General features: G+C 38.0%; 2 protein-coding genes across 2 annotated transcripts; both read left to right on the forward strand.

Annotated features, from left to right (window-relative positions):
• Positions 1-21879: 21879 nt before the first annotated feature.
• Positions 21880-24275, forward strand: LOC141814985 (uncharacterized). The gene is made up of 2 exons (XM_074702946.1): positions 21880-22022; positions 22348-24275. The coding sequence occupies exon 2, from the start codon at positions 22438-22440 to the stop codon at positions 24016-24018; it is 1581 nt and encodes a 526-aa protein (XP_074559047.1). The 5' UTR covers positions 21880-22022; positions 22348-22437; the 3' UTR covers positions 24019-24275.
• A 27269-nt stretch (positions 24276-51544) lies between these two features.
• Positions 51545-54758, forward strand: LOC141815105 (uncharacterized). The gene is made up of 3 exons (XM_074703059.1): positions 51545-51608; positions 52859-54631; positions 54679-54758. Exons 1-3 carry the CDS (start codon positions 51545-51547, stop codon positions 54756-54758), a joined length of 1917 nt encoding a protein of 638 aa, XP_074559160.1.
• The last annotated feature ends 17331 nt before the right edge of the window (positions 54759-72089 follow it).

Below are 72089 nucleotides of genomic sequence, written 5' to 3' on the forward strand. Positions count from 1 at the left end.
TCACAATCTGAATCAAGAAAAAGACATCCAGATCAATATAATTCGCTAAACAGAATTCACAATGAAAGAGCAGTTAATGGAAAAAACACCTTGAGCAAGAAACATGCAACACCACGCACAGAAGACAATGATAGTTCTGACAAACTGCAACAAACAGTGCAGTCGTGCAGATATAAAACTACACGCAGAGAATCCAGTGATCAAACCAATTCAGATATCGAATTTCAGATCTACCTAACAAACTGCTTTGAAACTGAATCATGTTTAGTTCTAACAACGTAACTGGACAAAATGCATGCACAAATTAAAAGAGTTTCAGGTATAAATTAAACTGCACAAAGAGAATCCACTTGGACGAACAGAATAGTGTTTGACAGGCACTATGTTTGGGATATATAAAATACAGAAATGAAATAGATGATTTCGTACACAGTTTTCTTTCGTTTAACAATTTAGAATACAACAGTAGAACCATGCATGCATCTCTATCGGATTGACTGCATTAATGAGAGACATTACGATTGCGACTGGATCGAAACCAGGAAATTAATCAGGTGTCGGTGGCTAGCTACATGACTACTTCATGGCTTTGCTCTTACTCTTGCTCCTTCTCCTCGAGATTTGTTCCATCATCACCCGACCATACAAAGTTCGCGTGAGCGTAAACCCTTAATTAGTTTTTATTTTATTTTATTGTGTCCTTTCTTTTCTTGACTATATATTTATATTTATATTTATTTATTTTAACTTGTCCTTTAATATTTCTATATTTTACTTTATTTTTTGTTTTGTCTATATTGTTGTGACGATGACTGTGAATATATATATACCGTTTATCTTATTATAATTATTTATATGATGTGATGGTGCTATTATTTATTGGTATTGTGTAATATTTTTTATTTCTTTTAAAATATGTGATATATATTAAAAAATCAATATGATGTGATTATATATATATATATATATATATATATATATATATATATATATATATATATATATTCAATCAAAATGATCAAATCATTGGCCAACGAACCATTGATATACACGTTCCTTGAAGATAACCATTATATTGAAGAAGATAAAGACATTTGAAAAATACTTAAAAAGAGAATTAAAATGTCACCGGTGAGGGATTTCGGCTGATCCAATAAAGATATTTTGCAATTATGTGGATGTCGGGTACAATGGGAGGTAAGGGAAAAAGAGTAAAAATAAGCATTCGTTAATTCAGAAAACCTTGATATCTCTCTCTGGTCTCGGTATGCTTCGTTAAGCATGTGCCGACCTCTCTCTTTTGTCTCAGCATGCTTCCTTAAAGTATGTGTCGACCTCTTTTTCTAGTCTCGGTATGCTAAGCATATGCCGAGCTCCTGCTACAGTCTTTATATGCTCCCCGCATTACATGCCAACTCATAACTCGGTCCTGACACCTCCCCCGCATCACGTGTCGACCTCATGACTCGGTCCCGGCACGTCTCCTGCATCATGCGTCGACCTCATGACTCGGTCTCGACACGCCTCCAACATCATGCGTCGACCTCACGACTCGGTCTCTGTACACCTCCCGCATCGTGTGCCGACCTCATGACTCGGTCTTGGCATGATTCTTGCATTCAAGATCAACTTCCTGCACGTGATATTTATTAGAAGACGTGGTCGTTTCGCCTAAATAGGAGAGCACATTACCGATTCTTCCGTGAAAATAGGAACACACTCTCAAATATCGATCTGGCAACAGACGAAATCTTCCAAAGAGGAACAGGTACATTAGAATATTTTTTAAACGGTTACTAATACTTCGGATCGAAAAGCAGCTGCTATAAAAAAGGTAGTCCACGCCCATGGGTAGAGGTACGTGCACATATCTACTCTAATTTTCTCAAGTCATAAAACTCTTTCCTCACGTCAAATCCTAACTTGAGCGTCGGAGTGACTTACTGGGACCCAACCCTGGTGTTATTCTAATATTCTTTTTGAGTACTTTTTAGGACCTCTTTTCTCTCTGGACGATTATCTTCGAGGAGCGTGCACGTCAATTGAGCTTTGAATTAGCACTGAAACCATCCACAGTGTATTAGTTGGAACATCGACAAACTATTTTGACGCTCAAGTTAGGATTTTGAGTGAGAAATGAGTTTACGAATTTGAAGAAATTAGAATTAATGTATACATATATACTTATATGTATGGGTATGTATCATTTTTTATAGAGTTGTTAATATTTATTTAAGAAATATTTTAAAATATTTTTCTTATTTTCTTAATGAAATGGTCTATTTAAAAAATATTCTAAAATAGTTTTTCTTATTCTCCGAATGAAATGGTATTAGAATTTTATAATCTTAAAAATAAATCAATTTTATGACTTTATCCCATATAACATACGTAGATATAATAAATTTTCACCACATCAATACTCAACACCTAGACTATTATGAATAGATTATTATCAATATATACTCAATTCTTGCTTCATTCCCCAAACTTCATCGCAGTCAACTCTTCCAGCAGGCCACAGCTGCGCGAGGATAATTTTTGCCATTTGTCCCTCGCCTATTTAATCTACTTCTAAACAATGCAACAAATAAATAAATAAAAATATTACACTAATTAATTGATGGTCGAAGGAGTGCAATTATGTATATATATATATATATATATATATATATATTAATTCAAATATTTAATTTTTAAAGGGGTTGGTTCAATCTCACATTGATCATCAGATAAATTTGAAAAATACAGATGAATCTTAATATGGTAGTTCAACGTTATCAGTGGTTTGAATTTTATGAACGTTTAAAAATATCAACATGAGATTTAAACTTTTGCTATATAAGAATTAATATTATCTCTTATCGTTTCAGCATAAAAAGTAGAATTCGTCACTCCAGCGGTTTCACAAAGTCAATCTTATGATTATCTGTGAGGAGGTAAATTAAGAAATTATAATTCACCACTATAAAAAAAGAGTATTATTTCAATTTCATTAAAATTTAATTCTTATTTATTTTAATAAATTTAATCTAAAGTAATCAACTCAATACAATATTATCTCTTCTCGCAGTGTCGTGCGAGATGAAGGTGTGTAATTATATTAATGTATGGGTGGTGCAAATAATGAGGATATTTTAGCTTGAATGATTCACTAGTAGTTTGGTAGTCGTCTGCGTTGTGGAAGGATCAACGGATGAGAAGAGGCTTCACATCACGCTGTGGGGCCCCCAGTCATGGACAACAGTACGCCAATCATGCGCGAAACTCGTGCTCAATGCTCAGCAAAGGAGGTGGACAGGTGGTGACAAGTAAAGCACTGGCAGGGAATTTGATAAAAATAAAATTTATTGTCACAATAAATTTCTGTCATAAATTTATGATAAAAATCTATACCATTTGATTTTAAAATTAAGATTAAATTCAAACCGTAGATTGAATGGGTGATTGTAATGACTTAAATTTAATCTTCTATTTTAAAATCTAACGGTCCAGATTTCTGTCATAAATTTGTGACAGGAATTTATTGTGACAAGAATCCCAACTGATTTGATTGGAAAGTTCAACTCGGCCATTTAGCAATGATTTTACCATTCGCGTGGGATTAGCATATTGCAACGTTAGTGTATAATTAGGGTTTGATATTCAATTTGATAATTTTTTTTAATGTTCATTCAATAGTAAATATATATACGAAGGAGAGTCATTATATATAATCTATCTAGATTTAAAAAATTTATACTAAAAATAAAAAAGCCTCCAAGCTAATGATAGAAAATATATCAAGTTTTGATATCTTGCGACTCATCTACGAGCATCATAAATAGTAACAATATTATTTTTTATTTTATTTTATTTTTTTAAATTTACAATTTAAGATTTTTTTAGAATTTAATTTAGGGATTGTGTTATAGTATTAAATAAAAAATCAAAAGAAAAAAAATTTAGTTGTTCATGGGATGTCGACATTTGATGATAAATTTATACCTGTTTGGAGAGATCATCATAAATTATTAAAGTATATCATTCGCGATAGATAAAATATTCAGCCAAAGCTGCTCTTGTATAAGCAGTGCCGGCTTTAGGCATAGGCCTTAGAGGTCTATGCCTAGGGCCCCCAATAAATTGGGGCCTATTTTTTAAAAATATTAATCATTATATATATATTTGAGGTAATTAATAAGAAATTTTTAAAATTTTTTTATTAGGTTTTGGAAAAATTTGGCATGATCATTAGATTTTGTAGAGATTTGGCATGGTAATTGGATTTCATAAATATTTTGGTATGAATCCAATATATTTAATATTTCTCAATTCTTAAAACTTTAATTTTACTAGTTTCTTTATATTCCTCTCATTCCTTCTTTATTAACTTAATAATCTATTATGCTCAACTTCAAATATTTTACTTATTTGATAGTTTATTTTCTCTTCTCAAGACATTTTCGAAATCATCACAAGGGGTGTAAGGAGAGGAACGATCAGAATTAAGATCTTTTGTTACATATTTTTTTATGATCTTAAAACCTAAAAGTATTGTCTTCCTTCTTTCCCTATCAAATCTTTTTTTTATGCTTCTGTTAATTTCTTATTTTCTTATCAATAATTCCTGTTGTAAACTTGTAATCTTATTCGTAGTTAATACTGTTAGCAAATTTTTACAATATAAAGATATGAACATTACTATTGTATTAGATTAATTAAAAGGTTTTATTTCTTTTTTGAATGAGTATAGAGAAAAATAAATTCATATCTGCAGATATAATTTCTGCTAAAAAAATTGCAAATGAAATGAATATAGAAATTTAATTAATAATTTTACATTCAAAAAGCTAAAAAATTTAATTTTATATAAAAAATTATTTTTAAAATTAATATTTTTATTTATTTTGAAAAAATTTTAAACCCACCATTATCGGTCTCAAATCCGAATAAAAAAAATGAAAGAATTTTTTTTAAATAATATTAATTAATAAAAAAAATTTCGCCTAGGGCCTCTCGGAGGTTTGAGCCGCCCCTGTGTATAAGGAGCAAGGTGCTATAATGTAATAGGTGAATTCGTTGTTTCGACTACCACAATAGTGTATTCCATCACCCTTCTTTCTTGGAATGTAATCACTACTTGAGCACAGATGCTTTTTGACTAATAGCTACATAAACACATATTACATTTTAGCCTTTTTGATTGAGAATTGTATCTGTGGCTATTGCTGTTTTGTCAGTCAATCTATCCTCAATAATTGGTGTGCCAGATAAGAAGTGTACGTAGGATAATAACCCGACACACTTCATGAGCAATTAAATTTTTTATTTTAAAATTTTTTGTGCTTAATGCTATAACCCAACTCTTAAACCCTAAAAGAAAAAAAATCTTAAATAACTTAACTATAAATAAAAATAAAAAAATAAAAAATGATACTATTATTGTTTCGAGTGCTCAAAATCTTCTATGCGCACGAGTCATGCGGGATAAGGCGCAGTATATCAATTCCATAAGGTCTTCGGATTGAGTCCAGGTAGGCGCAGTATATAAAATTGTTCACGAGGACTTCATATACTCTCCCGGAGAGAAAAACGCACCGTGCATGCTGTCTCTTCCTTTCCTATTCCGGAAGAAGTACCTTTTCAAAAGCCTCCAAAGGAGCAAGTTCGTTTTTGCACGTACCACCAATCTACTAGTCATTACACTAATGAATGCAAGCAGCTAGCACGAGAGGTAGAGCAATTAATAAAGGAGAGGCAGCAAGGAAAAAGAGCCTCTTCCCCCATATCAAGACATGCGACCTACAAATATCTCAAGCAGGAAGTACAGAAAATTCACTCAGAAGGAAATCAAGCAAGTCCTACTCGAGGCCAAGATGTCAGATCCTCAAGAAGACGCTCTCCCGAATCACCTCAGGGTCATAGGACAAGTCGGAGAAAGGAACCAGTGCGTATAAACCAAGCTTGGTCCGAGAACCCTCCTCATTAGGGCATTATCAACATGATTTCGGGAGGATCTACAGATGAAGATTCTAATTGTGCCAGAAAAACTCATGGAAGAAGGTTGGAGAGTTATGGTATCAGTACCAGAAGGGGTAAAGCCAAAGGACCTACCATCAACTTCGGATCACAAGATCTCAAGGGGTTTCCACGCCCCACGATGATGCCTTAGTCATCTGCGCCATACTAGCCAACTATGAGGTAGCTCGAGTCTTCATTGATACAGGTAGTTCTATCAACTTCATTGATACAGGTAGTTCTATCAACATATTATCTAAGGAGGCCTTCAGTCAGATGCAAATAGAGAAATCCGAGATGAAATCTATGTCCACTGCTTTATTTGGATTTACCGGACATGAAGTGCAACCGTTGGGATAGGTTAGCCTACCTCTTTCTTTGGGACAAGAGCCTTTAATTCAAACTCGAAGCGTTATTTTTACAGTAGTAGATGCTCCATCCTCGTATAATGTTATTCTGGGAAGACCTGCACTTAGTGCTTTCCAAGTAGTAGTCTCCACTTTCCATTAGAAAATAAAATTTTCAGTAGATGATTAAATTGGCTCGGTCAGAGGGGATCAAGTCGTTTCTCGGAGATATTATATGGCCATGATTCGCACTGATGTCAAGAAGTTAAGGACTCCACGAGAAGAGGTACATTTCTTACAAGAAGGTCCTGTGACTCAATTATCACCAACCCAAGAAAAGGAGAAAGTACAAATCGTACCCGAGCTACCCGATAGAGTCTCTCAGATAGTTGCCGATCTAACACCTGAGCTGATAGCCTGTGTCATTCAGAATAATGATGTATTTGCCTGGATGCCTCAAGAAGTCATAGAAATAGCTCCCGATATTATGGAACATCGTCTTAATCTCCTCCTTGACATCCGACTTGTCATGCAAAAGAAAAGACATTTTGGACCTGAACAAAATAAAGTGATACAAGAGGAAGTCGCCAAGCTTCTAGAGGCCAGACATATCAGAGAAGTTCAATTTCCCATTTGGTTGGCTAATGTTGTATTGATTCTAAAAACAGGGGAAAATAGCGTGTTTGCATCGACTTCCGAGATCTCAACAATGCTTTGATGGGGAAGTCTTGAAAAACCGTTTCGGTAGATTCTTGCAGAACAAAATTTTTTTCCGAAACGATCTCAAGTTGCCCGACGCGTTTAGATCGTTGGGCTCTTGTGTTTGGTTTACAGGATCCAATATAAAAGCATAATTTAATTAAAGCGGAAACTTTAAATTATACCTCTTCGGATGAAGGATGTAGATGACCCCTCGATCTTCTGCTGTATTCCTCTCCTCTTTCTCGAACGTTGTGTGGGCAACGATCCTTCGAGAATATCTCCACCAGAATTCTCCTCTCCGATGGCTAGCAAACTTTCCCTCCTTCTTAGAGAAAAGAGAAAGGGAAGAAGAGGCTGTGGCTGCCGAGAGCTTCAGCCACCAAATAATTAATTCGTGTGTTCTCTCAAAGCCAACCTTGCCCCTTCTTTTATAGCCTAGCCATCCCTTATTTATGGTATAATTAGAGCCATAAACATGGTATAATTGATCCATAAACATGGTATAATTTGATTCAATCAAATCAGAGAATTTGACATGATTTCGGAAGTTTCCAATTCTGTATGCGGAAGAAATAAAATTATGATTCTAATCAAATCAAATCTAATCCAGATTTGATTCTAATCAAATCAAATCTCATCTAGATTTGATTCTAATCAAATCTCATCTAGATTTGATTCTAATCAAATCTCATCTAGATTTGATTCTAATCAAATCAAATCTTATCCAGATTTGATTAGAAAAATCATAATTAATTTTTTCTGCGGAAGAAAATTAATAATTTCGTAACGGAAATTTTAATTGGAATTTCTTAACAAAATTTTTCTCCAGAAAAATAATTTCAGAAATTCTTAAAATTTCTTATCCGAAATTTCATATAATTTTCTTAGGTGGATACGAGGTTTTATCCAGAGGCTATAGCAGGGACCTAGAGGAGAAATTGGTTTTGGCCTCCTGATGGACTTGGGCTTCCTATGTTCTCCCTGAACACCCAACTCAAGCCCATCAATAATAACTCATTCCACTAGAGAGTTATTATTGCACTACCGCACCAATCCCATATTATTGTATGAGCTCCTTCTTACTATAAGTACATTAATCTCCCTGTGTTTAAGATATCGTATGTCCGTCAATTAAATGAGTTACTGACAACTCGAATTTAATCAACTTCTATTCCAAGAGTAGTACCACTCAACCTCATTATCATGCGGACAAGGTCCACCTGCAGGGTTTACATGATAATCCTTATGAGCTCCTCAAGGGGACATCATCAGCCTAGATTATAGGACACAGTTTCCTTCTATAATCAACAACACACCATGTACATAATACTACTTTCCAACTCATCGGGCCTTTTGATCTATCGTTCTAAATCTCACCCTTTGATGAATTAAAGAAGTACATACTAAGTACATGTGTTTGTTATTATATCGGGATTAAGAGCATGTACATCTATAGTAACAGAGGTTTGGTTCAATTATATAGTCAGTATAAATCGAACAATCCTCAGATGGTCCTATTCAATACACACTTAGTGTACTAGTATAATTTTATAGTCAAGACAGACTAAGACAAAATTACACTACAACCACTCCGATGGTTTGTCCAATCCATCTTGGTTGTGAACACTGTTTATAATCTATAAGGGACTGATAACATGGTCTTCTGTGTGTGACTCCGCACACCATGTTAATCTACAGTATAGATTAAATGGACACTTCAAAATATTGACCAAATGTGATTCTCATTTCAGAATGTTTATTTACATAGCTAGGATTCTAGTATACATCCCAACATAAAGAATGCAGGAGCAACATATCAGAGACTCATGGATAAGGTTTTCAAGCATTAGATAGGTCGTAATGTGGAAGTCTACATCGATGATATTTTAATCAAGTCAGTCTGAGCTGAACGCCTGATCAGTGACATCAATGAAACGTGCGACACTTTTCGAAGGTATAACCTCAAACTGAATCCCAATAAATATTTATTTGGTGTCAAAAGTGGCAGGTTTCTGGGGTACATAGTAACTGAAAGAGGTATAGAAGCTAATCCTGAAAAAGTACAAGCCTTGCAAAATATGGTTTCACCTCGAAATACCAGAGAAGTACAGAAGTTAGTAGGACGGATCACTGCGTTATCACGATTCATATCACAGTCAACCATAAAAAGTCTGTCCTTCTTCAAGATATTACGCAAGGCTGCCAAATTCGCTTGAGATGATAAATGTGAACAAACCTTCAACGACCTAAAGCTCTATTTAGCCACCTTACCGATTTTGGCAAAGCCTACTCCTGAGGAATCTCTGTGGTTATATTTATCCTCCTCTGAAGGTGCTGTGAGTTCAATACTGGTTAAACAAGAAGGAAGTATTCAGAAACCTATCTACTTCTTCAATCATCTTCTAAAGGATGTTGAGACAAGATACACCACTTTAGAGAAGCTACCTATGGTTTTGGTTTTGACAGTACGCTGTCTTCGACCGTATTTCTTTTCCCATCCATTAACAGTATTAACTAATAACACTCTAGGTCAAATATTAACAAATCTCGAAGCCTTAGGGCCACTGATTAAATGGACTATCGAGCTGGGAGAATATGATATACAGTATCAGCCGAGGATAGCTATCAAGACACAAGCTTTAGTAGATTTCTTAACCGAGATCTCGAACATCAGTGAACCCGAGACATGGAAGGTATTCGTAAATGGATCATCTACTAAAAAGGGAAGCAGAGTTGGGATTTTATTATGTTCCCCTAAAGGAGATTTATTGCCGATAGCCATAAAACTTCATTTTAAAGCTTCTAATAATGAGGTCAAATATGAGGTGTTGATTGCCAGATTACAGGCAGCTCGGCATGTATGAGCAACTCGAGTAATAATCTATACAGACTCTCAACTCGTTACTCAGCAGATAGAAGAAACTTTCGAGATCTGCAATGATAAACTCCGGAGGTATACCGAGACCTTCAACAGATTGAAAACCTCCTTCCAGGAAGTCACTATTCAGAGGATAGCTCGAGCTGACAATCATAAGGCAGATGAGGATTACAGGCAACTCGGCATGTAGGAGCAACTCGAGTAATAATCTGTATAGACTCTCAACTCGCTACTCAGCAGATAGAAGAAACTTTCGAGATCCGTAATGATAAACTCCGGAGGTATACCGAGACCTTCAACAGATTGAAAACCTCCTTCCAGAAAGTCACTAGTCAGAGGATACCTCGAGCTGACAATCAGAAGGTAGACGAGCTAGCTCGCTTGGCCAGTAGTTTGACTAGTTGGGAACAAGAGGAGCCTGTAGTACATGACTAACTAATAGCTCACATTAATCAGGCCACTGAAACAAATGAAATTGTTGACTGGAGAATTTTCATCGTCGACTTTCTTAAAAATGGGAGCTTGCCGACTGAATTTGAACAAGCCAGGATTATCAAAAAGCGCGTAGCTCGGTTCACCTTAATTGGAGATATTTTGTATAAGAGGATATTTTCTCGACCCTTACTTAAATGCTTGGGATCTAATGAAGCTGAGTACGTTATGCAGGAAATTCATCAAGGTATTTGTGGAAATCATATAGGGGTAGAACTTTAGTACAAAAAGTGTTATTGGCTAGATATTTTTGGCCTACTTTGCAAAGGGATACAGCTCAGATGACCAACATCTGTCTTAATTATCAGAGACATTAGAACCTTCCTTGTCAGCCAACAGAACTGTTACAAACTATCACTATCTCTTGCCCCTTTGATCAATGAGGGATGAATATTATAGGTACTTTCCCAATAGGGCATAACCAAAAGAAATTTCTGTTAGTAGCTGTGGATTACTTTTCCAAATGGGTAAAAGTTGAACCACTGGCCAGGATCACTGAAGACATTGTTTTAAAGTTTCTGTGGAAAAACATTATTTGTCGGTACAAAATTTCTAGTAAGATAGTATCTGATAAAAGACGATAGTTTCAAGGACACAAGATACATGATTGGTGCAAAGAACTAGGGATTATCCAAGCCTTCACTTCCATAGCCTACCCACAAAGCAATGGATAAGCAGAAGTAGTTAACAGGGAGCTCGTCAAAGGCCTCAAAATAAAGCTGGATCAAGTACAAGGAAATTGGATGGATGAGCTACCCGATATTCTGTGGGCTTACAGAACTACTTCAAGAGACAGTACCCAGATGACCCCTTTCCACCTGGTCTATGGAGGAGAAACAGTGATACCTGTAGAGGTCGTAGAGGAATCAAGCCGAATGCTTAGTTATGGAAGCAACAATAGTAATAAATGACGTACAAAATTAGATCTCATTATCGAAACCAGAAAACTTACGGCAATTAGGTTGGCAGCATACCAACAGAAGATGTGCCAGACTTACAACAAGAAGGTTATACCTCGCTCTTTTCAGGTCGGAGACTTCGTCTGAAAAAAGATTAAACCGGTAGGCGATGTCGAAAAACTAGAATCTCAATGGGAAGGACCTTATAAAGTTACTCAGCGGCTTAGCAGTGGATCTTATTACCTGGAAGACGCCAAGGGAAAAGAGCTCAGCAGACTTTGGAATGCCACGCATCTTCGTCCTTATCGTATTTAAACTTGTATAAATTTTCTTATCATTTTTTGTATGAATATTTTATGGTTATTTAATATAAGTTTTTCTCTTCCAAGACAAGCCCCGAGCAAGACAATCTTGCCTTACGACAGGTGATGCGATGTTTTTGTATGGGAATATTTTATTATTTATATTCATTTTCCCATTATTAAATGTGTCACTCACACCCACCAAAATTAATTATTTATTTATTTACCAAACCTCTTATTATCGTCTTAAGAAGTAAAGGGAGGTCCGGGTCGTCTCTCTCGGACTCAATGATAGGATGTTATCCTAGATAACCTGGTGTGGGGTTTATTATGCCTTATTCATTCCTAATTATTTCTAATTCATTTATTCCTACAATTACAATAACAATCAATAATCGTTTTACAATAACATATGATACATACAATAATCAACAATCAAACCTATGATACTTACATTCAACAACTCATTTACATTTACATACACAAAATCCATAAATCTACAAATTACTCCCCCTACTATACATAAATAAACAACAACTATACATACATATACAATATATGCAGATATACATCATAATACATACAACAATTACGATTCACAATTCTTAATGCACAAATATGATTCAAATCCATAACTCCACACAACATCATCTTGAACATGTTCACAAAATTCACCACAACATCAAGAGCTCTAGATGACCTAAAGAATTCATTCCAATTTCATTAATAACGCAAATTCAAATTCAACATGAATTACACTCTTCAAACATTACATTAGCTAATGTGCACATGACAACCAATTCCAATCACTACATATGGTCCAATTACACTTGAATTAAAGCCACTCTACAATCATATATTCGTTCTGTTCACAGTTAAAGCTTCACCAAAAATTCAGTCTAAATATCCAATTCTCAACATATTCATGCTAATGAAAATTCAACCAAAACATTAATCAATAATCATCAAACAAGATATCCATTCAAATGAACCAGGGGGTTTTTCTGATACCATGACAAAACAAACAAGAACAATCAACATTTGAATTACCTCTGGTTGGAACAACAAACAAAGCAACAAACAGGAGGGGGGGGGGGATTTTTGAATGAACTGATTAACATAACAAAATAAAATCAACTAAACCTAGGGTTAGGGTTAGAAATTGTTCTTCCCTTTCGGTTGGAACAGAGGAGACATGGGAGAATGACGGAGGTGGACGGATGGTTTCCCGGCCAACACAGAACAGCAACTTGGACTTCGATGGAATGCACGCCAACAGAGCGAACCTCGCCGGAGCTGGACTACTCTGGCAAGAAATGAACGGAGAAAGCAAGATCCGGAAGCTCCACCTCCTCTGCCCGACGCCTGCCGTCCAAGAACAAAAATCAGGAAACAGAAGAAACTGGAGTCCTTACCTTGCCTTTTCCAGTGGATGAAGGATGGTCGGAGCCAAACAGGATCGACCCCCGCCTCCGAACCACATCGGCGGAGACCTTTTGCTGCTCGGACTTCGGTGGGTGCGGGCGCGACAGAGGGTTCACTGGAGAACCACTCACAGCTGCTTCCTCTGTGCGAACGGCCGTCGTGCACCGATGACTGGAGAACCACTCACAGCCCTCGTTCCGCGGCGACGGTGATTAGGGCTTCGCCTCCGAACCACTTCGGCGAAGACCCTTCGGTGGCGTCGACGCTCAACCAACCGGCTCAAGCCTCTGCTGCTGTGCTGACCGGAGGGGGGAAGGGATGGTGGCGGGCCGCGACGGGGCTCGGATCGCGGCAGCGGTGAGGAGACGAGGATGAACAGTGAACGATGCTCGCGAGAATCGCGAGAAGCCCCCCTTTCTCGTGAACCCTAACCTTTCCCTTTTAACTGCGCCAAATGGTTGAGCCAGCTTGAACATGACCTGAACCACAGCTTGGCTTGAGCCGGCTGATTGAACCGGATCAATTGGCAATTGAACCAAACCAAATCTGCAATTGAACCGGCTTTAATTGATTGGGCCGGGCTGAAATGCTTGAGCTGATCTTAATCTGGGCTTGAAATTGGATTGGGCCGGGCTGAAATAGCTGGGCCGGCTGAATTGGGTTGGGTTTATCCTAATTGAGTCCTGGTTGAGTCAATTGAAATCCAATTCGAACCCAACTCGAACCAGAATTGATTTTTCTTTAAATTGGACCTCCAAATATGATTATCTTCATCCTAATTTCCTGCCAAATCAATTACCATAAATTAATATCGTTAAATACCTCAAAATAATAAGAAAATAGAATGAAGACTACAATTAATCCAAGATAGAAAAAATAAGGTAAAAGCCCAATTCATGATATGAAATATAATAGAAATTAGCCCAATATGATCCTAATTTACCCGGTCAAATAGGCAGTTATCAACAGGCCGAAACTTCGAACCTCGAACTCGATAACTTTGCCTTACAACAGGCTGAAACACCGAGCCCTGAGCTCGAAGAACCTGTTTTATGACAGGTCGGAACTCTGAGCCACAAGCTCGACGACTTGCCTTACGACACGGTGAAACTTCGAGCCTTGAGCTCGACGAACTTGCCTTACGATAGAGTGGAACTCCGAGCCCCGAGCTTGACGACTTTGCCTTAAGACAGGTTGGAACACCGAGCCTCGAGCTCGAAGAACTTGCCCTACGATAGGTCGGAACACAAAACCATTGAGCTCGCGGATTTGCCTTACGAAAGGCTAGAACATCAAGCCACCAACTTGCTTCGCGACAGGACGAGACACTCAGATTTGCAAGATTATATCGCAAGGTCTCATTATGCGACTACCTCTCTTCTAGCTTGATCGTCAGTTCAGCACCTAACGGTTTATCTCGATGTAGCAGTCAGGTATATAATTTTTTGCATTTATAAGGGTATCCCTCTTTTATTCTTTCCTTAAAATCTTTCTTAAAACCATGTCATACATAGATTTTTCATTGAAGTTTTAGAAACAATACCAACACAGTCTGCCTACCTAAGGAAATAGGTCTTGGGGATAAAAAGAAATGCTAATGAAAGACAAGAATCACTGCAATGCCTAGCTTAATAAAAAAGACACTTAGAGAAGTATCACGTAGTAGGGAATTCAGGTCCACACATTGAATAAAGATTATTACCATTTTGGGGTCATCAGAAACCAAGTTCAGTAAAAAGTTACTCAAAACAATATGACATAATTTGAAGGTGAAAACTACACATAGGGTAATAGCAATTGTAGTTCTTAAGTTACAAAGAGTAGAGTTCAATAGTGCCAAATTCAAAACCATATTACAACACAGATTAGTCTTTTCTCTCAGATTCTGGAAGGCTATGCCAAACCTTCTGAGGATCTAGAAAGCTTAGGTCCGCCCCCTTTGGTATCAGCCCTCACTGGATGAATTGACGACCTGCTCCTTCAAACCCATACTTTAACATCTTACTAGTTCTAATCCCTAGTAGGTCATAGTATTCAGGAGAGGTCAAGAAAGCTGCTTTCTTCTCATGCCATCTTTGTTCTTCTCCCTCCTTTTTTTTGTTTTTTTTTGTTCTTCTCCCTCCTTCAGGTCGACCAGCCCTTTCTTAATTGTGTGTCCAGTTCAGCCACCATTCTATCTCGGTTGGAGGATATCTGTTATTTTTTGCTTCTTTTCCTCTGATAGTTGTAGTTCCAAGTCATGGCTGTGAGTTGTTGCCTCGCGTAGATCTCATCATAATTCCCCTTGCTGTGAGTGGCTGGCAACTAGATTCGCTTCCATTTTAGTTTGCTCCTCTTGGTATGACTTAACCTCTTCCCTGGCCTTGGACATCTCTTCTTGGGAAGATTTAAAAGCCGATTGAGACTTCTCTAATTCTTGTTCCAACTGTGAAGTCTCCCAGTCCTGAGCTCAGCATCCTTCTTTAACCTCTCCACTTCTGCCATAGCCTTCTCCGTATCAGCCTGGGCAGCTTCGCTAGCTTGACAGTGCTTCTCTATCTCGGCGTAAGCCTGAGTTGCATCGACCTCTCAGATAGGATGCTTTAGCTGGTTTCTTAGATCAGTTATTTGTGCCTCGAGCTATCTTTGGGTAGATAGCATTAGGGGGGCGCGTCTGCTTAGCTCTTGATGTTCCTTCCAAGTCTGGATAAACATTACCTTATTAAGATGATTATTGTATAAGAAAATAATATTAAGAACATTATGAGACATACTTACCTTTGCAAAGGAACTGTTTAGATGCTCACTCAAAACTTCCGTGTCCAGTCGGGGAAGGACTTCAGTTTCATAACGTCGAAAGCTTTCTATAGTTTGACGAGATTGCTCTTCTCTTTCTTCAGTGGAAGTTGGGTGTCTCTCTTCGGGAGTGCTGCGAGGAACTCGGGGGGGGGGGGGGGGGGGGATGAGAAGGAAGTGGTGCAGGTTCTTTAGTTGGCACGGTCAGAGGAGGAGTGGTGGATGTAATCCCTGAAGTGCTAGCTGGATATGTTCCCTTGTAATGCCTATTCTTGGTCCGACCTTCAGGAGGGAGAGACCTTAGGAGAGGGACTTCTAGAGGAACTCCTTTACAAGGGCTCCCCAAGGCCTTTGTAGCACCAGGGTCAGGATGAGCCTGATCTAACTCAGGTCTAGTCTCTTGAGAGGAAACCTCTCGTTGCTCTCTGCTCCTTTTTTCGATCCCGTTTCCCTACGGGCTTCGGGCATACTGGTCTGGGGCAGAGTCTCAGGAGTTGCGATCTCAGGATCTGTTATCTCTACTACTTGGTCGGAATCTCCCTCCTTAGATGGGCTGGCAGAGGTAGGGGTTTAAGCCTTAATCTTGGATGACGCATCTTTCTTTGTTGTCTCTGCTACTGCCGCCGAGGACTTTGCTGCATCCTCTGAGACCCACCAGCTGTTTGTAGTGGTGAGGTCCCATTTGAGATGCTTGTTAACTGAAGCGTTCAACATAGTGCGACCTAAAATAGAGAACGAAAAATTAGTTAGTACCAAAACAAAATTTAAGTAAAAGAAGGAGCTTACTTAGGGATTCCTCCAGTTGGATTGTGTTGGGGCTCAAGTCCACCCGGAATAGTAGGGCTTCATTAGCTATTAGAGAAGTTACACTAAACTTTAAGTCAGAAAGGATGTCTGTGGCAATGAGAAAAGACGATTCCAACCTATATTGACCTAAGTCTGGTTGAGGAGGGGGCTCGGGACGCCAGAAAGTAGGCCAAGTATAGGGCTGACATGGTTTTATAAAGAAAAATTGATCTTTCCACCCTTTATGAGAGGTCGGGTATTTACACAGAAAGCTACATCCTGGCCTAGCAGGGAAATAAGTCACCCCGAGCTCTCCTCGCTTGGGGACGAAAAAGTAATGAAAAGTCTGAGAGTCGAAAGGAATTTGGTAAATTTGGAAGATGATGGAAGCACTGCAAATGAGGCGATAGGAGTTAGGAGCAAGCTGAGATATGGAGCATTGAAAATAGGTAGCTAGGTCTTGGAGGAAAGGGGGGATCGGGAACCTTAGACCTCCTGCCAGTTGGCCTTCGAAGAAGGCTGTTATCCTGGAGGAGGCTCGTGGGGACGATGGTTGAAGGACGGAATCTTAATCTTATGGTCTAACGGAATGTCATACTGCTCTCGAAGCAGTATGTCATCCCCTGGCGTGAGCGAAGTTTGCTTAGTCTCATACCAACGTGTTAGGGTCGCCATAAGATGAAAAGAGCGAAGGAAAGCTCAGAAACTGAAAGAAATGAGATCTAGAACTTACTAGGGTTAAGGACATCGGCAAGAATTGGAGGAAGAAGACAAGGAAGGCATGGAAATGCGTAAGTCACAAAAAGCTAGGGTTCGCTTCTGTTGGAAATGACGAAGAAGCAGATAGGTGTCCCGCTTAAATCAAACGACCACCAAATCTCCACTGTTAGAAGTAAAATCAAAGGACGATATAAGTAGATAAATAATTCAAAAGGTAGGCGATGATAAGAGAAAAACCTTGATTTATTTAAGGCTAAGTCAAATTGAACCTCGTTGAATACAACAGGTTGGAAGTCGTGCATTAGATTTAACTCAAGTCCAGTCAGTCGAACTTCACCTCCTTCGACTAGACTATCTTGGGAGACTTTTGATCCGATGGGATTATTTAGTAATTACGTGGACGTCGAGTAAAAGGGAGTATGAGAAAAATAGGATAAATATAAGTATCGATTAAATGTTAAAGGTTATTTCATTAACTCAAATAAACTCTCGACCTCCTGCTCCGATTTCGATATGCTTCCTAAAGCATATATATGCCGATCTTTTGCTTTGGTTTTGATATGCTTCCTAAAGCATATGCTGACCTCATGGCTCGGTCTCGACATGCTCCCTACATTATCTGTCGACCTCATGGCTCGGTCTCGACATACTCCCTACATCGTGTGCCGACCTCATGACTCGGTCTCGACACGCTCCCTATATCGTGTGCCGACCTCATGACTCGGTCTCGACACACTCTCTACATCATGTGTTGACCTCATGACTCGGTCTCGACACACTCTCTACATCATGTGCTGACCTCATGACTCGATCTCAACATGCTTCTTGTATCACATGCCGACCTCATGGCTCAGTCTCAGCACACTTCCTATACCTAGGGTCAACCTTTGACACGTGATGCTTATTTGGAGATATGACTGTTCCGTCTAAATCAGAGGACACAGAGCCAATTCTCTTGAAGAAATAGGAATATGTTTTCTCAGATATATATATATATATATATATAGACAGAATCTTTATAGAACAAAACAAGTATGTTAGAATATTTCTCAAACTGTTGCTAATATTTCAGAGATCAACTACTATATAAAGGTAACCTATGCTCATGGGTACATGGACGCACACATAAATCCTAATTTTTCCAAGTCATTAAACTCCTTCCTCGCGACGAACCCTAACTTGAGCGTTAGAGTGGCTTGCTGAGATCCCCCTCCCGGTGCTATTCTAACCATCTTGAATTCAACATAGCTTTACTGGATTTAATCATCTTATTATTGCTCCCAATGATAAGTATCCATCTATATAAAGATATAAAAGGACATAGTCATTATCTATAGCTTTTATATGTTTATATTTGTCACATTCATTGATCTTAAATCTACTTTCCTTCCTTACATTATCAAACTTCCATTCCACTGTTTTGAATCTTGTTTCAAGTCATATAACGACTTCACTAATCTATAAACTTGATTTTCCTGCCCTGACACAACCTTGAGGTTGCTCCATATAAATTTTCTCTTCTAAATCCCTATTTAAAAAAAATGATCTTTACATCTATTTGATGTATTTTTAAATTCTATAGAGCGACGATAGCCAACAATACTCTGATGAAAGTTATTCTTAATATTGGAGAATATGTATCAAAGTAATTAAGATCTTCACATTGTCGGTAATCTTTAATTATCAATCTAGCCTTATACTTATCAATAGTGCCATCTGATTTTATTTTCTTGAAAATCCACTTGCAACCTAGTGGTTTACTTTTCGGAGGAAGATCCGCAAGTTTTCAAGTATAGTTTTTCAAGATATATAGAGTCAATTTTAGATATAATTGTCTCTTTCCATTAAGGTTCCTTAGAAGAGCTTATTATTTTTGAGTAACTTTGGGTTCAAAATCTATTCCAAAGGATTTTTCCACCCGAGTTCTTTTACTTCGTCTAAGTTCAACCGCAACTAGTTTATCTTCCTTTTCTTCTTGTATTTCATATGCCCATTTTGAGGAACTTACTTCCTCTTAGGTCTTACATGAAAACACATATTTAAAAAAAGAGACATTTATTGATTCAATAATTAAGTTCTTGTGTATTTCCGTTATTTGAGACTCATATATAAGGAACTGATGAGAACTGATATTACGTGCATATTTAGTAAATATGTAATTAATAGTCTTTGGTCCTATTTTAATTTTTTTTGGATCAAGCAACAAAACTTATAAAACACCACCACATTCACAAGTATTTGTAAGATTTCTATTGTCCTCTGTTCCACAACTTATAAGGGTTCTTATCTATTTTCTTTTGAGATGCCTTATTTAAAAGATAATTAGTTGTTAATACAACTTCTCCCCACATGTATTCTGGCAATCTAGAATTAATAGAAGAACATTCAATTCATTATCTCCTTCAGAGTAAGATTCTTTCACTCAATGACATTATTTTAATTTGATGAAGAGTATAGAGAGCTAGTATTTAGTGTTTGCTCCCATGTTCAACACACAATCTTGTTGGAGATATTTGTCAGAGTTAAAGGGAATCTACTTAAATTCAAATTCAGATTTATTTATATTAAGATGACTTGAGTTGACAATCTCAAATTGTCAAGCTAGGCTAGTTAGGCCGAGTTATTGGGTTGTCCAAGCTCTTGTGGGACATCACTGGCCGAATGTTGAGTGCTCCCCAAGTGGTCCTAGGTGCCGCTAGGTCTGAGCAACCTGAGTGCTTCATGAGCCCGAGTGAGAAGCCGAGTGTCTAGTCGGGATGTTGAGTGCTCCTAAGTGGGACCCCGAGTGCTCCTGTCGAGTCTGAGTGAGGAAGTCGAGTGTCGATTCGGAATGTTGAGTTTCGAATTAAGAAGTCGAGAGCCCTGTTGCCCGACCATCGATTTTGAATGGGTCATTGTTGCCTGAGCATCAAGTTGGAAGACCAAATTGGTCGACTGTTGAGTTCGAGTAGGGAAAGAGAGAAACCAAGGTCTGTGTTCGACATAGTTTTCTTAAAACTGATTCATCCTCTTTACGGTGCTTCAAAGTCATGTTGAGCATTTGTTTCCCAAAATACAACGACACAACCACATATGCAATTAAGCACTAGTTGTTCATGGAGAACTGAGCATGTACCCAAACACTTTCACGGGTTGAGTTGTCGAGTGGAGTGCACGATAAAAAGAAAGAACGAAGGGGACGAAAGTGGATGAATTCTATATATGTTTTTGCATCTGCTTCTCTTTTTTTCTGCTTAAGGTCGCAATATCTTTATAAAGAAGCTTCATCCCTCAACAACATTGAAGGATTGAGTAATAACTATTCAATGCCCAAGGCATAACAGCCGCCAAATTAGCACATTAATACATCTATTACTACTTGAGCATGTAGCAAAAGGAGGGTTTGAGTGGCAAAATATTAATTGATTCTCTTGGTAAATTTTATCCTGATCAGTTTGATAATCGGCTCGCGTAGGTTATGCTCTCATACGAGAGACTTGGGTTCAATGCAATTCGGGTCCTAGATTTGCACCCTGCCCATGCATGAAAGAGCTTCTCTTCATATATGTTCACAATTTCAATGATCATGATTTAATATAAATCAACTTTCCAATTACTCATCCCTATTAATACCAACTTTCAAATTACTCATCCTCCAATATGGAAATAAACTCCCTCGGCAATAAGAGTTTTTTAATTTTTCCATCCACTCTTATATTTCCGTTCACATTTCGAACAACTTTCTCTATCAACGTCCTTCTAGCACACAATTTCATTACAATATGATGAACTATTAAGTACCTTACATATTCTTTTGACTTGCATCGATTGTAAAACTCATCAAAACAAAACTCAAAGCCATCATTAGCAAGAAGATATCTAACCTACTCCTATCCATTTTTAATCGTAGTACACTTCTTAAACAAAGGCAACACGCTTGTTATCAAATGTAACGATTCAGTCTTAAATAAAAAAAATATCATTTAATTTTTTTAAAAAAAACTCTAAATAATTTTTATATTATTTTTATATTTTTTTACATCGTTAGAGTTTTAAAACTATTTAAATCTTTATTTAATTGCTGTTATGATATAATATTTTATGAACTCCCAAAATAATTAGTTAATTACTATTCTAACCATCATTAAAAGTGATTAAAATATATAAAATAAAAATATATATCTAAATATATCATAATAATTCTATAAGAAATTGAAATGAAAGAAAATTAAGAAATGAATTTATAGGAATAATTATATTTCTATAAGTCAATGTGTAACAATATATATGACTAAATTGAATAGAGATTGTATGATAACTTATCCTCCTCATTGTTACAAAAAAAAAACAATTAAAATTCCAACGACAATTTAAAAAAAATGAAAATAAGGCTCGAATATCCGTCACCACAATTAATAAAATAATTAAGGGTATAAATCCAAAAACAAGCAGGTCAGTCACACAGCTAATGAGGGACCGTGTCGTCACCGTTAGTTAACGGCAAACTCGGGTCTCATCCGGTGGAGGCCGGGTCCGAAGGCCCGCTGGTTTCTTAAACGGCACCGTCACCGTTGCCCTGCCTTCCTCCCCTCCCCTCTCCTCTCTTCTCCTCTTGCGATCCCTCGCGCTAATGGAGGCGGCGGCCGCAGCGGAGGCGTCCAGATTGCTTTGTTCTTCCACGATTCCAACCCTTTCCGCCTCCTTCTAGCTCCAAAAGGTGTGCTTCTGATGAATCTCTTCGTTTTAGGGTTAGAATAAGAGTTGATGTGGTTAGGTTTCATCTGTGTGGGGGGTCTCCCTGTTCGTCTGCGGTTTTGTTGGCAGAATTCTTTCTCTTCTCCGCCCCTTGATTTACCGGGGGGCTGATTGTTTTTAGGTTTAAAGATGGATGTTGAAGTTTACAATTTATTGCTTCTTTGATGGGAGAATTTGGATTTTGTTCACGGGGCGAGCACTGAAAAGGGATTTGATTTGGTTGTAATGGAATTGTGATTTCTTGTTTTTTTTTTATATATGTCGGATGCTTCTGTTGGATCTTGTAGGTCTCGAACCCACCAGGTAGGCTGGATTGGAAGGTGAAAGGGGGTAATCTTGAAGAGGAAGAGACAGATAGGGGGGAGAGAGAGCACGCCATGGGCGAGTCCATCCTTACCACCCTGTCCATGGAGAACCACCACCTGCATCACCACCCCTCCACCCTCCTCTCCATGGATCCTGCAGGCCTGACGGTGATGGCCATCTCCCCTCTTGAAGACAGTGACCGTGAGCTCTCTGTCATCCACCAGCATCACCAGGGCGCCCTTTCCAGCCCGCCGGACATCAATCTTCCTCTCTTGGTTGACCAATCCCCTCCGCCGCAGCCCTGGGATCCTGACCCTATGGATATGTTGGACGTCAGCCTGGGGCACCAGATCTGTGAGGCTGATGCTCTCCTCAACCTCCCCAAGGCAGGTAGCATTGCTAGTGCCGCTGGAGCCCGTAAGTGCGCCAAGAGAGGGGACAGCATATGGGGAGCATGGTTTTTCTTCAGTTTTTATTTTAAGCCTGCGCTTGTAGAGAAATCCAAGTGCAAGGTCGTTCGAGATGCAAATGGTGTTTCAGGGTTTGACAAGTCCGACCTCCGTCTTGATGTGTTTCTCGTCCAGCATGACATGGAAAACATGTACATGTGGGTCTTCAAGGAGAGGCCAGAGAACGCTCTGGGAAAGATGCAGCTGCGAAGTTACATGAACGGCCACTCACGCCAAGGAGAGCCTCAGTTCCCGTTTAGTGTTGATAAAGGGTTTATGCGATCTCACCGGATGCAAAGAAAGCAGTACAGAGGGTTATCTAACCCTCAGTGCGTCCATGGGATTGAAGTGGTGAGGTCTCCAAACCTTTCAGCAGTCGTAGAGGCTGATCATAAGAAGTGGATGGAGCTCACTGGAAGGGACCTCAATTTCTCCATCCCACCCGAAGCTATCGATTATGAGTCTTGGAGGACTCTTCCGAGCACAGATTTTGAGCTCGAGAGACCTCCACCACCTTTGAAGAATACATCACAACCCACTTCAAGGAAATTGCTTAATGGTTCAGGACTCAATCTGTCAACCCAGCCATCAAATCATTCAAGTGGAGATGGTATGGATCTTTCTCCTGTGTGTAGTAAGCGCAGAAAGGACTTCTTTTCCCATGGAGGAAATGAGGATTGCAGTATGTCTAGTAATCCATATTCAGATAGGCCTCAGGATATGGAAGTACATCCAGCTGAGCCTTCATGGGCAAATGAGTTCACTGGTGTGATGAGACATGCATGTGGCCCTGTGACCGCTGCAAAAACGATCTATGAGGATGGGGAAGGATACCTGATTATGGTTAGCCTGCCTTTCTCTGATCAGCAACGGGTGAAGGTATCCTGGAAAAACAATCTTACACATGGAATAGTAAAAATATCCTGTGTCAGTACTGCTCGGATGCCCTATATAAAGCGGCACGATAGGACATTCAAACTGACAGATCCTTCCCCTGAGCATTGCCCTCCAGGAGAATTTGTAAGAGAAATACCACTACCTACACGAATTCCTGAAGATGCAAAGCTCGAAGCCTACTATGATGAATCGGGCACCGTATTAGAGATTATGATTCCTAAGCATAGTGCTGGCCCTGAAGAGCATGAGGTTCAAGTATGTATGCGCCCTCCTCATCTCGGTGCCAACGACCTTATGTTGACCTGATGGGTAGTAATTTAGTGTGCTTTTGTTTGTTTTCCTTTGTTGATTTTTCATTGTTTACTAACTTTATCTCATCAAAAGGAATTGATGGAATGAAAAGCTCACCCTTATTATTGAGCTTCTCTTGCAACTTTGTTCCACCGGCTCTTTACTGTGTTATTTGTAGTCGGAATACAAACCAGGAACATTGAAAAATTAGTGACAATTTGATCAGTCTTAGGTACATTTTGCCCATAATTAATTATTTATTCATGAGAAAATCCATTGATGTCCTTTTTTCTGATGTGTTTTTCCTAATTACTGGTCACTTGTAGATTATTAAGTTCTGCTGTGTACTTACTAAGCAACTTTATTGAGATCACTATGTTGGATATTTCCTTTTGGTACTATGTGGATATGGTATTGTGCAGGCTCAAGTTGCTCCCGAGAAACATTCGATACGTTTCTTTGAAGTTGTATCACTTTTTTTTTACTATTTACTTTGGTGTTTGGTTTTATTAGGTACAAGTGTTTAATGATTGTAGTAGTGTTTGCTAGTAATCGTATTATGCAGCATCTCAGCCACTGTGATGAAGTACATATTGTTTAACACCTGGACTTTCTTATCTTAGCAGCAGCCATGACATATAACAATATGACCATGTTCTCAGACCATTCTTTTTCAGGTTGTTTAACACCTGGACTTTCTTATCTTAGCAGCAGCAGGCATGACATGTAACAATATGACCATGTTGTAACAATATGACCATGTTTTCAGACCATTCTTTTTCAGGCTCTTGCTTAGTGATCTTATGATAATATTTAGTTTCTTCCCTTCCCTTCTTGGTCTTGGACATTACCCTTCTCTGTGGTGTGGCCCTCCCATTTCTTTTGCATTGTGTTGCATGTAGCTCTTTTCCAAGTCAGGTGCCCTTCTCTATTGTAACCCTAAAACTATCCATCTATGCATTTATTTGGTATTGGGTTATTTGAACTTGCTAAGCTTGAGCCTACTAAAGCATTTGGCTTATGGTTATAGGTGATGGGAGACTTTTGTGGGCTTTGCACATGGATTGCAACTAGAGGTAAATAATTGAAGAAGTGACTGTCCCTGAATTCAAAACTTAAATAATCTTACTAATTGCTTAGCTGGGTAAGTTCATACAAATATGCAACGGAAAATGAAAAGAAAAAAAAAAAGATTTATGTAAAGTGGTTTGATAACCCCTCAGGCTCCTATTTCATGACCTATACTTCCGAACAGCCATTATAGTTTTCGTTTTTGAATAATTTCTGAAAGTTGAGAAACCTCTTAATCTCTTAGAGTGATTACAATCACGGAGCAAGAATGAAGGCAAAGAGTATTACATGGTGGCTTAGATATGCTTGCATTATTTGGGAATGTTAGCTTTAACTCTCTTGCATAATACCTTTTTATAGGGCTGAATCATTCAGCTTCTTATTATCTTGACCATTCTATTGTTCTGGCTAATGCACTAGTCATTAGCTGATCTGACTGTTATCTTGTAGTTTTATGTTGTAGTTGCAATCAATTGATTTCTTAGTCGATTGCTCGATCGACTCAGCTATGAATAACTTTTTGCTCATTGGTTGATTAGCTGAGTAGACTGCCTTGTCAATTCCACCCTCATCGATCAATTGTCTAGTTGATTGATGAATCGTCTAGTACAACTGCAATATCAAATAGATTTTTTTTTTTTTTTTGATGTCTGAAGTCCTTGAGTCGAATGCTCAATCGACCTAACCACCAGTCAACTAATACAATACAATGACTACAACCCTCCCCTAATGGTCAAGTCTTTTGGATGTGGTGATAGTGAGGTGAACACCACCATTAGAGGGGGAGAGGGTGAATAAGGTGTCTGCAAATAAAAATAAACTTTTTTCTTGGTGCAACCTCATCAAGGTCATAAAACAAAGTTAGTAGTAGAAAAACATAAGTAAAAATGCACATGCACACACAACACTAACATAGACAATTTAATGCTCAAACTGTTGGAGTTTAGGGGGATAACTATAGAGGCTCACAATAGAATCATAAGTTTAATGTAGATGAACAAAATAACAATAAAAATAATAAAGTAATCAATCTATTGTTATTGTCTTCATGACCTCTAAACTTGGAGGCTCCTCCATGCAACAAAAATTTGACATAGTTTTGATGTGGCATCTCATAAATCGATTGATGCAATTAATTTTTGCAACTCATGATTGGTTCATACAACCACGGCTTCATCCAAGGTTCATCAATTGATTGACAATCAACTATCCTTGATTGAATCCCATGGCTCATGATCAAATCCTTGGATAATATTTGCGTCACTCAATTGATCATAAATAATTAATTGATTGACCTAACAAAAATATGATACAAAATATTTCCGTAGTGACTACTAGTTTACTATTCATAGATAACAAGTTGATTGTGCAAACAAAGACAAATCAATTAGTTTTCGATTGCTCTAGTTGATTACACCAACTGTCTTAGTTGATTTATAATTTGAGTTTGACCCTTTTAATGACTAAATGCACCTAAATCGAGATCTATATGCTCCTCAAATGCACAATAATTGCTCCTATCAAGATCCCTCGAATGCTCTAATCCCTTTGGCTTTCTTTGCGTATCATTCTTCTTGTTTCACTTACGTAGTATGTCTTTTTTTCGCTCCTCAAATGCACTGGGCCCTTCGACTCCCTTTGTGTGTTATTTTTTTTTGCTCCACTTTTGTATTCTACTTCCCATACAAAATTACCTTCAATGCTTCTTGTTTTGCGATCCTTTAGGTGTCCTATATTACCCACCCTTCCTCAATCTTCCACATACCTTAAGTCATCAAATATTCTATGTGTGTATATCTAAGTCTTTAGGCACTTAGACACATAAATGAAACACAAAAGCAATGCCTAACTTACACCAACATTAAAACTTATGGTCGCAATGAACCATTCAGGGATTGAAAGTTCTAATAGAGTTTATCTATGTTGAGTTCTATCCTCTCCTAGATATATGTTCTCTCAGTACTAAATTCACTAAGAGTCATACCTTTTCCTTAAGGCCATCTCTCATCAAGTTGTTCATTTTTCGGATGTACCATAACTCTTGACTCACTCCATGTGTTATCCTTCACATTTGGCCAATGTAATCCACCTTCTCTAGCTCAACAATACTCCAATGTTTCTTATTTTATGATCTCCACAGACCTCGAGATCTTAGAATTTAATTTTTTAGTGGTTAGAGTTTTTTATTATGTTATCGTGTTTGATATATGCTCTTATGGGTTGGTTGGTCCTTACTTTAATCATGTGGGTTAGTTGTTTATATTTTGTTTAGTTGCCTTGGTGGATGCATATATGTTGTCTATATAACTTTATTTTGTTCAAAAAATGATTTCTCACTTATGGTTGAATTAGACCACATTATTTTGATGGTTTAACAATATAACTTAAGTTAGATGTGTATTTGATGTCAAGTATCAAGTGTGTAATCTTGTCTGTGCTAGATGGATTAGACTCCATGGTAGGGATTCAAATCAAGTAGATATGGAGTTCAAGTGCAAGTATCATAGATCTATGAGATGCCAAGCCTAGATTCAAGACATGCTTATGTTGGGTTGCAATGGTGCAAACATAGTTTCATATTTAAAACACATGGAAAAGATCATGGGTTTAAAAGGATGGAAGATATCTCCATTGGTATGAGGTCTTTTGGGGAAAGCCCAAGAACAAAGCCACGAGGGCTTATGCCAAAAGTGGATAATATCATGCCATTGTGGAGATATTTTAATTTCATCGGTTCTAACAAGTGATATTAGAGCAAGGTCTTCACTAGATTAACCGTCGAAAGAGTCATGATCCAGATTTAACCACGTGAGTTGAACCTTAAACAAAGGAAGTGGGTGGTCTCGTGTCTGAATCAAGAGGACCAGACACTAGGCAGAAAGTCCTAGTAGGTTGGGTGGACCGAGAGGCAGAAAGTTCTGGTGGATCGAGGATTCGGACATCAAACGGAGGCTTTCCGTTTGAGGGGGGGGGGGGTTTGTGGTCCTTTGTTTGAGGGAGGGATTGTTGGATTGCAAGGGTGCCTTTTGGGGAGAGTCTAAGAACAAAGCCATGAGGTCTTAGACCTAAAGTAGACAATATCATGCCATTGTGAAAATATTTTGATTCCATCGGTTTTAACAGCTTACAACTCGAGGATAGGTGGTCTTATATTCAAGAGGGCTCAAGGGAAGGTATAACACAATACAAGAGGACTCAAAGGCAAGTTAAAAATGGTCATAAGCTTAACGAAGCTCTAAAGACATCTGATCCATATAGTATCATGTATGTTATTCTTTTAGACTATTTTCAAGTAATTTAATTGTTTGGATAGGATTTAGATTATGGTATAGATTTTAGGTTTTCTTGAATTTGGGATTAACCTTCACATATTGAAGGTGTCAAATAAACTAAGACAGAGCCTTAATTCACCCTCGAACTAAGTTGACCCTAGATCGGGTTAAGAAAATAGGTTATTTTTCTTTTAGAGGGTTTTTAGAAGTAATTGATTTGTTTGTATCATTGGCTAGAAGATCTCTAGCAATGCCAAAACCTTCCATGGGATGATCACAGAAAGTTACGAAGAGTAAGTGAAGTAATTTTGTTGCTTTACTTGGGTAGGGGATCATATCTATCCCAAGGGATATTTTGATATAGAACAAACTCCAAATCAAGGTTTGACTCAACTAGATGGGATCTATCTAGTCAAGGTCATTCTCACCAAGTGCTCTATATCATTTTGTTAGCATTGTGCATTTAGATACTTATTTTCATTGCACATTTAACACTTTGATTGAGCATACATGGGTATTTATTATCTACGATTATATTTAAATTATGTTAGTTCTAAAATTTCAAACAAAAAAAAAATCCACACCATCTATTCTCCCTCCCTCTCTAATCTTTTGATTTTGATCCCATATAATGTTGGTTGGAGAACTTGTATGGAATGTGATGGTGGCGTAGAATCATTTTAAAACCAATAGATAGTTGTTCTCACGGGTGTGATACATTGGTAAAGTATTTAGGGGAATAAACAAGATGATTAGAGTTTGAATTTCAATAGGGGACGAATATTTTAGAAGTTGATATCTAAATAAGCATAAGTTGTGTGTTGGTGCAATTGATGTGGGTAAAGGTTTGACCAAGTTGATTGGGATTTCAATGTTTGATCAATATGTTAGTTGAGGTGTCAAGTAGGTCAAAGCTGATTGGGTACTTGAGAAAGAAATGGAAAGTTCAGGTGGGTCACGGTTGATCAAACACTTGATAATTGGAAGTCCAATAAGGAGTTAGCGAAAGTCGAAGTGGTCACGGGTGATTAGACATTTAGCGATCGGAAGTCCAACATAGAGTTAACACAAGAAGAAAGTCTAAGTGAGTTATGATCGACTAGACACTTGACAGTCGAAAGTACAACAGAGAGTTAACATGAGACGTGAAGTCCTGGCAGATCAAGATTGATCAGATGTTAGACAACGATGAAGTCTCGACAGGTCAAGGTTGACCGAATACTAAGCAATGAGGAAATCCCAACAGGTCAAGGTTGATCGAATGCTAGGCAACGAGAAAGTTTCGACAGGTCAAAGTTGACTGGATGTTAGGCGCGTGAAGTGAGACGTCAAGTAGGTCACAATTGACCAAATACTTAACAACTAACGTGGAGTTGGCATAAGGTGTGAAGTCCCGATAGGTCAAGGTTGACCGGATGCTAGGTGACGAGAAAGTCTCGACAGATTAAGATTGACCGGATGTTAGGTAACGAGAAAGTCCAGATAGGTCAAGGTTGATTGAATGTTAGGCGAGTGAAATCCCGATAGGTTAAGGATTAACTTGATGTTGGGCAAATGAAGTCCTAGTAGGTTGAGGCCAATCAGATACTAGACAAGACGAGAATTCAACCTTGGTAAGGCTGAAACAGGAGGATTAGTCGATTGATAGAGTATATCGATCGACTAATGGCCGCAAAATCCCAAAAATATGATTGCTACAGTATTACTACAGTAGTCATACTACAGTGATTTGCTATAGTGGCAGTGAATCTTGATTTACTACAGTATCAATTAACTGATACACTGTGGTATCAAACAAAAGGAAGTTGAATTTAATTGTTCGATTCGACTGATGATATCAATTAATTGATGATTCCATCAATCGACTGATGTAGATTAGAAATTGAACAGAGACTTATCGATTCAGTTGTTCGACTCAACTGATGATATCAATTGATTGATGGTTGATATCAATCTACTGATGTTCAAATAATCGACAAAATCAGACAGGTTTAGAGGTTGTTTAATGACAAGAGTAGTGTAGGAGACCATATTAATCGACTGATGGGTAAGATCAGTCGATTGATAAGCAGAAATCAACTCTGACCTAAAGGCTTTAAAAGAGGCATTTCGAGGAGATTTTTAGATGGTTTTCACTGTGCATTGTTGGATATGATTTTGCAAGGCAAAATTAATGGCGAAGTTTGATATGACTATTGCCGTGTATTGTTCATTGGAGACGGCAAAATCTCTGTGGGAGTCACTTACAAGACCGAAAACGCCGGACTCATCGTCGGCCGGTTTCTGGATTTCAAGATGGTGGATTCCAAGAGCGTGGCATCTCAAGTCCAGGATATGCAATTAATACTGCATGATCTGGACGCCGAAGGCATGAAGCTGAACGAGTCCTTCGCAGTAGCCGCGGTAATCGAGAAACTTCCGTCATGGAAGGATTTCAAAAATTACCTGAAGCACAAGCAAAAGGAGATGGGGTTGGAAGACCTGATCCTGAGGCTACGAATAGAGGAGGATAATCGAAAGTTATCTGACTCCAGAGGAACCAAGCGGACTGTCGACAAGATGTCCAACCTGGTCGAGCCGAATGCAAAGAAGCCGAAGCAGTTCAAGAAGAAGGCTCAACCCAAGAAGTTCAAGGGCTTGTGCTATAACTGTGGAACGCCAGGACACATGTCCAAGGACTGCAGACGCCCTAAGAAGCCAACCAAGGGGCCGAAGGATGCTGCGAACCACGTCGCAACCTCTCTTGAGGACCTGGATCTCACTGCGGTCGTGTTTGAATCCAACACAGTGGAGGATAACCCGAAGCAGTGGTGGATCGATACTGGAGCAACTCGTCACATCTGTTCAGATAAGGCGATGTTCTCCAAGTATACTCCAATAAATGGAAGGAAGCTCTATATGGGCAATTCCACAACTTCTCCGATTGTTGGACTCGGAAAAGTTATTCTGAAGATGACGTATAGGAAAGGAGCTAACTCTCATTGATGTGCTCTATGTTCCCGACATTAGAAAGAACCTAGTTCTGGATCGACACTTGTCAAGGCCGGGTTTAGACTAGTATTCCAATCCAACAACTTTGTTAACTCACAAAGAATGGTGTCTTTATAGGAAAGGGGTACTTAGTACAGAGTTTGTTCAAAATGGTTGTAATGACTGTACTCCAAATTTTGATGGTAATAAAATCAAAACTTCCAGCTATGTTGTTAAGTGTTTCAATTTGTGGCATGATCGACTCGGACATGTGCATAATAATACGCTGAAACGTCTCGTCAAACTAAATTTATTATCGAACGTCAATGTTGACGAAACACATAAATGTGAAGTGTGTGTGGAAGCTAAAATGACGAAACTACCCTTTCATTCGGTAGAAAGGTCAACGACTCCTCTAGAGTTAATACATAGTGATCTATGTGATTTGAAATTTGTGCAAACTAGAGGAGGTAAAAGTATTTCATTACTTTTATCGATCACGTCACCAGAGGTTCTGTTATGTCTTTCTTTTAAGAAGTAAAGACGAAGCCTTAGAGGCGTTCAGAACCTATAAAACAGAAGTTGAAAATCAACTTGACAAACGAATTAAAATAATTCGTAGCGATAGAGGTGGAGAATATGGTGCACCGTTTGATGAATTTTATTCAGAATCTGGAGATTTTTAGGGTCGGATCTTGAGGGGTTAGAGGCGAAGTGCTATTGCATTTCCATCCATCAAGAGACTATTCAAAGCAATAAGAAAACTTCCAAAGTAAAGACTTTATATGTAAAATTTGTTTTACTTTCATTTGTTTTCGTATTTATCTTTCTTGTTCTGTTCTTGTAAGAACAAGGTTTTAAAAGGCTTCTTCACCTCCGGAAGGTATCCGATGTCAAGTTTAAGTCATGGTTTTCACTGTGCATTTAAACGACGAGCTCTCATTCAAGATGAGAAGCGATCAGAGCTATTCACCGCACCCCTTCTAGCTTGCAAAGTTGTAACATTGTGTTCTGAATTTATTATGTAAGCAAACTAGGAGGAAGATTATCTACTGTTAGGACTTTGTGATCTAGAAGGGGGGGGGGTGGTTGAATAGCTCAAATCACTTAGTCTTGAACTAAGACAGCAGAAACTTTTCAGTGAACCAACCACGCCACACACACAACACTAACTCGGATGATTTTATTTGGAATTTATCTCCTTAAAACAATTAATCCAAGGATCCACTCTTAGCTCACCACTTCCACTAAACATTCTCCTTCTCGGAAAAACTCCTGAAGTTGGAGAAACATTTTTACAGTAGGATTACATATTCAATACTTAGTTTTACAATGATCAAGAAGATCTTGAATATCAAATGAGCAAGAAATTGCATGAACAATGCCCAACAATGGCTAACTTCTACCATTTAAACCTGCTCAACTTTTCTTGAGATCAGTCGACTGATTTGATCAGCGATCAAATAACGACTTCTGAACCTTCTAAAATGGTGTTTGATTTTATCGATTTTCAAATATCAATTGAATCGATTCATATATCAGTCGAGTGATAAGGATAATCGAGTCATTAGTCGAATTGATTCTCATCTATTTGCTTCTGAAATAAAATTAGTCGACTAATATGATGAATCAGTCAAATTATCGATTCTCTTCTATTTGCTTTGAAACAGAATCAATTGACTGATATAATAAATTAGTCGAATCGATTCTCTTCTATTTGCTTTTGAAACAGAATCAGTCGAATGATATAGTGAATCAGTCGAATCGATTCTCTTCTGTTTGCTTCCGAAACAGAATCAATCGACTTATATTCCTTATCAGTCGAGTTGATCCTCAAATCAATCCAATTGACATGGGAATCAGTCGACTGATACGTAGAATCAAAGCTAAACAACAATATCAGTTGACTAATTATTCACGTCTAGTTGACTGATACCAATATCAGGCGACTGGATATCATGATCAATTGACTAATGGAAGTTTTTTTTTATCGAATTCGTCTAAATTACCTCTTGCGCATCTAATTCGTGATGCACTCAATTTTTTCTTCTCTTGTCAAGAATTTGGTCATTGACCTTCTTGGACTTCACTTGTCTCACATCTGGCCTTTTGACCTGTAAGAACGTTCTCTCGCCAAGAGTTTGTTTTTCTACTTTGGACTTCCTTTTGCCTCACATCCGACCTTTTTATCTGTAAGGATTTTCTTATATACTTGATACATAAGTGAGGTTTCTCATACTTTGTTTTAAATTTTACTGATGTCAACCATCAAAATTATAACTCATACGAGCATACTCTGTTCATTTGCACCCCTAACTATGACGATTCTAAAATAATATTAATTAAAGCAAAATAATTTTGATTAAATTTATATAATTTTAATTAAATTAATATAGAATATTTTGATAAAATAATATTATATATATAGTAATTTTAATTAAGTTAGAGTAATTTTATTTTATGTTATAGCAATTATGTCTATAACTATTTTGATTAAAATTTAAATAATTTTTGTTGGTGTAATTAACATCGGGTCAAGGCTAACCAAGTTGATCAAGCTCGGTTTGACTCAAGTTAAGTTTTGATGTTTGATAAATATATTGGTTAGGTGTCAAGTAGGTCAGATTGACCGAATATTTGATGGTGAAAAGTGCAAGTGGGTCATGCAGGATCAGACACTTGGCACGAGATGGGAAGTCCAAGTGGGCATGGAGGACCAGACACTTGGCATGAGATGGAAAGTCCAAGTGGGTTAAGGTTGACCGAACACTTGGTGATCGGAAGTCCAATAAGAAAGTTGGCAAGAGAAAAGTCCAAGTTAGTCAGGGTTGACCGGACACTTGGCACGAGATGGAAAGTCCAAGTGGATCAAGGTTGACCAGACACTTAGTAATTTGAAGTCCTTGCAAGTCAAAGTTGACCATATACTAGGCAATGGGACGTCTTAACAGGTCAAAAATTACTGGATGTTATACAAAGGAAGTTGGAAATAACATAGCAAACTTCCAAAGGTTATAACTTTTGACTCAGATATCGGAACAGGATGATCTTTGGTGTGAAACGAAGCTCGTTTAGAGATATATCTTTTTACTCAAATCAATTCGACTGATTTGGATCAGAACCAAAAGAAATAAATCGATTCAACTGATCAGGATAATCAGTCGACTGATCAGGTAATCAGTTGACTGATCAGGTAATCAGCCGACTGATCAGGGTAATCAGTCGATTGATGTTATTTTAAAAGTGTACAGAAACGAATCAATTTGACTGATTGGCAAATCAATCGACTAATATTTGAAAATTGACAAAATAAAAAAAAAATCAGAAGGTTTAGAAGTCGTTATTTAGTCGCTGACCATATCAGTTGGTTGGTAAATGATATCAATTGACTGATAGGTGGAAATTAACCCTAACATCAACTGTATAAGTAAGATTTTGTTTGTAGGAGAAGGTGTCAATTCTTAGGGGTTTGAGGACGAAGTGTTGTTGCATTTCCATACCAACAAGAGGTTATTCCAAGCAACAAGAAATCATCCAAAGCAAGATCTCATTTGTAAAGGTGTTTTTACTTTAATTTGTATTTGTATTCCTATTTCTTGTTGTATTATTGTGTTCTTGTAAGAACAAACTTGTGAGAGACTGTTTATACACTGTCGTCTTAATAAATATTTATAATTGACTGTTGATGCAAAATGTATTTTTTTTCTTATCTGTTATTACAGGTCTTCCTATTTGCATATGGCGGTCACTTTTTTCTTAGTAGTTGCTTCGGTCCTCGTACTAGCACATATGGTGTAATGAATAATTTTTTTAATTATCTTATAAAAATTTTGTTTCACAGTTTCGCAGAGGTGGCCATAGACGCACTACGCCTGTTGCTCAGTCTGCTTCGGCACCTGGCCAGTCTGGGTCACCCTCTAGTGCTGCAGGACCATCACATGCACATTCGCCACCTACTGCTGCAGGACCGTCACATGCACCTTCGCCACCTACTGCTGCAGGACCGTCGCATGCACCTTCGCCACCACAGCAGTCGCAGTTACAGTCGCCAAACCCTTCCATACAGTCCACTACCGACCAGCCTCGGGAGGTTGTAGTACCTCATGGCGATTCGTAAGTATTCAGATAGTTTTTTTATATTTATATATATATTTTTTATTACTAATAATGTTTGTTTAATTATTTTTTATAGGTTCGAAAATTCGGTAACAATTATTCGCCAAATTAATAGAATTGTAAATAATCATTGGGGAGGGACTTCGATGACTTATACTAGCACTCCAGGACCCACAAAAGATTTATGGTGGAGGGAATTTAAGGTAAATGTTTTCTTAATTTAATTAATATATCATATAAAATTGAATATATCTAATATTATTTTTATTTCAGCGAGCATTTACTTGGGATCCTGCACATGAAATGGAAATAAAGCGAATTTTTTAAAAAAAATGTGGGGATCATATTCGCCATACTTTGAATCATGCCAAGACCAGAAATAAGAAACCACCGTGCATCACAGATGAAAATTGGACAAAGATCCTCGGTGCTTGGGAAACAGAGGAAAGTAAACAAAAAAGTCACCAGAACAAGACAAACCAATCATATAATTCTGGTGACTCATCTGCTACATATGCGGGAGGCTCCATCAACATTGAGGAACACACGCGTAGATTAGTAAATTCTTCTATACACTATGTTGTTAATTAAATTTAACTTATTTCTATTTCTAACCATTCTTTTTTAGACTCAGGAGATGGGGAAGGAGCCATTATTTATTGAGACATTTACCCGCACTTTTCAAAAAAAAGATAAGACTTGGAGCGGAGACAGAGCTAGAGCAATGAAGGTTTAAATTTTATTATTTCACTTAATTTAATTTTAATAGTTATGTATTTTTTTTATACAGATATAAATGTATTTATATTTCAATACAGGAAAAATTTGAAGAGGCCGAGCTAGCACAGAGAAATTTAAGTGCCAGTGATGGATCTGAGCCCTCCGTAGGAAATGACTTGAATATCTGGTTGGAGGTGACTGGAGGATCGAAGGGGGGGAGGATATTGGGATTGGGTTCTCTGAGCAGAACTCATCGAGTTCCTGGCACCTCTTCTTCTTCTTCCACTCAACCGGCAATGAGGGCTCAAATAGACAACCTAACTGAAGAAGTCTCTCATTTAAAAGGAATAATTAATCAAAGAGATGAAGAAATGAGAGAAATGCGCAGACAACAGACTGAAGAAATGAGAGAAATGCGCAGACAGCAGGAATTGATTATGAAGCATTTTCAGTTAGGCTCCGCTCTGAGTCAGCTTCCTCATATTCCCGATGATGCCAGTGAAGACGGTGAAGACGGTGAAGACGATGATTCTTGATAGCCTAGTTGTGTATCATTTTAATTTTTCTCACATTTAATTTTGTTTTTGCTTATTGTTAGTTGTAACTCTTTTTTATTTACTAATTCATATTATTATTTTAATTTGAACAGGGTTGATGAAACCAAGGATGGCGAAGAGGTCAATTTTTACATATTCTACTTTATTTGTAAAATTTAATGTGCTAATATTTCTATTTTTTGATGTAGGAACAGAAAAAGAATTGATGATGATGATCAAATCAGTGATGCAGAAAGTATTACCTGAGGTTGAATCTGTGGACGGTGATACTTATCTTTCTGGTCATTCAGCTTTTCCTCCACCTTATTTATGTATTTGCATGTTATGTTTAGATACATTTGGAGTTGGTGTTTTGTTTATTATGGATGTTATGTTTGATACATTTGAAGTTTGGATGAGTTGATACATTGTAGTTGCTATATTTGGAGTTTCTTACATTTGGATGTTATGTATATTATGATCATTTGGATGTTATGTTTATATTTGGAAATGTTTTGTATTGTTTGATCTTTAGGATGTGTTTATATGGATGTTTAAGTAGGATGTGATTATATTTATGGATGTGTTTGTGATTATGTGTGTGGATGTATTTGTGATTATGAGTTTGGAATGATTTGTGGATCTATTATTGTAAACAGGATTCATATATCGTAAAAACAGATTGATCCTGGGAATTTTTTTTTGTTTTGCGACGAATTTTGCGACGAAACAGGGTTTCGTCGCCAAAATATCGAAAATATATACTGTTGATATCGTAAAATTGGCGACGAAAAAAGTTAATTCGTCGCCAAATTTGCGACGAATTCTCTGAATTCGTCGCCAAATTTGCGACGAATTCAGAGGATTCGTCGCCATTTGGCGACGAATTCAGAGAATTCGTCGCCAAATTGGCAACGAATTCATCTGTTTTCGTCGCCAATTTGGCGACGAATTATCTAAATTCGTCGCCAATTGGCGACGAATTCTTAATTCGTCGCCAAATTTGGCGACGAATTAACTTTTTCGTCGCCAATTTGCGACGAATTCTCTGAATTCGTCGCGAATATGATCTTTTTTTATTGCAGTTTTTTGGTTCGGGGACGCGAATTTTAGCGACAAATAAGTTTTACGTCGCAAATTTGGCGACGAAATATTATTTTCGTTGCAATTTTTTGGAACGAAAATATAGTTTCGTCGCAAATATTTGCGACGAATTTTGCAACGAATTATAAATTCGTCGCAAAATTAGCAACGAATTTGAATTTTTTCGTCGCCAGGTCTTGCGACACGCTGTTCGGAACGAAAAAATTTTTGTCGCCATTTTCGTCGCAAATATAGTTTGCGACGAAAATTTTTTATTTTTTCGTCGCAAAATTCGTCGCAAATACCCTGTTTTTTTGTAGTGGTTACATGATCCACACACACTACAACTCACGGATTAGTGGTACATCAGGAGTGTGTGCAGTTGCTCTGTCAGGGCTCCGCTCAGCCGCTCAAGGATAGTGGTGTCATAGCGTGGTAGCATATAGGGATCCCTCCTCCTTACTATGAGACGAGGAGATGAGAGCGATGTTCCCCCTTGTGATTTGGGGTAGGAAGATAGGTGTACTCCGCTAACATCCTGTCCACTCCATCACGCAGGAGCAGTGATGACAAAGTGCACAGTTGTCATAGCCTTACCCCAATCAACCTCACCATTGCCGGTGATGATGACTGACTAGCGTCAGGGGTGACCATGTCATTACATCAAGTGCATGCTGCATCGATTGCATTTATTTATGCTTGCTCCATTTTTGGTTGCTGCATATGTTTGACATGCTCATACAGGAGGCCTTATGCATTTGGTTTGGCGACCTTGCATCCGTTGTATGGTTCGTGTTGTTGTGTCGGGATAGGTGATTCTGTTATGTACAACTCTTCTATAGTTTCAGTTTGCATTTCTTACTACCTCTCAGGAGACTGTACTAGAATGATTATTACTGCTAGGGATAGTTTATTATGCATATCTGCTAGATACCCGCTGAGTTCATTGAACTCATCCCATTGATTTTATTTTTTTTCAGGATGACGTCTGTCTGGAGAGCCGCGCTGCTAGTCCCCTATCGAGATAACTTCGTCTCTTTTGGTTTATGTTTCACTTATGTTATCCGTATTTATATTTCAGACTTGTACTATTTTACACTTGTAGTTTGTTTTAGAGAATATTTTATGTATATCCTCGAGGGACCCTAATTGTTATGTTTTGGCTGTGTGCCTCCCGGACGGCAGAAGAGGTAAGTCATGGTTCTATTTTACGATAATTGGTTTCTTACTATTTGTTTTATATTATTAGAGCCATGGAGGCCAATATAGGTATATTTTCGAGGTTTCTGGAATTGTTTGTCGGACTTGGAAGGTACTGACCGATTTATATCAGTCAGGCGACTGTTTCTGGGACGTGACAGCGCATTCAAACGACGAGCATAAGATCAAGATTAGAAGCGATCGGAGCTATTCACTCCCTCTTTAGTTCGCACGGGTCCTAACAATTTTAATTAAATTAATATAAAATATTTTGATAAAATAATATTTTATATATAATAATTTTAATTAAGTTAGACTAATTTTATTTTATATTATAGTAGTTATGTCTATAGCTAGTATAAAGTGTTAAAATAAAATATTTTCAGATAGAGGAAAAAAATACATTAGGTAATATTTTAATAAAAATAATAATAATAGATATCTTTGTTAAATTTCACCGCTGATTCAATAGATTGGACCAAAGTGTGAAAACTATACTTGGTCAAGTTGATATTTAAAATAAAATGAGTTCATGCTTTCTCCGAGATGACGAGGCCTAGCTACTTTGGTTCTTCTTGGGCTGTGCCTTGCGGACAAGTTTGCAAGTTGATTGTCAAGTGTAACGAAATAGACAATTCAACAAATGCACTCGAAGTTACTTCTATGTTAAGTAACATGGACAAATATCAATGATATATGACTAGCGTTTTCATTTGCATATTTTCAAAATTTTAATATTAAATTTCATTAACTTGAAAAATCAAATATATATATATATAGAGAGAATTTTGATATCCTCCGCGTTAATTCATCTGCGATTGAAGATTCGAGGAGTCCGAAAGTATTTTGGACATTCGAAACATTAACAATGTCATTTTTATTTTTTTATTATTTATTATTGATTTATTTTTTATGTCATTTTTATTTTATTTTTTATTTATATTAAATCATTTAAAATTTTATCTTTAAAATTTAAAATTTAAAGATTGGATTATAGTATTAAATATTAAAAAAATTAAAATAAAAAAATTTTAATTATTCACAAGGTGTACTGAATTGTTATTCTACACATTTTATCCGGCACACTCCATAAGCAAGTTTTTTTTTTTAATTTTTTTTTTGTTTAATACTATAACTCAACCTCTAAATCCTATAAGAAAAATCTTAAATAGTTTAATTGTAAATTAAAAATAAATAAATAATAAAAAATTATACTATATTATTTTGGACACTCGGAATACTTTTATATATATATATATATATATATATATATATATATAAAAGATGGAAATGGATTATTGGAATTTAATACTAAATATTGGAAGGTTAAATTAACAAAGTGAAGAGAGATAGCAAATGCGTGTCCTTCTTTTCAAAGGGATAAGATGAAGCATAGTCAACATCATTTGATGTTACTTGCAATTACAAGTCTCCATCTTGATGGACCCCATATTAATTAACAAGCTCGGCATTATCCTTGATTTTCAGGACACATCATATATCTCCACCTCCTTCCATTATGTCAACATTATTTTATTATTTTTATTTTTTAATTTTATTTTGATGGCATATATTAATTTGGATATGGTATTGTGTCTTATCTCTCATCATCTAAATATATATAAAAAAGTGTGGTCATACTTAACTCATTGAATATACTTTCTATATTTCTGTAAGATTTTTTATATTTTTAAAAAATTATTAAATTTAGTGATGATATTTCGTGATGAATTAATTTTATATATTGGGATTGGTTTAATTAGTTGGTTGCATCATCATGGGTAAGTGTATATATATATATATATACTGCCATTGGTTTAGTTCATTAGTTGGTTGCATCATCATGGGGAAGTGTCAATTCTATGTTAGAACTCATGCGAATGAGAAAGGATGAATATTTTCAATTGCTTTGTTTCTTTTTCGTGCTCCTCTACAAAAGGTTAACATACATGAGATAAAATACATAATGAAAGAAAATGCAAGCACAAAATAAATTAATTTACTTGGTTCACAATCTCATATGGTTGTTACATTCAAGACCCAGTCCTACAAATTAATAACCACTAGTTCCTTCTCATTCTCGAACACCTCTAAAAATGGAGAAGTCTCTTACAACATATTTCTTATTAAACAACACAAATACAAAGTCCATATATAAATACAAATGAAAACAACAACTTCACACAAATCTTTACTTTGAAAGCTTCTTCGTTGCTTTGGATTGTCTCTTGATGATAGAAAATACAACAACACTTCATCTCCAAACCCTCAAGAACCAACTATTTTGATTTCCCTCAAAATCCTCTTTTATAAGGTTGTTGTCGAGTTGATTTCTATCTACCAGTCAACTGCTAGCTTCCATCAATCGATTATTACGTCAAATCTGACTGTTGAACCTACAGAACAACTTTTACTTGCTCTATTTGACCATGATCAGTCGACTACTAGGGTTTACTAATCAACTTTACATTCATTAGTAAACCTTAGTAGTCAACTAATCGTAAATAGTCAAATCGAACAATCGATTTCCAAATATTCTATTTGTTATAGTAACCTAGTAGTCGATTGCCTTAATTTATCAATCAAATGCACTATTCATTATTGTAGCAAAATCTAAAGTTACTATAGCAAGTCTTAAAAACATCTCAAACTCTATTTTTACGGTTTAAAGTCCATCGGTCGATATATACGTCGTATTAATCAATTGATGCTCCTGTTTTAATCTTACCAAATCTTGTCTTGCATGTTAATTATTCGATTGAACTTAACCTAGTAGGACTTCCTTTACCCAATATTTGATGAACCCTGACTTGTTGAGACTTCACGTGCCTAGTATCCAATCAACCTTGACCTGCCAGGACTTCTCCTATGCCAAACATTCGATCTTTTTTGACCTCTTTAGACTTTCACACTCACCTAACATTCGATCATTCATAGCCTGTTAGGACTTTTCATACTTGTCTAACATCTAGTCCTCCTCGACCTATTAGGGCTTTCATCCACATGTCAAGTGTCTGATCAATATTGGCTGACCTAGCCTTCGTTTCTCATGCTAAATGTTTGATCCTCCATGATCTAGTTGGACTTCAACCATATCATGCTAAGTGTTGAGTCAACCTTAACCGACTTGGATTTCGCTTCTGATCATCAAGTGTTCGGTCAACCATAATTCACTTTGACTTTTTTCTTGCTAACTCCCTATTAGACTTTCGACCGTCAAGTGTTCGGTCAACCTTGATCGACTTGAATTCTTCACTTGTTAATTCTCTATTGAACTTTCAATTATCAAGTATTTGACTTGGACTTTCCTTTTGTCAACTCCCTGTTGGACCTCCGACCGCCAAGTGTCAGGTCAACCATAATTCACTTAGACTTTTTATTTTTTATCAAATATCCGATCAACCTTGACCTACTTGACAAACTAACATATTGATTAAACATCTAAATTTACTCAACTCAAGTCAAATTAAGTTTGGTCAACCTTGATCAGAGGTCAATTGCACCAATAATCTCTCTCTTTTTTATGTTTGACAATATATTTAAGTTAAGCTAATTCATTAACACAACACCTTACTTCTAATGTCAAGGCATAAATGAAGGTTTCCTAACTTGAACCATTTATTCTCTCCCTTTGGCACATATCAAAAACTTCTTCCAAAAATTCATTCTCTTCTTTCATTCCAAACTTCTAATGCTCAACCTTCCATTTTCTCCAATGCTCAACCTTGAGCATACAATACATATCTCTTTCTTGAATCCTCACATTCTCCTCCTTTCATATCGAAATCATGCCTTTAAGGAGGACCTCCCTCTTAAAGCAAACTCAAACTTCAATCTTAGCCCAACAATGATATCTTTGCACCTTTAGGAAATTCCAAAATTTAAGTTATGAGGTTATAAAATTTCAACCTTGAAACTAAACCTCCCTCTCAATTTCTCAACCTTCTCCTTTTATCAATTCCTTCTCATTGTCCCTAAGAAAACACCCTTTGAATACTTATCAAAGCACATCAAAAAATTAGGGATAGTTAAGATAACTAGGAGTGAGTTTAAATAACATAAACAATCCTATTTTAGTCAAAAATATAGCTAGCAGTCGACTACTACTTTGCAACAGTTGATTGCTTACCTGCAACTCAATTTCAAACTATTTTTCAGACATAAGTAATTCTATGATTTTTAAAAAATTATGAAATTTCATACATACATTATATATGTCAAATGCTATCAAGAAAAAAATAATTTTTCATGAAAATATATCTTATTGTCAAAGAATAACACAAAGTTAGAAAGTATTAAAAACTTTAATATTTCACACTAATTTTATATCAACATAATGAATAGTGATTCCTATCAACAAATAGACGTCACTAAGATTTTTTAAAATAATTTTAAAATAGTTTTCAAAGTCAATTTTTAACCATGCTCTATGGGCTAAATGCACATAACTTACACATTAACTGTTCTCGTGATTGACCATATAAAATCCATGTGTTTTAATGATAGTTGCTTATTTTGATGATTGTAACACCTGTATTTTCCACACTTAAGGTTTTGAATATGATAAATTTTATATTGACTTAGTTCGTGATAAAAGGGGGGTTTTAAAGGGAATGAGAAGATTCGTCTCGTAAAGACAAATTAAATAAAATTGGTTTAGGTCAAATCAGAAACCGTTTGGTTAGTGAACCAAACGAACCAAGATTGAACCAAACTGAACCAAGTTGGTTTGGTTCATACTGGAAGAGGTTTTGATAAAATAAAAATAGGTAAAAAGATTCGTCTTGCAAAGACGAATCCGACAAGACCAATTTTGATCAATTCGGAGGTCGTTTGATGGCTGAACCAAGCGAACCAAAATTGAATCCGGTTCACTACAGTAAGGGATTAGGTTTTTAATTAGGTTTATTCCAAATAAAAAGGAACTGAATTTTAATTATAGGCAAGATTAGGTCTTGGAATTACTTAAGTCCGAGGCGGGATTTTCCGAAAATTAGTTTAGAATATCTCGAAAATTAGTTTAGAAATATTCTATGATTTTTTTTAGAATTTTAGAATATTTTTCTGGAATTTTTGGAGTAGCGGAAGTAGCAAACCTTATCCGTTAGATTTTATTAGATTTGTTCTAATAAAATCTTATAAAAAAAAAAGAAATTTTGTTAGACTTTTTCTTAAATTTCCTAGATGACATAACTATATAAAGAGAGGTTTAGGGGAGACAACTCTTGGATCTCTCCTCTCCTAGAGCCGGCGGCACCACGGAATCTCTCCGTCTTTTGTTGCCGCCAACCCCACCTCCTCCTCTTCATGCCTAAGGCCGGCGGCGGTGAACGAACATTGGAAGCCAACCATGCAAAGCCTTGCACGTTGCAAGCCTTGCACGTTGGAGGCTTTGCATGTTGGTTCCGTTGCATGAAATGATCGGAAGCCACATTTTTGGGAATTGCTTGGGCGTTGCATGCAAGCATTGTGGCCATCAAATTCCAACATTGCGGGAGCTTTTGCATGGCTAATTAATTGCATGGAAGCTTTTGCATGGCTAATTAACGCCATGGAGCTAATTGGAAGCTTTGCATGGGATCAACATTAATTGGAAGCTAACGTTGGAAGCTTTGCATGGGATTATTGGTGGAGGCAAACTTGCATGCCATGGAGCCAATCGGTGGAAGCCAAGATGGTGGAAGCATCAAGGTGGCACCGTGCATGTGCATGCCTTCAAGCCTATTGGTGCATGGATTTCCAATTGGATGGTTCCTTTGCATTGCATGGATTTCTAATTGGATGGTCCCGTTGACATGGATTCCTTCTATTGCATGTGGTTTCCATTGCATGGTGGCGCTTTTCCTTGGAGGATGAAAGAAGGGAGCTTCTTCTCGCAAGCCATCGGAAGAGAAGAGTTTTAGTGGAATCATCTCGAAGGATCGTTGCCCACACAACGTTCGAGAAGAGGAGAGGTTATACAGTTGAAGATCAAGGGGTCATCCACTCCTTCAAAGACAATCCCACGAGAAAGGTCGCACAGAGAGGGCGCTAGAGCACTTCGGAGAAGTTCTTCGATTTCATTAACCCTAGCGTCGAAAAACCTAGTGAGTAGAGAAGATAAGGTAAGTACATCTCTCACCTGCAGTATGAGTTGTTCCGTTACTTTCTTTATTGTTTCCATGATGTGATTTGATAGAGCATGCATAAAGTATTCCTGCCATGACATCATTTTAAGTTAAAGCATGTGTAAATTGTTTCTTTCCAAATTGCATGATATAAGAAGTATAAGAAAAGTATTTTACTTTTAAGAGGCGGGTATTTTGATGTTGAAATGCAAGTACCATAAAGGACCGTGAGGTCGCCAAGGGATGGGCTCCATAAGGTTCGCCCATAGGCCGCGAGGTGCCCATAAGTACGCTCTAATCGGCTTCGGTGGCTAGCTACCCCGGACCGGTTAGAGATGCGCGCATTGGTACTTTGTCAGGGCCCAAAAGATGGATGTTTAGTATGTTTCAATTATATGAAATAGTATGTTTTTCCCCTCACATCATTTAGATATGAACATTCATGTTGCATAAATGTTATTACGAAGTTTTCTATGGTTTTTGTGAGTTAGATGATGTACTTACTAAGCGTTGCTTATAGTTTGCATTCCTCATATTGCAGATAAATAAAAGGAAAAGTTTTAGGAAAGAGGAGGCAGCTGGAAAAGTGTTTGATGTGTGGTGTCGGCGGAACCGCGGAATAAGATCAAGAATTATATAAATGTTTATTTTATGTCCAAGAATTTATATTTATTTCTTTTGCTTCCGCATGTTAAACAGAAAAAGAAAAGTTTATTTGAGTTATTTTATTTAATGAGTAAAAGTTAAGGAAAGTTTAAAGTACGTAACGTCTCCCTATTAGTATAAGAAAGAGGGGGGGCGTTACAAATGATATACATCAAAGGCATAACTTTTAAAAAGAAATCTATCATAACTTAAATGATGCTATAATATAACAATTCATATATCAAGATACATGATTATGACAAGATGAATGTATGATATCATGGCATGTGAATATGTGATAAGACACACAAAGTATGAAAAGTATAACAATAATATAAAAATACCTATATTTCCAATCTAAGCGATATCAATTAATCAGTATGTCAAATACACAATTTGACATAAGTTACCTAACTCCCTTGAATGTGGCAAAAACTTCAAACTTAGCACATTTTATATTTATATCCTATTGTGTCAATTTTTATCAACTTAACAACTCAATTTTTATTGACACACTATAGAATCCTCAAGGATAAAATTTGAAATTTCATATTCAAGATGTCATTTTATCTCAAAAATACCCTAAAATACCAATTTTACTATCGTTGAGTTAACTACCCCTCTAATTAAGATTGGCATACCCTATACCTATTTCATATGAAGGGATCATACTCTTAGGAATTCAATACCTATTGAAACTCCTTCGGTATATTAGGTAGTCACTAGGGATAACCTCCTTAAATACTTTCCTAATGACTTTTTTAGATTTTTTTAAAGTCTTAGTCATTGTAGTCTCGTCAAGGTCAACTCTAGGGATGACGTCCCTTGTAATCTTAACTCCACTTTTAGACCTAGGGTTAGTTTCATAATTATATAATATGGTAAGATGACATATTCTCCTTAGCCTTAGACTTGTGACCCATGTCTTTCTTGTCCTTGGATTTGTTATGCCTTCTTAATCTTAGGTTTTGTTGCTTAGACCCACTAACCTCATTTGATTAAGTCTTGATCTCAAAACTTGATTTTCAACCTCTAATTTCTCAATTCTTGATTTTTCATGTATATTATCTTGGACATTTCTCTTCTAGTATGATATAATCTAAAGGTATATGTCTATTATCAGATAATAAGCTTCATAAGGGTTATTTTTTGCTCCTAAATTCTTCTCAACTTGAGCTTCCTCTTTGATCTTTAAGTTCATGTCTTCCCCTTGGGCATTGATTCTGATAGTGCCCCCGTTAATTGCATGAGAAGCACATAATGTGCTTCTTGCCTTTGCATATCAAATTTCGACCTCCTTTGGCTTTTCCTTTGCCTCTTGGTGCCATATTATATTATCTTTATTTTTTATAATCGAATTTGATATATCTTTATAATTTGTTGATTTGGAACACTTGCTTTTATAATGTCCTCTTTTCTTACACTCAAAGTATATTATATTATCTTTATTTTTTATAATCGAATTTGATATATCTTTATAATTTGGGCTCTAAACTTGACTTATGGAGGTGACAACAATCCCCTCCTCAAACAAAGGATCACATGCCCCCCTCAAACGGAAAACCTCTATTTGATGTCTGAATCTTCATCCGACCTACTTTCTTGCCTAGTCGCAACTAGGACTTTATTCCAGCTCTGTCTGGTCCTCTTGATTCAGACACGGGAGCATCCACTTCTTTTGTTTAAGGTTCAACTCACAAGATCTGGATCATGGCTCTTCCTGACACCACTTGTTGGGTCCCTAAGGATGTCCGCATCTCCACAATGGTATGATAAAGGCCTAAGCCCTTATGACTTTGTTTTTGGGCTCTCCCCCCCTCAATCCTTGAGGTAGAGAAGTTTCTTCAACATCATTCTATGATGTTGAGCATCTTTCAACGTTCGAATCCTTAAGTTTTTGATCCATTAAGTCTCCCTCCTTTGACTCATCTTTGCTTTGCGTTGAGGATGGATTTTTGTGGAGCTTGACCCAATTTGATCCATAGTTTATTTGCATCCTTGTAATCCCCTAGTTTACAAAGAATATCATTAGGAACCAAATTAACCAAAATCTTGGTTACCTCATCATGAGTCTCAGATCTCTTGACTTACCCCTCGATCCATTTGCTCTTCCGAAGAAGTTTTGCCTTTTTATCTTTAGGAGCTTCAAATTAAATCTTTTCGTTATAGCAAATCAATTTTTGATGTCTATTTGAAAGGATATCTCCATTCTTGCCTTCCATTGATTGAAACTTTCATTGATCGATACCTCCTAATCTGAAAGGCGGAGATACCCGAATGTTATATCCGAATCTATCCCAAAGATCAATTGTGAAGTCGAGGTCCTTCGATGATTAGTCATTTAACTTGTTTATATTGAAGAGCTCACAAATATAGCTCCTTCTTCTTCCTCTAGTTTGGTGTTTCTTTCGACGATTAGTCCGATGAAGAGCGGCATCGCTCTAATACCACTTGTTAGGACTTGTGTGAGCTAAAGGGGGTGAATAGTTTTGATTGCTTCATCTCGATTTCATGCTCGTTTATAAAAAGTTAACATGTAACGAAAATAAAATACACAACGAAAGAGAACACAAACACAAGATGAATCGATTTACTTAGTTCACAACCTCTTAAGGTTGTTACATCCAAGGTCTTGTCCTAGCGAAACTATCACCACTAGTTTCTTCTCCTTATCAGACATCTTTCAAAGGCGGAGAAACCTCGTACAATCTATTTCTTACACAACAATACAAATACAACTAAATATACAAATACAAATGAAAGTAATAACTTCAAACAAATCTTTACTTTGAAGGCTTTCTTGTTACTTTGGATTGCCTCTTGATGGAAATGTAGTAGCACTTCGCCTCCAAACTAACAAGAATTGATGCTTTGATTACTCTCATTTATATGATTGTTGTCAGATTGATTTCCAACCAATCAACTACTAGCTTCCATCAATCGACTGCCATGTAGAACGACTCTTACTTGATATGTTTGACCACCATTAGTTGACTGGTAAACTCTAGAAGTAAACTAATCGCAAACAATCAAATCGAATAATCAATTTCCAAATATTCTATTTTCTATAATAACCAAGTAGTCGACTGTCCGAATGTTGATGCAAACATGTCGTAGATGAGAAGTTTCAATGTTTGACGACTATTTAAGTTAACAAGTTGAATCTTATTTGTGTAATGAGTGTGTAGGAGAAGTCCGTGCAAGTTGGAAAATCAGATGCAAGGCAAGAAAAATCCAAGAAGATGGAGGATTAGATTCTAGACAAGAAGAAGTTCGTGCAGGTTAGAATACTCGATGCAAAGTAAGGAAAATTCAAGAAGGTCGAGGATCAAATTCTTGGCAAAAGATGGATGAAGACCTGGAGATGAGAAAGCTCCAAGCACAAAAGTCTAAGGAACAGGAGGTTCATCTGGTTGAGGTACTTAAGAAACAAGGGTAGAGAAGTCTAGGCGATTTCATCCATTAGGATGGTTGAAAAATAGAGAATCAGTCGACTGATATAGGTATATATCAATCGACTAATACTCAGATAAACAGATGGAAGACTACTGTTCTAGTTTCAGATTTGATAAATCCAAGTATCAGCCAGCTGATGCTCGATATCAGTCAACTGATATCGATTGGGAACTGAATAGAAGCAAATCCATCTGAATGTTTGATTCGACTGATGTTTTATATCAGTTAATTGACGTTGATCGAGAATTGAACAAAAGCATATCCATCCGATTGATCGATTCGACTGATGGTATCAGTTGACTGATGATTGATATCGTTAGATTGATCTCGATTAGAATCGAACAGAGGCAGATCAGTTCGACTATTTGATTAGACTGATGGTATCAATTGATTGATGCTCGATATCAGTCGATTGATATTGATCAAGAATCATACAAAAGTAGATTAATTCGACTACGAGATTTGACTAATTGCTTTCAGTCAACTGATAGGATGGATTAGTTGACTGATGTTTAAATTATCAATAAAATTAAATAAATCTCAAAAGGTTCAAAGGTCATTCAAAAGATCCAACAGTTATTGAAAATCATACCAATCAACTAATTGTAATAATCAGTCGACTAATGTCTAAAAAGAAGTTTGCAATCAAACATCTGATGATTGATATCATTCGATCAATCTAGATTAGAATCAAACAGAAGCACATCAGTCTGACCATTTGATTAGACTAATGGTAACAATCGACTGATGCTCGATATCAATCAACTGATATCGATCGGGAATCGAACAGAAGTAGTCAATCCGACTATGAGATTCGACTGATTGCTTTCAGTTAACTGATAAGATAGATTAGTCGACTGATGTTCAAATTATCGACAAAATCAAATAGATTTCAGAAGGTTCAGAGGTCATTCAATAGATCCAACAGTTGTTGAAAATCATACCAATTGACTGATTGTAATAATTAGTCGATTGATATCTAAAAAGAAGTCTACAATCAAATATTCATATAAAAGGAAAAGGGTTCCATTTGAAGGCACCTCTCCTACATCATGCTAAAGGTTTTCATGCTAAGTTCTTGTTGAGAAGTCTTTGAGCTCAACATCCATCTTTGGTGCAAGATCTTGAAGAAGAAGAAGTCAAATCTCTCACGTAAACTCATTGTAACTTCTTTTTGCTTTATTTCTCTATTTTGCATTGTAATTCTATTGTAAAAAGTTTCTCCACCTTTGAATTTGGTTCGAGAAAGAAGAAATTAATAGAAGTGATAGAACGCTAAGTTAGCCTTGGACATAGTCACCTTGGGGAGGCAATGAACTAAGTAAAACACCTTTTTAGCAATTGTGTGCTATGTTTTGTCTTCGCATCAACATTTTTATTGCATTCTCAACAACGACGTGATCGGAGTTATTCACCCCTCCTCTAGCTCACAAGGTCCTAACACTAAATTCTGTTGGTTGGTTTCGGCTGTAAGGAAGGAGAACAGAAGAGGGTTAAGTCAAGAGGATCTAGGGCTTCAATCAAGGTGAGGTTCTACTATTGAATCTGATCGGTTGTTGATGGTGCATTTTAGTGAGTGTGAGTTAATGAATGTGCCCTGTTCAGTAGGTTTTGTGGGATTTGACTGGTGAAGAGAAGGTGGACTCAAATTGGGAATCAGAGCCTTCTAGAAATAAATCTGAGGTAAGAATCTTATTGATTCTAATTGATTATTAGGAATGAGAAATGAAATGGTAGAGTTGTTCAGTTTATGTTGAGAGTGATGATCAGTAGCTAAGTACTGTTCTGTTGGATTTGTGGTTTTAGTGGTTGATTTGGAACAGATCCTAGAGGGAAGGGTTTAGATCTAAGTTGATTTAATTATTTATTAGTCTTTGATTAATGTTGTAATTAGGGATATTATTTACCCTATTGCAGGACCTTGACTTATTGGTCCTATTACGCGGAGCGTATTTTTCTGGGGGTTCTAGTTGTTTCGATCGTCTGATCAGGTGGGTACCCTGTACTTGGTCACTACAGGTTAATCTTATAAGTGCATAATCTGTTGATATTCCTGCTATCCTGTTGATACTTGCTATGTTGATGCTTGTTATCCTGTTGACACTTATTTTATTCGTTGCTTGATACTTGTCGTTGACCTTTGTGTGATCTAGCCTGATTCATTTGGATACCATGTTGATACTTTCTATTCTGTTGATACCATGTGGATACCATGATGATACCCTGTTGATACTGTCTATTCTGTTGATACCATGTTGATACCATGTTGATACCTGACTCATCTGATTCTGGTGGATTATGTTGTTATCCTGTAGCTATTATATGTTGAGATGATCACCATGACATCATCTAGTTGTAGTAGTTGATGACGGCAACAGTTGGCTGTCTTAGTTGGCTCTCACCGGACACCGAGTTGTGGTGCATTAGAGGTGAGGTTGCACCATAGTTGGGTGCAACCAGGACTGGCTCACTAGCCCTCCTGTGCGACTGCCCGCTCCACCACTTGATTAGTAGTGGATAGTTGTTGGAGCCTTGTGCAGTATGTCCTGTTTGGCGCCTCAGCACTGAGCTCTGGGAGGGTGTTTGAGGATGACGAGTGCACTCAGGACCATGCATATTGTTTTTGATGCGTGTTGCATGATTTCATGCATTTTTTTATTATTATTATTATGCTGCATTGTTGTTTACAGCATGTTTGCGTGTGATTATTGCACTTGGTTGATATATGCTTGCTACACCACGGTTTTACATACCATACATTCTGATTTGCATGTTCCTATATCCGTTATGGTATAGATTCTTTCCTTATTTGTTGATACTGCTATTTATATCCTGTTGACCTTTTATTATGCACTTCTTACCTGTATTCCACTGAGTATCTCATACTCACTACCCAGACCCTGGGGTTGATTTGATTTCTCCCCAGATATCAGATAGGTGCGAGGAGCTTGGGAGATTCTGCCAGCCTGTTCCCTCTCACAGCATGGTACTGTGTTGTTACGTAGTTATAGTTGTTGGGTTTTGATGCATTGTACTTGGACTTGGACTTTGTTGTGGTTATGTAGCTTGTGGACTTTTGGACTTGATGTTTGGTCGTACTATTGTTGGTTTTGGAGTTTTACGTACATCGTACTTGTGGATTTTCTTTTCCGCTGTGAAGTTACATATGCATGTGTGATTGTGTGTGGTGATGGCCGTGTTGGCCTTATTATCTTTTGTTATATTGTTGGGCCATGTTGGCTCTATATATTGTGTATTTGTCCAGGGAAATTGTCATAGTTACTGGGGAGATGCTGCCGAAATTTTTCGGATAGCCGTCTCTCGGGACGTGACAATTTAGTGGTATCAGAGCAGGTTAGGTTCATCCGGATTTCCGTTGCATGTGAGTCAATTTTTTTTGCTGTCCGTCGGATTTGTATCGGTGTTTCTTTTCGGGTTTTCCGTCGGAGTTATCGTTCCGTTCGTATCCGTTTTCGTTGTCGGACGGATTTGTCGTCGGAGTTTCGTTGCGTTGACAGTTGCATTTGCGTTCCGATTCCGGTGTCCGGTTTTCATCGGATTTTCTTTCCGAAGTTGTCATGGTATCGGTCTTATTGAGTTTTTGCGTGTATTTGATCCAGTTGTGAGATGGGACAGACAGCGGCAAGGATTCTCCAAGCAAGTTGTAAGTAAACTGGAGATCGTGGGCGTGGTCGGATACGGAGACGACCCGCTAGATTTATAGATTCGGAGACTTCCGAGGGGGCTACGGTTCGTCAGGAGCCTACCCATATTCCTACAGTTGGACAGGGTGGTCGATCTTCAGAGATACCAGTTACACGAGCTCCGGAGATACCGATTACTGATCCGATACCGACTGCACCCAGCAGATCCGTAGACTTGAGTCGGATACCGCTGTTGGCGAAGTCCGTCAAGGACAGAGTGGCTCTGTTCCACGGGGGACCAGACCCGTGGTTAGCACGTTCTTGGTTGGAAAACATGACAGACACATTTGCGTACATCTCCTGTACTGAGACAGAGAGAGTGGAGTTGGCAGTATACCACTTACGTGATCAGGCTGTCACGTGGTGGAAGACCCAGAGGATGGTATTCGGACAGCGAGATTTGTCGTGGATTTCTTTCCGTGAGGCATTCGAGAGGCAGTATTTTCCTGCGACATTCTGTCAGGAACGGCGTCAGGAATTTCTGAGTCTTAAGCAGGGCGACCGTTCGGTTACAGAGTATAACACTGAGTTTTCCCGATTGGCTGAGTTTTGCTCTCACTTGGTTGTTCAGGACAGTGATCGGATGTTTCAGTTTACTCAGGGACTAGCACCATATATTCGGTTGAAGATGGCTGGTCTTTCTGTTAGCACTTATAGAGAGGCACTGGAGAAGGCATTGAGTATTGAGTCGATTCAGCGTCAGGTGAATCGGGAGAGAGATGCAGAAAAGCCGAAGAACCCGAGTACACAGACTTCTGGTCAGAAAAGGCCAGCTCAGGGAGCTGGGACACGGGGTTCTTCTAGACAGCAGAAGGGAAAGCGACCTGCAGGATCGGAGAGTGGTCTTCAGCAGAGAGAGTTTATGGAGAAGAGGTGTTATAGATGTGGTTCGAGTGGTCACCAGATTTCAGATTGTCCATCCGATCAGTCTGTTTGCTACTATTGCAAACAGCCTGGTCATATGATTGGTGACTGTCCTCGGAGAGCTCAGTTGGAGATTTCAGACACTTCTTCATCCAGAGGACGATCCACTCAGTCGCGATCGCAGAGGGTGCCAGCGAAACACAGAGCACCGAAGCAGCAGAGGTCTTCATCTTCTTCAGGACAGATGTATCAGATTCAGGGGAAGGATTATATAGTTGTACCAGCACCTCCCCAGCCAGAGATATGTTATGCGGCGATTCCGGTGCAGCAGCAGCCACCAGCAGCACTGACTACATATAGTGCTCCTCATTATGTTCAGCAGACGACCTCTATACCCCAGAGTCAGTTCCAGCCGGAGCAGAGACAGACTGGATTTCATTCGACTACTCAGCCTGCTAGCACGGAGGTGGGACGTGTTTATGCTATTACGCGCGAGGAGGCACAGCGGGCCGATGGATCGGTCATACGGGGTATGGTTTCTGTTTATAATATATTTGCTGATACGTTGATCGATACTGGTAGTTCGCATTCCTTTATGTCTAGAATATTTCTGAGGAAAATTGGTAGAATTTCGATGGTTAGACCGAGTAGTTTAGCAGTATCATTACCTTCGGGTGAAGTGCTGACTACTAATCAGCAGATCAGAGGATGTCCGTTGGATTTTGACGGTCACCTCCTTACGGTAGATCTTCAGGTATTGGATATGATGGAGTTCGATATTATTCTGGGTATGGATTGGCTGGCTACCTATCATGCTACCGTGGACTGCAGAGCTAGAGTGGTTACTTTCCGACCTGCGGATCAACCCTCCTGGGAATTCGTTGGTACTCGGAATGATGTGATATCTATTATTTCTGCTATTCATGCTCAGATGATGTTAGACGATGGGTGCCGAGGGTATCTAGTGTCTATGAAGACAGCAGAGGAAGGCAGAGTTTCTGGCCCTTCTGACATTCGTATCAACAAATTCAGAATTCACAACCTCAATTTCATCAGTTTCAATCACAATTTCAGCAGCCATTTCAAGATTTTGAGCAGCCAATTCAAGGTTTTGAAAATCAGATTTTTCAAGATAATTATTCCCAACAACCTACATCAAGCTTTCATAAAAATTTTCAGCATCAAAATCAATCAAATAAACATTCAAATCAATTCCAACATCAACAATTCCAAGATTCACAATTTCCACTAAATTTTCAGCAACCCATCTCATTTCAAGGTCAACAAAACTCTTATTCAAACCAAGACGACTATGAGAGTTCTTGTGAATTTATTCAACAACAACAAGAGCTTGAGGAGATAATGCTACAAGTTTTACAACAACAGCAAATCTTGCTACAACAAAGTCAATAAAGAAATGATTCCACTCTACAAAACATTGAAAGATAAATTGAACAACTTGCAAGTAGCATGAATCAAATGCAAGTTCAAAGATCATGTCAATTACCTTCTCAAGAAATTCCAAATCTTGAAAAAAAAATTTAGTGCAATACCTTTGGAGAGTGGGGAGTCGATTTCAAGTCCAAGCACTCAAAATGCAGATTCTCATGAAGAAATTCCAACAACTCATTTTTCCACCCAAATCAGCCTTGAAATGGACTTTACAACAGTTAATGGTGAACAAAATTCAAGAGACACAGTGTCACATGTTGATTTCAGTATGGATGATGTAGAGGATGCATTGGCTACTGAGGAAGCTGTTATGGAGCTTAGTTCTGATTTACTTGCAGCTGGAGATGACCACATGAGTGTAGGGGATACATTGAGCCCCAGGGACCACCATTATTGATTAATATATCAGAGGATTCAAAGGATAGGTATGTGAGTGTAGGGGATTAAACTGAGCCCCAAGAATCATCCATATTTACTGAGCAGTCACAGTTGGAGTTGAAACTTTTACTAGATCATTTGAAGAATACCTATTTGGAAGAAAATCAAAGCATACCATTCATTATTGCCCAAGATTTAATGTCAAAGTAGGAAGAAAAATCATTACAAGATCTGAGGTAGCAAAGAAAAGTTATAGGGTTGACAGTGGATGATATGATTGGTGTTAATCCTACCATTTGCATTTATAGAATTTATTTGGAGGAAAATATGAATGCAAAGAGAAAACCAAAAAGGAGGCTCCAACTATTGATTTTTGTATCATGAAGAAAGATGAGTGGTTGCCTACACGAATGAAAGATGCATGGATCTACAAGATTATTCTGTACAAAGTAAGACTTAAATGAATCAAAGGTTAATATCCACCGGCTCAAGAAATATTTTGAAGAAACTAAAGGAGCTAGAAGTGGATGGTTTGGACATCATAGATGCTATCTACCCAACTTAAAGGGGAGTTTTTGTAACTTTACACCTTCTTTTCATTGTTAATACCATGTTTAGTTTTTATTTTTTATTTTCAATTTAAATCAGTAATAAAAAGTCATTTTCATGAGCATTTGCGGTTAGATAAATCATTCTGAATACCATTGCATGCACGGTTCAGGATAAGGAATAAGTGTATCCCCCTAGGACTTCTTTATATCATGTTGGAAGCACTTGAAAGTGAATTAAATTTGATTGATTATTCTAGAAATTTAAATCTATGGATGAACATTTTTGAACGTTTGGATTACCCTTAGTGATGGAACCTAGAAGGATGAAATTGAGATAATGTAATTTTTCTACCTAGTGAGGTTAACCATTTTATGTGATGCACTTAGGTGATTGCCACTCTAGAACTTGCTTGTATTCTTTCAAGGCTACAATATCTATGATGGGTCCACATTTATTTAGGTTTAAAAATTTCCCCCATAAACTAGACAACTTCATGCTTCATCCATGTTTAACCATTTTTCTTTGATATTTTTCATCCCCATTTTTGGTTCAATTTTTATGCTCTCTTGGATGTGAGTATTTTTGGATGTTATTAATGTTCCTTTGCCCGAGACGATCAATGATTTAAGTGTGGGGGAGGAGGTGTGAAATTTTGAAAAAAAAAATTTTAAAAGAATGAGAAGTGTGCCAATTGGAATTGTTTGTGCCAATTTTGGTTTGTAGCAATGTGCCAATTGACTTTGTGATGATTTATGGTGCCATGAATCCTTGAAGATGATTTAATCAGGAAGTTGTTTAAAACAAGGATTGAACATAAGTGTTGTTGACTCCTCAATATTTGCTCTGCCTTGGAAGATCATTTCTGAACTGAGAATCTATTCTCTGGAATATCTGAATTCAGGATATGAGGCAAGGTTTTGAATGTGACTCTGGTTGGAGTTTAAATTCTGGACTGTTTAAAAAAAAATCGAAAGAGAAGAAGCTGTGAACCTGTGCCATAATCTGTCAGCCAAGTTGAGAGGTTACCAAAAGCATTGTGATCTGTGAGACTAGAACCTACTGAGGCCATACATGTAAATATGTAAGTGTTGAAAGAAAGGCCATTTGGGTGTAATTGAAGAAGGGCAGGGCAGAACACGGGGCTGAAATTCATGCTAAAAATAGTGAAGTGCAGAATTTTTGATGGGCTGTGAAGAATGGTGTAGTTGCTAGGATGAATCTAATCAGTTTGTCTTCAACAAATCAATTGAAATTCATTTGGAGAAATAGGATTGAAGTGCAAGAACTATGGATATAGCTCAGATCCAAAATGCATAAAAAAAAAGGAATTGTGCCAATTTGTTCAAGTTAGAGTATCAAAAATTTGGGAAGCTAATAAATTCGGATAGAAACATGATCCCATTCAATCATTCCCTAAACTACAAATTAGATTGTATTTAAGGTTGTTGAAAGAAAAAAAAATAGTAGAAAGAAAAAAATCAGAAAAACCGAGTGTCGATTTTGGTTAATTATCTAGAGCTAATTTACAAGATTTTGTGAGGGGACTGAATTGCACTCAAATTTCATAGAAATTTACATGGCTATTAGCATTAGTAATCAAGCTTCATGATGGAAAAAGAATGGAGGAAAAACAGCAAGAAACAAGAGAGAACAAGCAAAGTTTTAGATTCAATTTCAACAATTTTTAGAATTAAACGTGCCAATGATACATTGAAATTTAGATTCATGTGTGAAGTGAATTTTGGTTTCTGATGATTGGATGCTATTTGTTAGCTCTTGTAAAACCTAGATGTGAAAGAATATTCCAAGAAAAAATACAAAATGACACATTTGTGGTGATGAAGAGAAGAAAAGAATAAGAAGTGAAGAGAATGTATCAAGGAAAGGAACCTCACGAGTTTAACTCATCTTTGGTTCATGGATATGAAAATCACATTAAAACAAATGGAATACAAAGGAAAGGAATTTAGGAAGGATATCAAGGTCTACCACTTCATTTACTTTACCCTTGAAAACTCTTTTCTCTTGAACTATTTTCTATTCTTTCCATGTCTACCTAATACTTGCACTCACTTTCTTAGTTTTGAGTTCTACCTTACCTTTGATTTTGCATTTTAATTTAGGATGAGAGCCACTAAACTTATTTACTAAAAATAATCTTTATTATCTCAAATAATCATGAAGGGTTATTTAACATTTAATTATGCCCATGTCTACCACTTCATTTCACCCTTGAAAACTCTTTTCTCTTATGTCTTCAATAAGCCTAATAGCCTAATATGTGGATTCCAAATCAAGAATAGTGGTGGAGAGTAGAAAACAAGCAAGTTTATGGAAGTGCATGAACTTGAGTTGCTTGAGTGAGCTCTATTTTCCTTTGATCATGCATTAAAATTTAGGATGAGAGCCACTTAATTTATTTGTTGAAAATAACCTCGTGAGATTTAGTGTGATACATTTATCTCAAATAATCATGAAGGGTGAAATTTACTATGTGGTTAATCGAGTACAAGAGTCTAGTCCATGAGTTTAAGCTTTTGAGACTCTACAACTTAGATAATTCTCTTTTAATTGTTTCTAATCATGATTAAAAATGATTTAGGGGGGTACAATCTTAGTTTATTTCATTGACTTGAGCGAGACGCACAAGGGTAAGTGTGGGAGAATTTGATGAGTTAGGATTTTATGCATTTTAATCAATTCATTTTTAGGTTTTTGCATGAAAATAAATTGTGTAATGAATCGATTTGATCGTATTTGTTTTATATTGCATAATCTGAAGGCTTGATTATAATTTCATGATTTAATGGTGAATTTTACATTAATTAATGTTAATTGATTGTAGGGCTCAGTTTGGACGAAGATCGAGCTCAATCACGATCGAATCGAGCCAAGTACGCCCAAATTGATCAAGTCACATGGAGGACATGACCCAACTCAAGTCTGATCAAGATCCTCAATTTTTACAAACCCTAGGCTGCCCTAAAACCCCAGATCATGGCTCTCCATCATTGGATTCAAAATCAACGGTCCAGATCCTTCAATTAATCAGAGTATAAAAATCCGAAACAAAGGAATGAACAGTGGCGCAGCCATTGTTCATCTTCTCTCGAAGCGACTCCTCTGCCAAGCAGCGTACGCGTAGGCAAAGCCCCTTCCACCCAAACCACTTTCATTGTGTTCCTTGATCCAAGAGGAGTCTGAAATCGGTCGATTGGGTGAATTCCGGTGGCTAGACGAGGCGCGACGGCGAGGGTTTCACCGGCGGCTGTTTGGTCTGTTCTTGGCGTTTCCGACAACTTGCTGCATGATACAAAGCTGCGGTCCTTTGAGGGGTTCTTGGAGGATTTGGGGCTAGCGACCAAGGCTTCAGAAACGCCATCGAAGCAAGAAGAATAGAGGAAATCTAGATTTTGCAACTCCATTCGCCCTGTACCAAGCTCTGTTTGCACCAGAAGAGGGTTTCTTCAGCTTTTCTGGGTTCAAGCAACGAGCAAACCACACCAGTGATCTCGTTGAAGACTCTAGAGGGATTATTGAAACCATATTGTGGGATTAAACGGCTTGATTGACACCAAAGTCAAGAAGAAACAATGAAAAGGGGAAGGCTGGAAGTTTACTATTTTTATTCAGCTGATACTGAATATTTCAATCTGTTATCTTGATTTTTACTGCATTTTCAGCTAACAATTGCTGATTGTTTGAGTTTGGTTAATTCCTAATGCTAGTTTAGTTGTTTTTGGATTTAATCTCATGCTATTAACTTCAATTTCATGTTAATGGTCTCAATTCAGTTTCTGATAACATTGGATTTGGCACTGTTCCGTGACAATCTGAATTCGAATGTATCAGAGTGAGTTAGATTAGGTTAAAAGTTTTTAATGCATTTTAGGATTTAGCTATCTAGCTTCAATATATTTCATTTGGTTTGTTTCCTTATTTACATCTATTGAACTGAAATTCATTTAGGTTGCATTTAAGTTTAGGTTATTGATTTAAGTTTTTAGGGGTTCTGATAGTTTTTCTTTTATTTTCGCATTTGGGTTTCAACCATCGACTTGATTTAAATTGCATTTCGTTAAACCATTGCATTTCCTTCATTTTCTTGCTAATTTTAATTACATTTCATTCAAAAACTCCAAAACCCATTTACAATGGAAAAATCCAAAAAGAACGACACGTAAGCTTGAATTAAATGATTTTCTATTAGCTCTTGGAAAAATATGACTCGAGACCCCTATACTTTATTTGTTTGAATTAATTGTAGATTTTCAAAAATTTAAATCAATTTACAACTTTAATCATGACACATCCATTCTAGGGTTGTCAGCGAGCCACGAAGGAAACCACATGAGCAAGATGCTGCCCACCAGTTGGTTGCCTGAAGGGCAGATAGGGTGCCAAGAGTGACAACCATTAGACCGTATACTTGACATTGTCGGACCATTGGCTTGGTGTCGCCTTGTGCGTCGATCACTTCGCTAGGGTTGGTGTCGGATTATCGGAGGTTGAGGTCAATGGAGTCCTGTTTGGCATGGATCCTTCAAAGTCTAGGAATAACTATGGTCAGGTGGGCTAGAGAAGTTGAGACCAAGTGAGGCCCTTAGAGGTCTTCACCCCGGGTGGGTTGTCAAGCACATGCAAAGAAGTCAAGTTTACTTGCAGATAGAAGTCATAAGACTGTCGAAAGACCCAATCATGTTTACCCAAGCCCTATCAGATCTTGAGCGACCTTCTCGAACCCCAATGGGATCGTTGCTGGACGAAGGTCAAGTCCTCAGAAGTGTAGATCCTAAGCAACCTTCTCGAGCTCGAATGAGACATCGTTGGAAAAACATCGAGTGCTCGGGAGTGCAAATCCTAAGTGAACTTCTCGAATCTAAATGAGATGTCATTGTACGAAAGCTAAGTGCTTGGGAGCATGAATTCCGAGTGGCCTTCCTAAGCCCAAATGGGATGTTACTGGACGAATGTTGAGTACTAAGGAGCACAGATCCTAAATGATCTTCTCGAGTCCGAATGGGATGTTGCTAGACGAACACTCAGTGCTTGAGAGCGTGGATCTTGAGGGGTCTTCCCAAGCCTAAATAGGATGTCATTGGACAAAGGCTAAGTGCTCAAGAAGGACAAGTCGAGAATGCTCGAAAAAGGAGATTGGCAAGTTAGGGTGCTCGGGAGTAACTCCGAATACCATCACATGTCCCTCCTCTCAGTTAGATTGAAGAGCGGAGATGAATGAAGTCTGATAGAAGGGCTAGGTAGACGAGGATCAACTTGGCAAGGATTCCTCTATATAAGGAAGTCATTGGATTGAATAAGTTAGGCTGGGCGGAGCTAAAGAAGGCCTTTTAAGCAATGCTAGGCTATTTGGAGGTAGTCAACCTAGATGGAAATCCTGGATACCATCACATGTCCCTCCTCTAAATTGGACTGAGGAGTAGAGTTGAATGAAGTCTGATTAAGTATGAGGCAACAACAACGCCTTTTAAGTATTTGTTAGAGGTTGTGATCAGAGAAGGCCCACTCGATATAGTTAGTGTTAGTACCGATGGAATCAAAATATCTCCACAATGGTATGATATTGTCCACTTTAGGCCTAAGCCCTCATGACTTTGTTCTTGGGCTCTTTCCAAAAGGCCTCATACCAATGGAGATACTTTCCATCCTTTTAACCTCATGATCTTTTCTATGTACTTTAGATGTGAGACTATGTTTGCACCCTTGCAACCCAACAATCCCCCCTCAAACAAAGGACCACAGGCCTCCCTTAACGTCATTTTTGATGTCTGAATCCTTGACCCACCAGGACTTTTTGCCCCTCGGTCCACCCGACCTACTAGGACTTTCCACCTAGTCGCAACTAGGACTTTTTGCCCCTCGATTCACCCGACCTACTAGGACTTCTCACCTGGTGTCTGGTCCTCTTGATTCAAACACGGGAGCACCCACTTCCTTTGTTTAAGGTTCAAATCACATGGTTAGATCTGAATTATGGCTCATCCGGCGGTTAGTCCGGTGAAGAGCGGTCTCGCTCTGATACCACTTGTTAGTACCGATGGAATCAAAATATCTCCACAATGGTATGATATTGTCCACTTTGGGCCTAAGCCCTCATGGCTTTGTTCTTGGGCTCTCCCCAAAAGGCCTCATACCAATGGAGATATTTTTCATCCTTTTAACCCCATGATCTTTTCCATGTACTTTAGATGTGGGACTATGTTTGCACCGTTGCAACCCAACAGTTAGAATATATGTCCAAGAGTTACTATAACCTAGTGGAATGGAGAGGCTAGGAGCAAGTGGAGTTCTTGGAGGGTGTTGACCCACGTAAGGGTGTAAAAGAGAGTGACGACCCAACCGAGTTTACTTGGGTTATATCGCAGGTTCCCCCATCAAGTCGGATAAGTCGGTAGGAAGACATGAGAGGAGTCTTGATTGCCTTAACAGGTAGAGAAGGTATTTTAACCAGATGAGCTCTTCTAGCTGCATTGAGGATAATGTTCAGAATGTCAAAAGTCCAATCAGTCCAGAACAGGGAGAGAAGCTCGATCCCTCGATCATGGAAATAAGTAAGAATATTAAGACCAGAAATTTGATCAATCCATATTGGGAATAAGAGCTCTATCCCACGGTTGCAGACACATAAGAATACCGAGAAGGCTCGAAGTCTTATCAGTCCCACTTGAGGAAAATAAGAATACTAAGAAGAGTAGAAGACCAATCTCGCTTGAGCGTAATAATGTGAATAATTGGAAGGTCGGAAGACCAATCTCACCTGGGGATAATAATGAGAATACCAAGAAGATTAGAAGGCTAACCAACCTTGATCGAGGAGAGGAACTCAATCCCTCAATCATAGGGGCATATACCAATACCTGAATGGCCAAACACCCAATTGGTACGGAGATAACCGTAAGAATATCAAAGAGACCAGAAGACCCATCCCACCTAGGCATAAAAAGAATACCAAGAAGACTAGTTCCATATCATATTGGCTGTGAGGATAGGGGTTGTTATAGTATATGTTGGTGTAGCGAAAGTGGTTTGTAGATTGCTAGAGGGGAGGGGTGAATAGCGACCTGCCCAAACAATCTCGATTTCTATTGCTGACAGTTTAGCAAGGGCACACACTAATTAAAACAACAAATATACCATAAAAATAATATCAGGCATGAATTACTTGATTACAACCCTCGGATTGTTAGTCAAAAAACTATGAAGGCTCCATTGAAAATCTCCTCATCAGAAACAATCCAGAGGTGGAGAAATCTCGTACAATGGTTGAGCATAAAATTATAAAAACATACTTGAATGAAAATATAAATTGAGTGTGTATTCTTCTTCAAGCTTCAGTTTATTTATAGCTTTTTTCGATTTAACCGTTGTGTTGACGTGGCATCTTCAGACGCCTAGAACACTTCTAGGCGCTTGGATTCATCGAACCCAATCCACTCTGGCAACGATCGACTAACGACTATGGATGATCCTTGATGACCCGGGCACTTAAAAATGATCCAATCGCTTGATTTTATTGACATGGACTCTATCCTGATCCGCCTCGACAATAGTCGCTCTAACCTGGATTAGGTATCCAAGTGGCTAGAGTTTGGGCACCCAGAATGGATCCGGGCGTCTAAAGTCTGAGCATCTAAAACAACTCCAGGTGTTGGGAATAGTTACCCTTGGGTTGACCATTTTCCTCCTCCATTTTATTTTGGTCGTCTTGCGCAGTCTTCCTTCTGGCTTCTCGTCTCTCGGATGCACTGAGCCCTTTTGGCTCGCTCTCATGCGTTCTTCTCGCTCCGTTGGAGTACTCTTCCATAGTTCTTCATGCCTCAGATGCTTTGATCTTATCGACTCCTTTCCCGTGCTATCTGTCTCGCTCGCTTGCGTCTGCTGCCAAGGTTGGCATTCTAGAACACATGTGTTCTCCTAAATCCCTATACACTTGGACACACACATTAAACATAACTTTGACATGATTTCAAACTTATTTGATCACACATCAAAATTCTACAAGGTACTAACAATCTCCTTCTTTTTGATGTTAATCAAACTAAATATGAAATTAAGATAAATAAATAAATAAAAATAAAACAAGCATAATACAAATAAGTTAAACATTAAATATTCTAACTCCCCTGCATTTATGTCTAATTTTTTAATAATAGTAAAAAAATTAGGATTATAAAAAAATTTGATACTAATTATTCGAACTATAAAAATTTCTAAATTTTTTATCAGATATAGAGCACAATAACTTTAATCATGAAAAATTACTTGAAAATTCATTTTAATTAATTTTATAATTTTAAAACATATAATTTTCTATTGATAAACATTTAAAAATATTCAAATGTCAAAAATTTTATAATTTTATATTTAAAGACCATGTCATACTTTTACTTTATATAATTTCGAGAAATCTGCACCAGTAGAATCATTTTTGGTTAAAATTGATTTTGGATGATTTTAAAGAATCTACTATAATTATATTTTGGCTACACCAGTAGAATATTTTTTAAGGATGATTTTAAAAATATAGTCTTAAAATTTTTAATTGTTAATTTTTTATTTTCTTCCTTAGGGCATGTACAAGCTAATTTATTTTCTAGCTCAAGATTTATTCATTTTAATTTTATGCATTTCTTCCTAACTTTATATAATGACCTAGATAACATTTTAATTGCATCATAAAGTTGATTGGAAGGTAGGTTACGTACCTCACTTACCGTTTCGAATTTGTCGGGTGAGGCTCCCCCTGTACTATTGCTTTCATTATTTGATGTTGAGCTTTCTGGCTCTTCTTCTTGATGTATTACCATCAGTGCAAACCCCACTATTTGTTCTAACTCTAAATTTTCTGAAGAGTCATCCCAGGTTGCTTTTAGATTCTTGTGTTTGGGTTTCGTCTTTTCTTTGATTATTTTTTTGAGTTTGGGGCAATTATCCTTGATGTGATCTTTTTCGTCACAATTGAAACACCTTACTTTTCTTTTCTCCTTTCTTAGCAATCTTGAGACCTGTTTCTTATTAAATTTATTAGATTTAAAAAATTTCTTCATTTTTCTTACCAGGTAGGCTTCTTCATCTATCTCTAAGGATGTGTTCGAATCTGAGTCACCCTTCTTAGCTTGCAGAGCGATGTTATTCTTTGATTTTTCTATGTTTCACATCAAGATTCATTTAATTCCAAGGTCGAAAATAATTTTTCTAAAGTATTTACCTTCAAGTTCTTCGAGATATAATACGAGTCCACTATTGATGTCACTCTTGGATTCTTAAAAATGCTTTCAATGCATATCTGAGAGTATCTCGATTTTGTAACTATCTCTCCGAGGTTGTTGAGATTGGTGATTTTTTTTTAGCTTCACATGTAGTTGCGGCACCATTTCTCCCTTCTCTAGTCGGAGATGAGTTAGTTGATTTCTCAGCAAATCCCTTCTAGCTAGCTTTATTTCTGAGGTGCCTTCATGAAATTCTAGGAACTTTTCTTAAAGGTCTTTGGTCGAGTCGTAGTGGCCTATCCGATTGAACTCCTGTACTGGTAACACATTAGGAAGATGGAACTTTGTCTTACCATTAGCTGTGAACTTTGTCTCATTGCTTTTTGGTCCATCGTTGTTCATCAATTTCTTCTCCATCCTTGTTCCTGGGCACTTCAAAATCATGTTTAATACCAATCATTATTTAAAAATCTATTTTGAAAAATACCTCTATTTTCTTTTTACAGATTGTGAATTCACCCTCAAACTTTGGTGGATGATGTTTGATCCGACCATTCCTCCTGATCTAGTTGTTGAGTTTGCGGTTAGTCCTTCTGAGCGGTTTGGCTCTAATACCAAATTTTGGTGTAGTAGAAGTGGTTTATGGATCGCTAGAGCGAAGGGGCGATTAGCAACCTACAAAAATAATCTTGATTTCTCTTGCTAACATTTTAGCAAGGACACACACTAATTAAAACGATAAGTATAACATAAAAATAATACAAGGCATGAATTACTTGAGTTACAACTCTTGGGTTATTAGTCCAAGAACTATTAAGGCTCTACTAAAAATATCCTCATCGAAAATGATCCAGAGGTAGAGAAACCTCGTACAACAATTGAACGTAAATAATAAAAATAGACTTGAATGAAAATGTAAATCGAGTATGTGTATTTTTCTTCAAGCTTCAGTCTATTTATAGTTTTTTCTTTGATCTAACCATTGTGTTGACGTGGCATCTCTAGGTGTCTGAAACACTTTCGAGCACCTAGATTCGTCAAACCCAATCCACTCTGGCAACGGTCGGCTAACGACTCTGGATGATCCTTTGCGATTGGGGGCGTCTAGAAATGATCTTGGCGCTTGGACTCTACTGACGTGGACTCCATCCTGATCCACCTCGACAACGACTGCTTTGACCTAGATTGGGTATCCAGACGTCTGAAATGGATCTAGGTGCCTAAAGTCTGAGCGCTTGGAATGGATCTGGGTGCTTGAAGTTCGAGCGTCTAGAACAGCTCCAAGTGCTTAGAAATGGTCAACCTTGGGTTGACCATTTTCCTCTTTCATTCTACCTTGGTCATCTTGCGCAGTCCTCCTTTAGGCTTCTCGTCCCTCAGATGCACTAAGTCATTTTGGCTCACTCTCATGTGTCCTTTTCGCTCCGCCTGATTACTCTTCTATCTCGAATGCACTGAGCCTGTCAGCTCCTTTTCTGTGCCATCCTTCTTACTTACTTGCATCTTCTGCCAAGGCTCGCCATCTAGAATACGTGTGTTCTCTTAAGTTTTTGTACACTTAGACACATGCATTAATTATAACTCTGACATAATTTTAGACCTATTTGACCACACATCAAAATTTCACTACGGTACTAACAGTATAGTATAGCCCAAGGGATTGTTATAGCATAGTATAGCTCAGGGATTGTCATAAGATAATATAACCTGGGGTTGTTATAGGATAATATAGCTTAAGGGTTGTTATAGTATAATATAGCCTGAGAGCTATTATAATGTAACACACATCTATCTCTCTCTCCCCCGCTAGGGAGAGGAGTTCGATCCCGTAGACTACAGGGAAAGGGGCAGAAGGCTAAGGCCACTGGGGGGGCATTGAGTGATGTGCGAATACTACAAGTGCAAGATTATCATCAAGTAATAAAATTATCATCTTCTAAGACAATGTTATTGAGTACTAGTTTACATGCAAAGTAGACTATCTAGAATGAGAAAATTATTACCGAAGCAAAGCATACTAAGAACAAGAACTTAATGCAAAACATGTTATATTTGAGAGGTGTCTTAAGGCAATCGTCTTATAATTATAATATTTATTGGATAAATAATAATTCACTATTTGAGTGCACATTTTTTATGTGTTTAATTAGATCTTAAACTTATTTACTGAATGTCCGCAATACGATTTATAACATGAGAGAATTTATGATTGGATTACAATTAGTGAACATCTTTACATGTGCAATTATGAAAGTATTGAAATTATCCTTAGTCGATGAATTGATGAGCACGGGCGTATCGATTCTATTGAAACTAGCATGTTTTAAACTCCTTGGTTTACCAAGTAGTTGTTCTCACTGACTGAAGATATTGGATGTTGAGAGTTAAACGTGGTGCTAGTTAAAGGTAACTAATTCATTGAAGTAACCTATCATGAGACTTCATATGGTTCTATGCATATATCAATGAAGATCTCAATGCAGCTTAAGTGTGAGTTCCTTTTGACTTAAGGTATTCAAGTTACCTTGATCATGAAGACTTATACTTTGACATCTTAAGCAAACATCTCAACGGAGGTGTGGACCTGGGATGATTGGGTATAAGTCAAAGTGTCCAAAGGTGTTTGGATAGCCCAGGAGGATTCACTGCTCCTTGAAAAGGAGATATATACCTTGCGCCCGCTTGTTGGGATTGTTACTGGAAGTTTTGGGCTAAAGCATCACATGTTTAGAGTATGGTACTCTTGGACACATGTACAAGTAACTTGAATCTATAGGACAAGAAAGTAAATTTGGGATAGGTGTGATATAGTCAGCCTAGTGGGGACTAATACAAATAGACCATATCTTGAACTAAGTGCATGGGTATAAGATGGTAAAAAGAACAAGGCACATCTCATTATAGCTGCTGAAGGATTTAGAAATGATTTTGAAATTAATCATTAATTTTTTGATTAATTGGAGATCATGATGTACTACTAGGTACCACTCATAATCATTTCATAATTAATGGTTAATTATGGATGACCAACATAGTATGGAACCTATTAGGTTACATGCACTATAAGTTTCTTTGAAGGATATAAAATGAGTTTAAGAATTGGATTCTCATAATGAGAAAAATAAAATCTGATTGGACTGGACAAAGATAAAAATGATGAACTTAATCTTACGAAGATGAAATGAACTAAATTAGTTTGGTTCCTGATGAAAAATATTTTGGCAGATCGGAAGCGATGATGAGCTTCGTTTTATGAAAACGAATTGAACAAAACTAGTTTAGTTCAAATCAGAAGGTGTTTTGGTTATTGAACAAAATGATTTAGTTTTGAACCAACCTAGTTTGGTTTATACCAAAATTAAGTTAATCGACATAGGAGTTTTTATTATCGAGCTAAGAATAGGGTTTTTGGATTGGATCCAAACCCAACAAGATGTTGTATATGATATATTATCGAAAAGGAATGAACAGTTGGCATTAACCCCTAATAGTTATGATCGATTACAACCATTCAAACCTTAAACCCCACTAAACCCGATTTGCTATAGTGCCTGGTCCAATTTACTACAATAACTGGATCAATTCGCTACAGTAAACCCTAAAGATTAAATCCGGTATAATCCTTGTTTCTAATTTTCTCCGCTCGACTGCTGCACGCGCATAGGGATCATGATTTCTCCGCGATCCTGTTTCCGCCAGTGACGATGTCTTGATTCCTCCTTGCAATTGTGCATCTGTTGGTGGTAAACTTAGGAGGATCTAGATATAAGGCCTCCTTGGCCGTGTGGGAGAGGGATGAAAAAAAGCCACCTTCATGAATCGTGAGAGATCAACCATCGTCGCCTCCTTCACGAGCAGCAAGTAGCAGCGAGGAGAAACCCGAGCGCCGCCCCTCTGACGGTGTGAGCGTGGTGGGAGCACCACCTCTTCTGCCGAGAGTTGTGTTCCATTCGTCAAGGAGCCTTCGGTCACAACGAGAGAGAATCGCGAGAAATAGGGGAGGAGGAATCGTGTCTGCCCTAATCGTGCAACGCTGCTCCGTTCTCGCCTGATCGGGTTTTCCTGTCCCTCGTCGACATCTCGCGAGTAAAGGTTGTTGACTGCTTGAAACAGAGAAAATCGTGATTTTTTATCTTCACAAGGGTTGGCCAAGTCTCCTCTCTCCTAGCATGAGGCGATCTTCTCCCAATCGACAGCTGAGTTCCTATGAGCATTGTTGGCTCTTCCTAACCAACTGCGTGAGAAAGAAGAACGCCGCCGCCTTTCTTCTTCCCTTCCCCGATCGAATTCTTTCTGTTTCTCCCGAATAGAAAGATCTCGAACCGCCTTTGAAGTTGTATCCTTCTCGAGCACCGGTTGTCGTTGGATGCCAGTAGATTGGCTTCTCCCGTGCGTGGCTGAGAGCCTGAACACCCGTCGGAGGTTTGTGAAACCATCGAAGGTTGTTGTCCGCAAATGAGAGCCACTGGTGGTGGTGGAGCTTGCTGTTGACTGTGCTCACCGGTCACCGAAGTACTTGCTGCTGCCAGAATCAATATCCAGTCACCGGAGAAGGCATCTCACTAGTCGCTAACTATTGGTTGCTGGGTAAAAGACAATTGAATTTATCTTGATGTTTTGCTCATGATAATTAAAGAAAAAAAATTGTAACATGGTGTAAACAAAATGAAAAGACAATTGATTTGGTCATAGAAAATCATTCCTTCGTTTGAATTTATCTTGATGTTTAGCTCATGATAATTAAGGGAAAAAAGAATGAAAAGTTGTAACATGGCACAAACAAAAAATAAAGAAAGATTGACAGATAATATTATTCGTAGAAACTAATATAACTACGAATCACGAAGAGAATGTAGACTATTCATGTAATAGTTTTTGAATCATGGCTCTAAATTTGAGTATTTATAATTAGATGACACAAAATTACTATTTTCTATATTAGTAGACTTTAATTCACTTTTACTTAAATTCTTATCTTATTGTTACGGAAATAACTCATAGGGGCCCCTGGTTCGACTCGAGTTCGATCCTGGTTTCACCCAAAGGCCTAGTAAGCCACACCTTCAGACTTGATTGACCAAGTCCCTTCTCTCTACTCGCTCGAAGAAGCCATCGACTGATATCTCATTCAGCTCGGAGCAAATAAACTGCCGAATCACATGGAGCCGAATCGCTCGTCCACTCGGTCCGCTTAGTGGCCGAATCACCCACTCGGTCCGCTCAGTGGCCGAATCGCCCATCCGATCCGCTCAATGGCCGAATCGCCCATTCGGTCTGCTCAACGGTTGAATCGCCCATTCGGTCCGCTCAGTGGTCGAATCGCCCATTCGTCCACGCTTCCATTCGGTTACACCCCCATTCGGCTGTAGCACCGAATGGGGGCATTCAGTGCCCGGATCGCCAGGCGGCCACCGCCCTCGCGATGCGGACCTCTTATCAAGCTGAATCAACGAAGCGCCCTACAGTGTCTCGGCATATCCCATCACGACTTCTGACAAGTCCACACCCTCATTTATTACCGCCATCCCTCTGACACCCGCGTGGGTCATGACAAGATGGCTACTTACCGACGATGGGACAGAGAACTCGATTATTTCTGACACTTCATTAATCTTGATGGGATATTCTTTAAATGATGACGTGACAGTGTACACGCTCATCTCTCCTTAAAACGACCACTCCCTCCTCAGCAGGTAAGTTTTCCTCTTCTTCTTCTGCTCTTTTCCACGCTCAAGTCCTTTACTGTTCATCTTCTTCCTCCTCCCGCTGTTCTTAACTTGAGCGTTGGAGTTGTCACGCCGGGGTACCCCCTGGCCTTCCTACTCACGTTTGCTGTGTTCCCAGGTCTAGGAGCTAGCAGCGCGCCAGACCCCTCTTCCTGTTTCATGCCCGCTCCGACGAAGGTCCGGTGACTTGTCCAGACGCTCTTCTCAACCCACACCTTCTCAATGTCCAGCTGGTCTAGGGCTTCATCGGGGATGCCCACGCCCGCCGACTGAAGCTGCTTCAGCGCGCCCTCGAAGCCGAACTAGAGCATTCTGGCTGTCCTCTCCAGAAATTGATCATTGAATTCCTTGGATTTCAGCCAGGCCTCCTTGGCTGTCTCGACTCGGTCTTCCTCGTCGATCTTGTAGGTGGCGAGTTCGTTGAGCGCGTCAGCCGAGACGCCTTCGACCACTTTGGCTGCCTCGGTCAGGTCGACCACTTGCTTCTTCAGCTTGGCTGACTCCTCGGTCAACTTGGTGACTTGCTCCTTCAGCCCCTTGGACTCGTCACACGCGAAGTCCAAGTCGGCGCATTGTTGATCTAGCTGGTCCTTCAAATATCTTATCTCTTCGTCCTGCTTGGCCAGCCAGTTGTCTTGACTGACCAGCTGGTCCTTCTTCTGCTACAACTCTTCATGGACCTCTTGCTCTTGGGTCCAAACTTCTTGCAGCTCCCGCTCTAGGTTTTCAGCCCTGTCTTCGGCGGTGAGCTGTTGTGCCATGGCCAAACTAGCCTGATGCTGGTGTTGGTTGGCCACCGATCGAGCCACTTGGAGCTCCTTGACCAAGTCATGCTCCTTGGCCTTCAGTTCGGCCACCTGCCCCTCTAAGGACTGAAATTGATGGAAGAGGTTGGGCAGTCGGTAGTGTATCTCCATGTGCTCGGCCAGAACCTGCTTTACATTTACCAAGTTGATCAATCTATTGAAATTCGGAAAGCAAGAATTTGAGAAGACTTACCCGAACCA

The sequence above is a fragment of the Curcuma longa genome, chromosome 21 (assembly GCF_044706935.1).
Source record: "Curcuma longa cultivar G26 ecotype Majalengka, Jawa Barat chromosome 21, ITB_CL_G26_1.1, whole genome shotgun sequence".
Lineage (NCBI taxonomy): Eukaryota > Viridiplantae > Streptophyta > Magnoliopsida > Zingiberales > Zingiberaceae > Curcuma > Curcuma longa.

What these genes read in the sequence shown, in the direction of transcription:
- LOC141814985 (XM_074702946.1), top strand. Translation starts at nt 22,438, where the DNA reads ATGGGCGAGTCCATCCTTACCACCCTGTCCATGGAGAACCACCACCTG.
- LOC141815105 (XM_074703059.1), top strand. Translation starts at nt 51,545, where the DNA reads ATGACGGCAACAGTTGGCTGTCTTAGTTGGCTCTCACCGGACACCGAG. An exon ending in CGAGTTGTGGTGCATTAGAG is followed by an intron (nt 51,609 to 52,858) that starts GTGAGGTTGCAC and finishes AGTAAACTGGAG; the next exon opens with ATCGTGGGCGTGGTCGGATA. An exon ending in ACCCTCCTGGGAATTCGTTG is followed by an intron (nt 54,632 to 54,678) that starts GTACTCGGAATG and finishes ATTCATGCTCAG; the next exon opens with ATGATGTTAGACGATGGGTG.